Source organism: Camellia sinensis, chromosome 7, assembly GCF_055761805.1.
Source record: "Camellia sinensis isolate YWXY chromosome 7, ASM5576180v1, whole genome shotgun sequence".
NCBI lineage: Eukaryota > Viridiplantae > Streptophyta > Magnoliopsida > Ericales > Theaceae > Camellia > Camellia sinensis.
Window position 1 is genome coordinate 55,375,808 of NC_138967.1, and position 72,089 is coordinate 55,447,896.

General features: G+C 35.5%; 3 protein-coding genes across 3 annotated transcripts; 1 reads left to right on the plus strand and 2 right to left on the minus strand.

Annotated features, from left to right (window-relative positions):
• Nucleotides 1-19,059: 19,059 nt before the first annotated feature.
• On the minus strand, nt 19,060-21,925 carry LOC114274088 (PKS-NRPS hybrid synthetase cheA-like). Its single transcript, XM_082880741.1, has 5 exons — nt 21,890-21,925; nt 20,610-21,796; nt 19,777-20,513; nt 19,339-19,679; nt 19,060-19,236 (listed from the first exon to the last, which is right to left on the minus strand). The coding sequence occupies exons 1-5, from the start codon at nt 21,923-21,925 to the stop codon at nt 19,060-19,062; spliced, it is 2,478 nt and encodes an 825-aa protein (XP_082736867.1).
• An 852-nt stretch (nt 21,926-22,777) lies between these two features.
• LOC114274060 (serine hydroxymethyltransferase 4) lies at nt 22,778-27,217 on the minus strand. Its single transcript, XM_028215929.2, has 4 exons — nt 26,292-27,217; nt 24,588-24,978; nt 24,398-24,499; nt 22,778-23,326 (listed from the first exon to the last, which is right to left on the minus strand). The coding sequence occupies exons 1-4, from the start codon at nt 26,967-26,969 to the stop codon at nt 23,082-23,084; spliced, it is 1,416 nt and encodes a 471-aa protein (XP_028071730.2). The 5' UTR covers nt 26,970-27,217; the 3' UTR covers nt 22,778-23,081.
• Nucleotides 27,218-62,022: 34,805 nt separating this feature from the next.
• LOC114274061 (adenosylhomocysteinase) lies at nt 62,023-64,751 on the plus strand. Its single transcript, XM_028215931.2, has 2 exons — nt 62,023-63,052; nt 63,680-64,751. Exons 1-2 carry the CDS (start codon nt 62,342-62,344, stop codon nt 64,424-64,426), a joined length of 1,458 nt encoding a protein of 485 aa, XP_028071732.2. The 5' UTR covers nt 62,023-62,341; the 3' UTR covers nt 64,427-64,751.
• The last annotated feature ends 7,338 nt before the right edge of the window (nt 64,752-72,089 follow it).

Genomic DNA, 72,089 nt, shown 5'->3' on the forward strand with positions numbered 1-72,089 from the left:
TTTTGTTGCTTTGCAGACCTTACCACCAACGCCCACACCGATTATATATCGGGCAATGACACCGATGGACCTCAAAAGGGATGGCCAAACAAATGGGCTCGCTTCCACCCAAATCGTGCCTAGGGCTTGCTTACACCCTGCGCATACCATATCAAGTCATGCCTAGGGCTCGCTTACACCTTGCACATACCATACCAAAGGGCTCGCTTATACCCTAAAACCACCACATAGAGTCGGAATACATCCGTGCCATCCTAGGGATTAGCTTAGACCGCTTACGCAAGACTTAACATTACCAAACCCTTTTCATTTCCCATTTGTTAGATATTTTGATAAGTGAGTTAGTCACATTCGGTAATTTGGTAATATAAAAGAGCATGAGACAAATATAAGAGACGAAATATAACCCATGATAATCATACATAAGTATGGTAAGGCAAGCAAACAACATTAGGCATGCTTTGAACTACTTAGAGACAAATAACACAATAAAACACCATTTCCAGCACTGTTCAGTTCTGCAGAGTTAACAAAAATGCTTTGGTAAAAATACTTCCAGGTCATATTAGGGGCTGAAATTGCACAGAAATAATAATCAACCTTTTAGTTTTAGTTCCAATTCTCAGAATTTGCACAACACCTCCAGAAATTCATTTACAAGCTATATTCGAAAACCTGTCTAGATTTCTCACCCTTTGGGAAAACTACATTTCCTCTCAATCTACTCGACGATTTTCACCCAAATAAATTTTGACAAAAGAACCAACATGAGATGATTTTTCTGGAATTTTATAAAATTGTAAGAAATGGACTGTTTTACAGAGACTCGGGACTAGATTTTTAAACAAAATATCCAAGTGCTAAAAACAAACAATGAGGGGCTAATAAAACTATCACAAGCTCTAAACACACCAAATATCCTACACGAAATTCAGATTTGAGAAATAAATAAATTTGATATTTTTTTTAAATTAGAGAAGTTGCAATAGTGCATAATTTGACAAATTTGTAAGACAAAGTAACTAAATCATACCCACACCTTCATACACACATTTCAGCAGCCCAGTGAGAGGATGAGAGAAGGAGAGTATGATGGGGAAAAAAAAAGAAGGAAGAAAAGATGCCTTCTTGAGTCAAGGTAAGAACACATCTCTTTCTTGTCTTCTCCAATTCTTTCACCCATCTCATCCTATTGTCTAGATGCCCTCTTGTGTTGCATATTAATGGTAAATATGGCAAGTAAAGTTCCCTTTCTTTTGCCCCAAGTCTTCCTTTTCTTTTGTCCCAAGTATCCTTGCCTATAAATTGAGCTCACCTCTCAACTATTTCTATTATTCTTCTTTTTTTTTCATCTTTTTGTTTTTGCTTCATCTCTCTCTCTCTCTCTCTCTCTCTCTCTCTCTCTCTCTCTCTCTCTCTCCATTTGTTATATAGATTTAGAGTTTTGATTAAGAGTGTTTAAAGTAAGAGTAAGCATTTTCATATAGGAAGAGAGTTGTAGATTTTGTGAAATCTTACATACCTTATGGCTTAGACTTTGGAGATCCATGAAGAAATATCGAGATTCAAGTGTTGACGATGGAGCAGATTGATTTGAGGTCTTCAGGTGGTATATAATATGATTTTTTTAAAATCTCTTTCCAAAGTGTTTGTTTTAATTACTTCCAATTTGTATTCCTCTTAATTATTGTGATCATTTGATAAATCCTGTGAAATCATTATATGTTTACACGTTTGAGTACTTTGGTCATTTGATAAATTCTGTGAAGTTGTTCCGTGCAGTCAGTGTTGATTTGTCTAGCTAAATGACGTAAAAATGCTCCGTACATGAATCGAGTGGACCTTGCCAATAGCTTGGACCAATAGCCTGGATAAGTGGTTATGCTTGGGTGAGATGGGTGAGACCGGTCACTGGTTATGTACCGAGTAGGACCGGATATTTGGTCCTGGATAAATTATCATATGTTGAATTGACTTATTTGTGCAATTTGGTAAATTGCTTGATTATTGAATCTAATCGGTTGTGTAATTGTTAGATCCCATTTGATTTATTCTCTGTTCGAGCCTTGTTATTCCTGTTCTATTGTATACTTTCCAAATTAATTTATTTTCAGGTGTGGAGCAAATCTAGTGGCGATTGGAGTTGAAGCATCTACAAGATTATTTGAGTTGGAGATTTTTGGGCCCACAACTATATATTTTTTTTTGGAGATTTGTATAATTTATATTTTGGAGACATTTGTGTTAATTATTTATGGAGACGATTTGTATATTTGAGATTATGAGATATCTGCAATTATAAATTTGAGGTTGATTTGACTTATTAACAGCCCGGAAGTTGGGCCGTTACAGAATGGTATCAAAGCGTAGGGATTAGGTCTTACATGGGATATGTTGGGTGATTAATATTTGGATTCAATATTTGAGGTAAAAAAAGAAATTATTGATATTTGAGGTAGAAAAAAATTGTTTATATCAGAGTGTGCAACGAGGTGTGTTATTTGAGGAGTTTGTCGTTATTAAATTTTGGAGTATTAGAGATTCTGTATTTCAAGGACGAAAGTTGTTTAAGGGAGATAGATTGTGATACCCCGTATTTTTTAGGTATTAATATTTTATCTCCACCTCATTATTATTCATCTCATTTGTTTTCTAATTTTTTTTATTATTCTTGAGCTCCAAGTAAATTTTATTTTATTATTTTTTTAATCATTTCTTTGCTTACCAATTAATCTTTTATTTTCTTTTAATTTCTTTAATCTTTTTTCTCTCCAAGTAAATCCCTTTTTTCTTGCCTACCAAGTAAAGTTCCCTTTCTTTTGTCCCAAGTCTTCCTTTTCTTTTGTCCCAAGTATCCTTGCCTATAAATTGAGCACACCTCTCAACTATTTCTATCATTCTTCTTCTTCTTTCATCCTTTTGTTTTTGCTTCATCTCTCTCTCTCTCTCTCTCTCTCTCTCTCTCTCTCTCTCTCTCTATTTGTTATATAGATTTAGAGTTTAGATTAAGAGTGTTTAGAGTAAGAGTAAGCATTTTCATATAGGAGGAGAGTTGTAGATTTTGTGAAATCTTACATACCTTATGGCTTAGACTTTGGAGATACATGGAGAAATATTGAGATTTGAGGGTTGGCCACAGAAGAGATTGATTTGAGGTAATTCAGGTGGTATACAATATGATTCCTTTCAATCTCTTTGCAAAGAGTTTATTTTAATCACTTCCAAGTCATATTAGGGGCTGAAATTGCACAGAAACAACAATCAACCTGTCTAGTTTCAGTTCCAATTCTCATAATTTGCACAGCACCTCTAGAAATTCGTTTACAAGCTATATTCAAAAACCTGTCCAGATTTGTCACCCTTTTGGGAAAACTAGTTTTTCTCTCAATCTACCTGATGATTTTTACCCAAATAAAGTCCATTGGAAAGAAGACTCAGAATTCTAAATGATGACAAAGAATCAACACGAGATGATTTTTCTGGAATTTTATAAAATTGCAAGACGTGGACTGTTTTCAGAGACTCAGGACCAGATTTTTAAAACAAAATATCCAAGCTCTAAAAACACACAATGAGGGGTAAATAAAATTATCAAAATCATCAAGAGGAGTACAAATTGAAGGTGATAAAAATAACACTATTTGCAAAGAGATTAAAAAGAAGCATAGATATAGAACTAGATGATCTTCCAATCACCCTCATATCATTTAATTCAAAATTGATCGCTTTCCCAGTAATGTCCCTTAAAGCCGGATCATAAATGACCTCAGGCAACATACCAAAGTATCTAAACATCAACTCCTCAACTTATGACATAGTCAAAGGTCACAAAAGGCACAAAGTGAAGTTAGGAAGAAATGACTTTTAGGACTCACATGGTGAAGAAGCAGGGATTCATTCTCTCACCTCACTAACAGGTCGATAAGAACATGCAGTACGAATGCATGTTATAGTGGAGTAACTCTTCCAAAGAGTGATGTTAAACTCACACACCATACAGATCTTAGTCTAGTCGCTCTTAAGCGCACAAGTCGCTTCCTAGCGTCTAACTAGAATTCTCTATTTGCTCGCCTCTCAGGCATCAAATGAGATCTCGCATCTGGCTATCCATAACAGGCACATCATGGAAAAGTGGGTACTCTCATATCCATGGTCGGTCTCTAACAAGACCTCATCTTGGCTCCAACCAAGGCGACATAGCTAATGGATAATTTTAGCTTCTCTATTGGCTCCAAATACAACAAGCCACTAGTCTCATCCTTGCTCGCTACCTAGCGCTAAGGGCGATTGCTCGTGTGAGTGAGCCAATCTTGCCTGCTAACATCAATTTATTTATTCTGTGTATGCTAATTCACAAACCATTGCAAAAAGTAGTAAACATAAATGTGTAATACAAACAAATATGAATACTAATGGCATAAATATCCCAAAAAATATGAGTTCAACTGAATACATATATATATATATATATATATCACCACATGCATAGTCCTAAAGCCCTAACATGAGTAAGATAAACATCTCTAGCAATGGGCTTAGTCAAAGGGTCTGCAACCATGCGACTCGTAGGGATGTGCTCCAAGATCACTTTTTTCTGCACTACAATGTCTCTAATAAAGTTGAACCTCACATCAATGTGTTTGGTTCTCTCGTGGTATTTAGGATCCTTAGCGTAAGCGAGTGCAACCATGCTGTCTGAAGTGTGTGTGACAATATCCAAATGCTGAAAGAATCTCCTCAACCAAACGACTTCCTGAACGGCAGATGAACAAGCCACAAACTCAGCCTCCATAGTCAATAAGGTGATACAGGATTGCTTCTTACTGCTTCAAGAAATAGCACCATCACTAAGCATGAAATCATATCCTGAAGTAGACTTATGCTCATCTAAGTCTCCTCCCTAGTCAGCATCACAATAGCCCACTAGACGTAGATCTAAACTTTGGTAGCAAAGTGTGTAATCTGTAGTCGCTCTAAGATATCTTGATATCCTCTTAACAGCTTTCCAATGAACTGGTCCTGGGTTGGATTGGTAACGACTCTCCAATCCGACTGCATAACAAATGTCAGGCTGTGTACACATCATAGCATACATCAAGCTTCCAATAGCATTTGCGTAGGGAACGCAGGCCATCTTTTCATTCTCTTTTGGAGTCTTAGGACCCATCTCAAGGCTTAGGCTCTTGCCTTTCGCAACAAGAGTGTCAATGGGTTTGCAGCTCTACATCTGGAATCGCTTTAGGATAGTCTTAATGTAAGTCTCTTGAGACAAACCGAGAAGTCTCCTAGAGCGATCCCTAAGGATCTTAACACCGAGCACATAGCTCGCTTCATCCATGTCTTTCATCTCAAATGTAAAGAACAACACCTTTTAGTGGCGACAATCATCTCTTTGTCATTTCCAGCCAATAATATGTCATCTACATATAATGACAATATCAGAAAAATGTCCTTGGACCGCTTAATGTACACACAGTGATCTTCATCGATCATCGTAAACCCATTAGAAACAATGGCTCGATGAAATCTCAGATTCCACTGTTTGGATGATTGCTTTAAGCCATAAATAGATCGTTGAAGCTTGCAAACTTTGCACTCCTGACATACTACCACAAAGCCTTCTGGTTGATCCATATAGATCTCTTCTTTCGATTCTCCATTAAGAAATGCAGTCTTAACGTCCATCTGATATAGCTCTAAGTCCAACTGATCAACCAGATGGATTATCTCCCACTGTCCCTAGGAGCTTGAGGGATTATCTCCTCATTCTCTACTAGGCTACTAGGTGCGCCTTCAAGTAGATCCTCCATCTCATAGAGTTCTACATCTTTAGTTACCCCACCTCTACTAGAGAAATCCTCCTCCAAGAAATCCACTTCTCGTGACTCAATTTCAGTCACATTTCCATCCGGATGCTCCCCAATAAACACATAGCCCTTAGAACTATAGCGAATGAAGATACACTTCTTTCCTCTAGGGCCCAACTTTCCAAACTTATGAGAAGCGTTGTGTATGTAAGTTGCCGAACCCCAAGGCCGCAAATTGCCCAAATCAGGCTTTTGCCAGTCCACATATTATATGGGGTGAAAGGAACTGATTTGGAGGGCACACGGTTAAGGATGTAGGCAGCAGTCAACAAAGTATCTCCCCAATAAGAAATGGAAAGATTAGCTTGCGCCATCATAGATCTAACCATGTCAATCAATGTGCGATTCCTTCTCTCCGCTACACCATTTTGCTGCGGAGTCCCAGGAATTGTCAATTGCCTGATAACTCCTTTTTCCTCACAGAGCACTTTAAATTGCTAAGATGATACTCGCGTCCCCGGTTAGTCCTTAGAGCCTTAAAGCTCTTGTCTAATTGATTCTCAACCTCATTAACATACCGTCTAAAGCAATCCAATGCTTCTGACTTGTGAGAAATCAAATAAACATGGCCCAAACGCGTGCAATCATCTATAAATGTGATAAAATAAGGGGCTCTATGCCTTGCCCTCACATTCATTGGTCCACATATATCAGAATGAATAAGTTGTAATGGGATAGATGCCCTTTTGGCTTTCCCAAATGGTTTCCTTGTTGCCTTTCCAGCAAGACAATGCTTACAAGTAGGCAAAGTGACTCTAGCGAGTGGGCCAAAAAGACCTTTTCTAGCCAATCTAGTCATCCTGTCTTGCCCTATGTGGCCTAATCTAGCATACCATCTCATAGAATCATTATCACAAAAAGATGCAATATTAGAAACAAAGCCATTGGCATTTTTATTAAAACTAGAATCATCCACATCCAAAACTAAAAAACCATCTGAAAAATAACCAAAACCATAAAAAATTGTTCCCAAATAAATACTAACACCATTATTCTCAAAACGAAAGCTAAAATCAAGGCTCATCATACTAATAACTAAAACTAAGTTTCACTGAATATCCGGAGCATAAAGAACATCATGAAGATACAAGGTGCGCCCTCATCGCATTTCCAGCTTGTATGTGCCAATGCCAAGCACCTCCACACTGGACTCGTTCCCTCTATAAACTTTTCTGCTCTCAGCAGGTACTCGGCAATACTCAACGAATCCTGCTCTGTCCCTCGCGATGTGGTTTGTTGCTCCAGAGTCTACAATCCAAAAATGAGGAGAATGAGCAATTAATGCTTGACTAGGAACAAAGCATTGAATGCGAGAAATTAAGTAAGGGAGCACCTTCTTCTGCTCAGGGTAATCCCGAGTGAAGTGTCCTTCTTTGTTACAATTAAAGCATGTCAATTTAGCCTTTACCTTCTTGCCACCTCTCTTGCCCGTACGCTTGAAATTTCTAGCGCCATTGGGCTTTAGCGCAGCTGCTGCTTGCTTCTTAGAAGTACCTTTTGCTTTTCCACGCTTGAACTGAGAAGTCCTACGTGAGCTTGACTCAACCACCATAGTAGAACCATCAGACTTAGCCACCTCAAGGCGCTCAGCCTCTAACTCCAAATGACGCGAAATGTCTTCGAATGTTTTCACACTCTCATTATGCATCATGTTCTACTTCATCTGCTTCCAAGAATTTGGCAAAGAGCGAATCACAGCTTGTACTTGCTGCTCTTGAGTCAAATTGTGCCCAGCAGCCGCAAGCTCACGTATCATGGCTGACATGACCCTCAAATGCTACTTCATCGAGTGATGCGCCCTTTTCTAATAGGAGTAAAACTTCATAGTCAGCCTACGTAGCTTTGCCAAAGAGGTAATACCAAACTTTTGCTTGAGAGCTTCCCACATCTCAAATGCAATCGGGCAATGCTCAAACTCACTAATCAAGTCATTGTGCATGCTGCTCAACATGGTAAAGCGCGCACACTGATCTTTGTTATGCCAAGTCTGAAAGACTTCAAGATCACGACGATGTTGAGCTGTATTGCCCTGCTCAGACTCAACTATCACTTGTTTAAGTGTGGTCAACACTTCTTGCTCATTGAGGAGACATTGGATCTTACGGCGCCATATGTCATTATTGTCGCCATCCAATTTCTCTCCCTTAATTAAGTCTGCCACCACTGTCTCGGCAACCATTTCTACATACAAAGTAAACAAATGCGCAGGGGATATTAATGATAGCAACGCAAAAATTATTTTGTAGCAAAAGAATCTAAATTAAATAATGATAATATTACACATGTCACAAGATCGAAAATTTGTTATGCTCGTAATCATCTCTTACGCCTCTAGTGACAATTATCTAAATTTAATTTAAGTCAAAAAAAAAAAAAATTCAACCTCCCCCTACTTATGGCATGTACAAAGCATGATAAATTTCATACAATAGCATTTTAATGTAAATTTACAATTAACTCATGCTATATTCATTTAATAATGGAATTTAAATAAATAAATAAAACTAATCATGCTTCTCTAATCACAACATATTACAAACCCTTAAAAAAAATAATATGCCGTGTTTAATATTCAGATTATGCCATAATAGAATGTACATCATTCTGAAATTTTCTGAAAATTTTCTAGAATTTTAAATAACTAATAAACACACATAAAATCATAAATAAATATTCCAGAATCTGGTAAACTGAAACAATTATACCAGTAAATAGTAAACCTTTACAGTAATCTATAATAAAAATTTCAACCCCATAAACTTAGTCATACAACACCAGAAGCATTTTAAAATAGAAATAATTAATTATTATCTTAGGAAAAATATTTTTTATTTTCATAAAATTTTGAAAATTTTACAGAAGATAAAAAATTCAATTCTAAGTCCAACAGTAACAACCATGCTCAAAACAAAGCTATGACGAATTATTTATGACCATTTAACGCGCTTCAGAATTTAAAAAAAAAACAAACAAACAGCGCCTTAGCACCCAGTAGCTAAGCCGGCGCAGAAAACGGAGCGGCTCAGCTCGACGCACGGCGCAGCGCACGGTGCGGGCGTGTGTAGCACGGACAGCGCACGCGTGCGAAGCGCGCCTGGCACGTGCGGGCTGTAGCTGACGCATAGCTGCGCTAACGTCGTCAAATGGCATGTGTGGATCACGCGCCGCCTTCTAGGGTGTTTTCTGGTCCAATTTTGGTACTGTCGGACTCCATTTTCCAAAATAAAAACATTTGTGGTCTCAAAAATGACATTTAATGAACATAAATGATGAGGTGTATTACACCCTCTCTCTAATAAGAGTGGAAGTGCAGAAACCCTGCACTTCATCTTCCTCCTTAAACCATCAAAAGTTTAAAACGAACCCATATTAGGGCTTGATGTATCTCATCAATTATAAATCCAAATCTAACAAATAATATATGGTTTCGAAGGTCTCGAAACAGGGATTCTAAATATGTAAGATTTGCAGACTGAAATTAAAGCATGTAAAACCATCATGTATGTAAAGTTTCGAAAATATAAAATGAGTCTCCATTTTTCTTGAAATCTAACCGTTGAATTTTCATAAAACTTTGTAGATATGTTCTACATTAAATATATTACAACATATATAAATTTCAGGTCGATCGGAGATAGTTCAAAAAATTATTAATTTTCATGCATATATCGTGTATATATTCATATAAAATTATACACATATTTTAATGCATAAAAATAAGCACGAAAATACCCATTAATGCTCTGATACCAATGTAAATCAAGTATAACGCAGCGGGTAAAAATTTCAGATCATACCTTAGGTGATAGAACCTGAAGCAAAGAACCTTGTGGGTGAATCACTTGCTTCACAAACCACGAACATCGAACACCCAGCAGTGGAGGGATACCACAATATGAGTATCACTCACACAAGTCACAGTGCAAAAAGCTTGATCGTTATTTTAATGGGAGAGAGTCAATATGGGAAAAATCATTCGTTATTCGATACATCCCATATCCCATATAATGTATCAGATATATAGGCTGAGTATCACATCTATCCATATCAATTGATATGATAGATATAGATATCAAGAGTGAGTTATCCAAATAGTTTTTGAATTCAAATTCAAATTTACATGAATAAGTTTAAAAGGGTCATGGGTCATGTCATATGGGCGCCAAATTTCTAATAATTTTCATACCAAGCATTTGCTTTGCTAGTCCCAAATCTTTCATAGCAAAAGACTTGCTCAACTCCAAATTCAACCTGTTAATCATAGTATAATCTTGACCCACGATTAACATGTCATCAATATAAATCAAAAGAATAATAAATTTGCCATCCGGAAATTTTTTCACAAACACATAATGGTCCGAAGTGGTTTTAGAAAAATCATTATTCATCATGAAATAGTCAAATTTTTTGTACCATTGCCACGGGGCTTGCTTGAGGCCATACAAACTTTTCTTCAATTTGCAAACAAATTTCTCTTTCCCTTTCTCCACAAAACCCTTCGGTTGCTCCATGTAAATTTCTTCTTCAAGATCACCATGAAGAAATGCGGTCGTCACATCAAGTTCTTCAACTTCAAGGTTCATACTTGCAACCATGCCAAGTACAACCCAAATAGAAGACATCTTCACAACTGGCGAGAAAATCTCATCAAAGTCAATACATTTTTCCCAAAGCCTTTCACAACAAAACGTGCTTTGTACCTCAAATTCTTGTCATCATTCTTCAGTTTGAAACCCCACTTATTTTTCAGAATTTTCTTCCCCTTAGGTAACTTCACTAAATCATAAGTTTGATTTTCAATAAAGGAATTCATCTCCTTTTCCATAACCTTTTTCCAATCATCTTTCTTTGCATACTCAATTGCTTCTTGGTAGCTCTCGGGCTCCCCTTGATTGGAAATCAACACAAATTCATTAGAAGGATACTTTCTTGAAGGTTGTCAGTTCCTTGTAGATTTCCTCAACTCAAGTTGTGGTGGTGGCTCTTGAGTTGTATTTTCTTCCTCAATTTCTAACTCAAGTTCATTAGGATTAGTATCATCCTCCACATCTTCAATAGATGGCTGCACATCTTCGCCATTTTCATCATCTACCGAAGATGAAGGAGATGGATCCATTTCAATAAGATCACTACTTTTTGGCTCTAGTTGATCACCTTTGCCAAAGTCTTCAATTGTTTGGTCTTCAAGAAATACAACATCGCGGCTTCGAATGAGTTTCTTGTCAACTGGATCCCACAATCTATAACCAAATTCATTACGTCCATAGCCAAGAAAAATACATTATCTTGACTTGCTATCAAGCTTGGACCTTTCATCCTTTGGAATGTGAACAAAAGCTCGGCAACTAAACACTCTCAAGTGCTCATAAGACACATTTTTACCAGTTCAAACTCTTTCAGGAACATTATCATTCAAAAGATAGGAAGGAGACAAATTGATCACGTCAACCGCTGTCCTCATTGCCTCTCCAAAAGGATCTTGGAAATTTAGCATGTGAAAGTAGACACATTGTTCTTTCCACAATGGTGCAGTTCATCCTCTCGGCAACGCCATTTTGTTGAAGAGTCTTCTTAACTGTCTTTTGATACCGAATACTTTGGCTACGACAATACTCATCAAATGGCTCAATGTACTCACCACCATTGTCTATTCAGATGCACTTCAATTTATGCCCTGTTTGAAAGTAACAAAATAAAGTGCACCACTCTATGTGTTCTAACTTTTAAAGGACCACAAACATCCGAATAAATCAACTCCAAAACATTTTCTTTTCTAGAAGCAACATTTTTATGAAAAGAAACTCTATGTTGTTTACCTGCCAAACAAGGAACATAAGTTTTAAATGTGTACCTTTCAAACCGGGTAGAAGTTCTTTCTTGAACAAAACTTGTAGCCGTTTTTCACTCATATGGCCAAGCCGCTTATGCCACAATTCGGTAAAAATATCATCTTCAAGTGCATTGACAACACCTTTACAAACTTTTCATTGCATCAAATAAAGTGTATGAGTCTTCTTGCACTTACCCACCACCAAAGAACCCTTTTGTGAGTTTCCATATTCCATCACCAAATTTGTTGTTGTAGCCTTCATCATCTAACTTCCCGATAGAGATCAAATTGAGGTGAATGTCAGGAACATGTCTCACATCTTTAAGCAACAACTCGCAACCCAAATTTGTTTCCAAGCAAGCATCACCAACGCCAATAATCTTGGACAAACCTTCATTACCCATTCGAACACAACCATAATCTTCTTTGGTGTAGGTAGTGAAGAAATCAACTCGAGAAGTCACATGAAAAGAAGCACCGGAATCAATCACCCAATTGCTCTCTGGCCCACAAAATTGATACAATCATCTTCACAAACGACCATGAGATCATCAGTAGTAACCGCCGTTGTGTCTTCTTACTTCTTATCCACACTTTTGTCACGCCTTTTCTCCTTATTCTTGAGCTTTCGGTATTCCCGTTTCATGTGCCCTTTTTCATTGCAATAATGACATTCAATGTCTTTCTTTGAAAAAGAACTATCTTTTGATTTGTCACGGCTTTGATCACAACCATGAGGAGTCTTACTCATCCCCCTTGTTTTGCGTCGGCCTTTCACAACAAATGCTTCCGAATGAGAGGAACACGCTGATTTTCTTCTAGTTTCTTCATTCAACAAGCTATTAGTGACTTGGCTCATTGTGACAATATTATCGGGTGCCGAAATAATAACTGTCACAACCAAATTCTCCCAACTTTTGGGCAAAGAACTAAATAGCATAAAAGCCTGCAACTCATCATCAAAAATAATTTTCATAGAAGCAAGTTGGTTAACAATACTCTTTATTTCATTCAAATGTTTCGGAATAGGGCTGCCATCTTTATATTTTAAATTAACCAACTTTCGAAACAGAAAAGCTTTATTTATGGCTAATTTTTTGTCATAAAGACATTCTAATTTTTTTCATAAATCATGTGCTGAAGTTTCAGTAGCAACATGATGAAACACACTGTCATCAATCCATTGACGGATAACACCAATGGCTTTTTGATTAAGCCTATTTCATTCATCATCTTTCATACTATCGGGTTTGCCACTATCACTCTCAATAGGCCCATACAAATTTTCACAAAATAATAGGTCCTCCATTTTAGTTTTCCAAGTTACCCAATTGCTTCCATTGAAGCTAGACATACGACCCACATTCCCCTCCATTGATTTACACAGATTAAAAAACCCAAATAAATTGTAAGCTCTGATACCAGTTGTTAGGGAAAATATATAATTTCCCACAAGAAAATCAATCAATAGAAATAAAAACTAATGCGAAAAAATTAAATCAATAGCGACACAAGAATTTTTACGTGATTCCCTCAATGTGAGGCGTGTCCACGGGATCGAAATTCGATTTCACTATCAACCAATAGTTTCCAAACGATTACAAACGAGACACGAATGATCTCACAAAATCACCCTTAGGTGAATTCCAAATAATCACAAATAATCAAGAGGAAAGACCTCACCAAATAGAAGAATAAATTGTCTTCGAAACAGAGTTGAAGAATATCCAAAATAACGAATCCAAACTAACAACTTCTGAGCCGAAGTTGTCAACAAAGCTCTAAACAATGCTTCAAGAACAAAACCCACTAAGAAAGAGCATTATCTCACCTGATAATCATAACCTTGGCTGCGCACCTTTGGAAAAACCAATTAATAGGGCAGCCGCTACACCTCATACAAATTAAACAATATTTCTTGGGCTTTTTATCAAAACTCTAGCTGCTATCAAACTGATTATAAAATATCTATTGGGCATCCAAAAGTTGGGTATAATATATTAAAAATATGTTATAACCAACACTAAACCAAAATAAATATTTTAATAAACCAATTGCGTCTCATACTCTACTAAAGAGGTATACCCAACATAATATATACTACCATATAAAGTGACATGGGTAAGCCCGTAAAGGCTATAGCCCACTATGAACAACCCAAACCCACCACTTAGGGCCCAATACATAATTCAATTAATGAAGCCCAACATGGCTGGAACTCAACATGGCATCAACAACCAATGACTTCTAAACACGTGGCAAGAGAAGGACAAGCCACATAAGTAGACAAAGATCCTGCAAAGTTATTGCACTGCACGTCAGCCATTAATGAAGTCCCTTATAGCATTTATTGCGATAACCCCTCCCCGTCGAGACAGAACGGCCTCACCATGAACAAGGCAAGCTAGAGCATCGACTTTCGGCCAAGATGACAAGTCGGAAGGGACAACGAAATGATTACCAAAGGATATAAGCAAATGTCGAAGACAAGAAGAAGGTTAAGCTTTCTATCTCTAATCCATCTCCACATTCCACCTCTCTTTCTAACTTGCTCGTCGGAGGGTTCGCTGGGGGACTCCCCGTTTCCCATTGAACTCTTGTGTAGGTCTTTGGGTGGGCTTGGTACCTCGGGCATTGGTTCGGGAAGCGTGGACCAGTCCGACCCGTTCCATCTGGAACACACTGTATCATCATAAAGCAAATACTGTACTTGGCGTGAATGTCATACTTTTTACTTTCTTTGCAATTACAAAATCCAATCATATCTACATATTTATAACTATCAATTTTTTGCACACCGAATTTTTATTAATGTGAAGAGGTTCAACTCCACACTACACACCCCGAATCATCCCAATGCACCCATTTCATCCCTCTCAAAAGAGTGTTTGTGTCCTTTCAAATTTTAGAATATGATTTTCAATGGCGTAATTTACATTGCCATTTTATCTCAATGTAATGTACAAAATTTTCCTTTTTTACAATCTAATCCTTGTCTAAAATGACCAAAAAATACTTAGAACCTTAACCCTAATTTCTCAATTCGTCCATTCTTCACTACCATGTCCCTCGACCACTACCACTACCTCTATCGTCGGTGCCACTCCCATCCCTCTTTCTGTCCCACTCTTCATATTCCATGTCTTCTTCTTTTTCTTCTCTAAAACACTAATTCTCTCTCTCTCTCAATGCACGGTGGCAGTGTGGGTCATGATGGAGGCAAGTCGTTACAGTGGTCACAGTGGAAGCAATTTGTCACAGTGGAGATTGGGGAAAGGGCTTGTAACAGGGAGATGGGTTGGAATAGAAGACGAAGGCAAGGATGGGTTTGGTCGAAGATGATGAGGAGTGTGGCTAGTTTGTAGGGAAGAGTGGTCGCGGAGGTTGGTTCGTGGCAGTCGCAAGGAAGGTGCTGGAAGAAGAGGTCACAAGAAGGAGAAAGGGGTTGTTGGTAGGAGTAGGGTGGCAATTTGGTGGTATGAGGCGCTGACAATGGTTGCCGGAGTTGTTGGCACCAGCTATGGCTGCCGACAATGCGAGTGAGATAGAATTAGGATTTGAAATGGTAGGGGTAAAGATGAGTGTAAGTTTGATATTATGGGAAGTGTAAAGAGAGAAATGAGAAATTGAGTGTAATAAAATTTGTGAAAAAAATGAGTTAATTTATTTTTTAAATTTTTTTTTACCAAACTATATTTTAAAATTTTTCAAAAAACAAATTTTAAGAACTCACCTAAACAAAACCTTAGCTTCTACTTTGTTTCGTTCTCCAAGATCCAACATGTTCAATATAACCTTTGATGATATTTTTTACCTTACCCATTACATATTCTTGGGGAAATTCTATTTCCACCACCCTAATAAACTCAGGGCAAATCTTTTCTCAATACACATCTCTATTAATTTAATTATTAAGTAATTATCTCAACCCACATCCTTAAAATTACAAATAAATCATTCACTTATATGTACACACACTTTACCCTCAAAATTAAAGTGTGTATTTTGAACCCAGCGCGTCAAGATCAAAGTGACCCCAATTTACATTTCAACTTCAAACAGGAAGGAAGAAGAAGAAGTTCAAACAGGAAACCAAAAAAATAATCTGCACTTTCCTAACCTCCATTAAAGATTTCAAGAGCTCCATTGAATATCTACTAAACACTGTTGACCTTGTTTAAGGTAAGAAATCTTTCAATTTTATTATTACATTTATCATTTTGTTATTAGATTGACAATTTTCGGATCTCTCTTCACTCCATTGCCATGAAAGTAAGTGTTTTCCATAGTTGGAAGTTCTGTGTAGTCCTCGGCGCTGGCTTTCTGAATATATGTGTTTAATTCGGAACTTGATTTCAGAATATTATGTATAATTTCGTCCAACATATTCCGAAACAAATACATAAATCCGTAGTTTGACTGCCGAATATATTCTATATTTTCAGTGACCTAATGCCGAATAAATACAATAGTTTCGGCACTTGATTGTTGAAATATTTTTGCAAGTTCGGTCCTGAAGTGCCGAATGGGTTTTTGTTTTTTTTTTTTTTTTTGGATATAGAACCAAGTTACATAGGCCACCAACATTTGTTTTACTTTAGGTTCTTTTCCAACAATTTTGTTTTATGGGTATGTTTATGTATTTCTTTTTTTTCCCCCCAAATTGAATGCATAACAATAGAAACAAAAAACTGTGCAGTATTGGTATTTTCACATGATATTGTTAGCTTAATAGTTGGGTCTTCATAAATTTTGTTAGCTAAATAGCGGAACAAAACAATTGCATTATATAGAGTATTAAAAGCTTGAGTTAATTTCACATCATCCAAATTGTGAATTTAATGGTCTATAACTACGTATTAGATTTTATTAAGGTGGCATGGCTAGGCTACGTATTACCCACATTGATGTGATCCTTTTATGGGAGTGCTTATTATGTTTCATTATATTGGGTTGATAAGAACAACTTTTCTTATGCAGATGGATGTCGGTCGTAGTGAACGTCAGAGACGTGGACGTGGACGTGCTCGAGTGCATGATGATGACATGCACATTGCCATGGATGATGATCCTATACATGGTGCACCAGTTATGGATGATATTGCTATGGATGATGACCCTACTGGTGATGATGCTGACATTGTTGATGAAGATATCCTTACTCAGCCAGTTCCGGGAGGTCCAACTGATCCATCAATCCTTAAAAGTTTTAAAAGTCATGTTACCGCAGCTATTTGGAATGGTGCTGATGAAAGGGGGCCCTTAAAGTGTCATAATCACTCATCTAAGATTCGTTCGTGGCCGTGGTGGGAACAAGGAAACAACGCTACATTTGTAAACATTGTGGAGATGTCAGGACTTGCACAATTAGCTCGTTGCACGTACCACTTTGTCAATAAAATTGTAGTGTCTAGTTTGTTGAGAAATGGCAACCAGAGACAAACACCTTCCATTTGACTGTTGGAGAGATGACTATCACATTGGACGATGTCGCCACTATCCTAGGGCTTCCCATTGTAGGCAAATCTATTAGCGTGTGTAAGTTGTCAGAAAGGCGGGCTATTACATTAGTAGTTAATACCTTGGAAATTGATGAGCAAGAAGTCAGACATGAGATGTCTACTGTTGGAGGCAATTCAGTGAGGCTTGAGTGGTTGAGGGCACACTTTCATAATGTCACAGACAATGATTCAAGGGAAAGAATTGCATGTGCAGGTAGAGCATACTTGCTATTTTTGTTGGGTTGTACACTTTTCAGTGACAAGACTTGTACTAGGGTCCCCGTTGTTTATTTGAGTTTGTTGTCTGATTTGACGACTGTATCTTCATATGCTTGGGGTGCTGCTGCATTGGCATACTTATATAGACAGTTGGGGTACGCTAACAGGTCCGACGTGAAACAAATAGACGGTTACATGACACTCCTTGAGGGATGGATTTATGAGCACTTTCATGGATTCCGACCACACTTGAATATGAATTACACTCGAGACATGCCACATGTTTACCGTTGGACTTCTCGGAGAGAGTGTGGTGAAGAGACACAGTTGCAGGCTTTTCGAGAGGAGCTTGATAGGTTGGGTGTACATGATGTAAGTTGAAAAGTCCTTCAAAATTTGAAACTCTATATTATACAAAATTTACAGTTGTCATATCTTACAGTTTTTATTGTTTGTAGGTTATTTGGGACCCGTACCAGAGTTGCAGAGATGTCCATCCATGTCATCCAGTTACATTCTACCACAGTTGCCTAAAGTGTTTGGAAGTAGTTGAACCATATCACCCTGATAGAGTGTTGAGACAGTTTGGCAGAGTGCAGACAATCCCTAATCCACCACTTAGCCCTATGCGTGCTTCTCGAGGAGCCACAGCTCCACGCTACAATGTTATGTATGCATACTTGGACATCATTTGGGAGGCATGGGACAACCATGTGTTATCTAATCGGAGGAGGAGTACACCGGTACGACAACCTTGGGATTGTGTTCCTGGTTACATGGATTAGTACCAAACCATTACTCATATGTACGTACAAAACCCAGCGCGTCGTTCTCAAGTGGATCCGAATATCCATCATTATCAGTACCCTAGTCAAGACGCACAAGTATCCTGTCTTTCATTTAGATTGCAAATTATTTATGTAAACTGTTACAAGTTTGTACATAATGTTATATTTGTTCTCGTAATGCAGCGTATGTCACAGATACATCAAATTACTCATCCTTTCATTGAGGCTGGCTATGAGGACAGTGTTCAACATCCTGATAGGCTTTACTACGCGATTGATACAATCGAACAACTTCTTCAAGATCAGCACATTAGTGAAGCTGTGCCCAGCACATCCACTCAGGGTCGGTCTGCACCCAGCTCTTCCACTGCACATCGTTTTGGAGCACATTAGACTCGCCGGTCACGTAGTTAATAGTAGTTCATAATGTTAGCACAAGTAGTTTCTGATGATGTTGGTAGATGTATAAGGAGACAAATATTATTATTATCTTCGAATTATGTATCTTTTGGATTATGTACAAGCACACATGTCGTTCGTGATGGTGTGGATAGATTGAACTACTATTTAGTATATATATATTTTATTTACATACTTGTTTAATCCAATGGCATTTTAACAGCAATTGCACTTGGTTAATATTATTTTCATTACGTTTTGTGTTCAGACAATGTAAAAATAATATGACATCCATTCCATAAATTAGAGAACTATAACGCATATAATATTCTATTTTTTAAAACAAAACTGACCATTACAAAATCCAATGGCAAAATGCTATCTACCTCGTTACTCTATACTAGTAAATCATAAAAACTAATGTCTTAACCCTCTCATTACTACTCTGTAATACCTCAATCTATGTCAACTACATCAAATGTGTCTCGAGTAGCTACATTAGGTCCTATGTTGTCTTTGAATTTTTGAACGTGGCTAACATATGCATTCTCCCATTCTGACGCACAAGGGTGATGGTGAACTCGCCAAAGCACGACAATGGGAGGAACTGGATGACCGGCTTCCAAAAATACCTGCACGTACATCCAAAAAATTACATATCTTTACCAAATACATAAAATTTGTAATTACACAAATATTAGACAACAATGTTTGGTTATTTCCATAACTTATACCTGCACAAAATGATTTCCATTGACAAATCCAATGGCAATCTCGCGACGATCAGCTACGGTTACCGGCAGCGATCTCAAAGGTAAGAAAGTGAGACACTGTTGCAATGACAAGTGGTACAAGACTACATTATAAAATGATGTAATAAGATGCCCCATGTCAGGCATAGTCATCCAACGATCAAAGCCTAGACAATTTTCAAAATATGAAAGGATGTGTGTCAGCTCCTTAACCCTCTCATGCAACCCATATAGTACGACGTATTGATCTCTGTGATTATTCAATTCAAGTAGCAGATCACGCCTAACTTGCACCCAGTCATTCTCTCCAAGACCAAGTAAACCTGCAATAACCATCTACATCCTTCATCAACTTTATGAATGGTATTAACATAGGCGGGAAGTCAGCAGCATATGCACTCAGTAAACTTGTTCTTGTACGATATGTCTTTGTCTTCACATTTCGCTTCTTCTCATGCACTTTTGAAGCTCTCTTTTTCTTTGACTGACTGGAAGCTAATGTGCTCTGGCTATCATGCTCATCGTCAACCAACTCAAATGCACACGGGTCACGACGACAAGATATATCAATTTTCTTATGTCCTCGACGTGGATTATGTTTCACATCGGGCTCAATAAGAAAAGTGCTCGCTGGATTTACAATTTCCCTCAACTTCTTCAACATATCCAATTGCGTGGCAATATCAGACTCTTCGAACCGCTTTAAAATCAACTCAAGTTCTGGGATACAAGTCAATTCCAACTTTTGTTCCTTCAGATTATGCACACATATAATAAGGCGCGTCCAATGTACATGTATGCTACTTAGTGGAATAGGACGGCCTTGTCTCATGTAATCTACAATCTCGTGAGCACAAGGTAAACCATGTGTGCGCCTTAGAACACACCCACATGTTGCAACATCAATTCCAACTGAATTTGCTCTCTTACTCTCTGCTAACACGTACTCCAATGCACAAATAGACACATTATCCCGGAGCTCTCTGAATTGAGAAGGTTTGAATTGATATTGTACAGTTGTCAAACTCTTCTCGAATGATGCTTTAACTTGAATGTGCTGCAACTCAAGTAGACAATGTATTTTTTCAAATGAAACCTCAAATGTCGTTTGACTTGAACCTAATTGCCTCTTCAATCTAGCATGAGCACTCTCAACCCTGTTCATATGGATGTAAACCAAAATAGTCAAGCATAATAATTAAAAATAACAATATGATTTATAATAAATTAAAAAAAAAAAAAACAAATATTACTGATTGGTTGTAACATTGCCAAAATGCATACACATGTCTGTATGTACCGCAATAAATTTTTCTTGATACGGATTCAACCAACTCACAGTAACATATTTGATTGCCTCCGGATAGTTACTGAAATCCTTATGTAGTGTTGCAAGGTGATCATTGTATTCCTCTTCAGTCGATGACAATATCAAGTAGTTCCATGCAGTGTTAAACTTGTCCCATTTTTCTTTTGTTTCAAACATTTTCTTGTATTTTGTCAATACATTCTTATTAATATGCCAACGACATAACAAATGTCGAGCATTCGGAAAGGTGTTGTCAATGGCATTCATCAAAACAAGCTCTATGTCTGTGACAATGACTTCAGGTAAAACACTGTCGTCCATAAGATCACGCAATGTTTGTAACGCCCATGCATAATTATCAACCCGCTCAGTTTGCAAGTATGAGATAGCCACGGAGAATATCATATGAGTTAATGTTACTCCCACAATTTCAAGAAGAGAAAGTCGATATCTATTCGTCTTATATGTGCAATCCATAATCAACACACGAGGGAATGTACGAAGCAAATCCAAACTCACTGGATGTGCCCAAAACAAGTCCGTGACAGTCATAGAGCCTTCCTCACCTTGATGACGCTCAATGTACTTATGTTTCGCTAATTCACCCAGCAGTTGTTGCATCTGAGATCTACCAGCTTTCTGTAGAACCCTACATCGATGTCGTACATTGTAAACTGTCTGCATTGTGCTCATATTAAGGGCATCCCTCTGTTTGAGTGTAATGAGTATCTCTTTTGGTCTTACTAGGCTCTTTGACATATCAACTAACAACGACTTTTCATTAGCTAACAATCTCCCTGCATATGAATGTCCTTGGAGATGCTCCGCAGCTGGATGATTATGCAGCCCGCAAACTACATTCAATGTCCATTCATCATTTGTTTTCAACTTGAATGCCCTCAAATCAAATGGACATTCGCACTTCTTCGTACCAGTTTGTCTCAATAAATCTTTTGGGCCATCTTTCAACTTTTTACGCAATCTATACTTTCCACTCCGCTCACAAGCAAGATAAATTCTTGGTCTCTTACGACCGCCACCATAGTCCGACATCCTTATAATAATAACAAAGCCATTTATCCTTCCAATGTCTCGTACCCAAGTGAGCAATTCATCTTTGTTGTCGAAAACCTATATATGATGTCACATAACTTTCATAATAACAAACTAAACAAACTAACTAATACAAATTTATGAACTTATAAATTTTATATTAAAAATTACCTGTTTAGCTGTAAAATGACTAGTACAATCCACCATAATATCCGATCAAATCTCAGGTTCTTCAGTGCATACCATTTGCAGAGGAGGGGGAAAATTTTAATTCGGTTCTACAGAGCCGAAATAAATAAAAAAATTCGGCCATTGAAAATCGAAAATAATAACAAACTTCGGAATTCTACTACCGAAAATATTGATTTTATTTGGTACACTAATGCCAAAATAAATTTAAAAAATCGTAATCCTAGTAACGAACTATTCATATTATTTCGGTATTTTACTACCGAATTAATTTAACAAATTCGCACCTGCGTTGCCGACTAAAAACCGCAAAAAAACAAATAAATAAAAACATCAATACTGATTTTGCTGTCACCATTGCTTGAGTTTGAACTGTCATAGGTTTGCAACTCTTCCATATCAAAATCAAATAAAAAAATTATTGAACTAATAATTAAACGATGTTAATAATTGAGTATAAACTTAAAGATTAAAGCAATAGAAGAGATGTTTTGTTTGCAAATAACAGAGAGGAGTAGAGAGTGTGTAAGAAGCAAAGGGACTACAAAAGAAAAATTAGGATTTAATTTTTTTGTTTCAAAAAGTGTATATTGAGATATTTTTATTTCTAAAAGATGTGTATAGAGAATTTGTATATATAATATTAAAAGTGTTGATCAATGGCTATTATGATAATTTTTATTTAGGATATAATTGTCATTAATCTAATATTTCATTAAATGTGTTGACTGAGGTTATCAGGATGGTGAAAATAGAATTTCCCATATTCTTGAACAGTCGAACTTCCATGATCCAATATGTCAACTTTCACCACTACATTAAACCCACAACAAAAATCAAAAGACGAAAGAAAAGTAAAGTAGGAGAATCTTATTAAAAAATGTAATTTATTTTTTTATAAGTATTCAAAGAAATGAAAGCAGTAGTACATCAAGTTGTTTAGAGGATGGTTACTCTCAAATTCTCATAACCTGATACCAACTACAACTTTTGATTAAACAAAATAAAATTTACTACCCTACCATATTGTAAAAACCCAAGGATCAAGAAATCAAACATTATTTTTCTTCCAAGTAGACTTCGAATGAAGATTATACTTCAGAAGAAAATTTTATGATTCAAACACCAGAAAGAAATTGATGAGGAAAAAAAAAATCATATTAAGCTTTTGAACCTAATCCTTGTACTTCATCTCGGACATTAAGAAGCCGGGCATCTCAAATGAGGATGCGAATTTCTCGACATCAGCCTTGAGTTCCTCTATATCTTTGTTGTTCACCAGACCCTTGTTGAAGTCCTTCAAGAGCTTTCCATGCTCCTTTTGGATCTTCAAAGTGACTGTCACAGCACGATGGAGAAACTCTGCAATCTGCTCAAAGTCCTTCTCAACCAACCCTCTTGAAGTCATAGCCGGAGTACCTGTGAACACAAACTCACATCACTTGCAAAAACTACAATGTCCAACTACGTGTTTACCAAATCCATATTTCAGCAGAAAACAAATAATAATTTGGACAGTCTAAATAAATCGGAAAGGGATAAACTTTTTCACAAAAACAATCGAGACACTACATTACTTAACAAACATGTGCATCACAGTAAATCTGTATCTGTTTTAGTGAGATACATATAGGTTGCAAACAAACCTAGTCAGGCCGAGCTTTGCAGGGTTTGGGCACAGGTCATTTGTTTATCAAGCTCGATTAATCAGCTCGAACTCGGCTCGACTCATTAATATTAGTCACGCTCAGGCTCAGCTCGAAGCTCAATAATAATAATTTTTTTTACTATTATTTACATTATTTAAATATATAAATAATATATTTAAATAAAAATATTATTTATAATATTTAACATATAGATCATATATTTATGATATTATCTAGACATATCTTTATATTATTTAATATATAAATAATATTATTTATTTTATAATTTAAATAAAGATAAATGAGTCGAGCTAGACAAGCCAACTGTATTCAAGTTCGGCTCGTTTACTAAACAAGTTTAAAAATCAAGCTCGAGCTGATTTATTTACTTAACGAACTGAGCCGAACCGAGCTCGCAAATAGCTTGGTTCGTTCACAGTCCTAGATACAAGCAAGCAATTTTAAGCTTTCATTTCAATTATTACTTAAATTCAACTTTGACAACAAATTATCTAATGAAATATCCACAGACCACTTGCCTAGAGAAGTCGAATAAGAACCATTTTGCCTACATAATCTCAGTTAATGGGGTAAATGGGTTTGAGCACGTATTCAGAAGATTTACTTAATTTTATTATTTTTTTTAAAAAAAATGAACTTTCAAATCCATCTCTCTCCTCCCTGCTGCCGGTGACCCTGATTTTACTGGGAGACAATGCTCTGTAGTAATCAGTGGAAGTTACTCATTCTAGAAGTTGAGGTATTCCTATAAGGGATCTATCTGTTATAATGAAAATTTAAAGTCAAGAAAGTATTTATCATTCCAAATAACAGTTCTTACCAATTCGTACCCCTCCAGGGGACAAGGCACTACTGTCACCAAACACAGCATTCTTGTTCACAGTTATGTTGCATAGGTCACAAAGCTTCTCAACCTTATTGCCTGCAACAATAGCAACACATAATTAGATGCTTCAATTAGGGGGAAAAATATTATTTTGTAAAAAAAATGTTGTATTCAGTCATTTTACCGGTCAATCCTAAAGGGCGAAGATCCCATAGAACAAGGTGGTTCTCAGTCCCTCCCGTCACGAGATTGTAGTTTTTGCTCATCAAGTAGTTTCCAAGGGCAACTGCATTGGCCCTGACTTGCTTAGCATATACCTTGAACCCAGGAGACATGGCCTGTTTCAGAGCAACAGCCAAAGCACCAATCTGGTGATTGTGAGGACCACCCTGGAGGGCTGGGAAAACAGAAAAATTGATCTTGTCTTCAAAGTCATAAACTGCGCCTTCTGGCTGGCCTTTCTTGGCTGGTTTAGGACCCTTGCGGTAGAAGATCATACCAGCCCTAGGGCCCCTCAGGCTCTTGTGGGTTGTGGTTGTGACTATGTCACAGAACTCAAAGGGATCAGCAGCTTCCTACACACATGGAAAAGAGATGTTAATTTAACAGTTATAACAGACCACCTGGATCCAAAAGATCTCAACAGTGAAGAGGCTAAAACCCATAAAAAGTCAAAATTAATAAATGAGTAAAAAAGAAACAAGAAGAAATGCTACATACACAAGAAAATTGCTCAAAAAACACCAACTTTAAATCTACACTATACACCTCACTTTTGGGATAATTTTGGATGTACAAATTCTAGATATGTGCATGGTAATTTTTGAGAACTTTTTTTGAAAATGCAGATATTAGGATAGTCTTTAGAATTTGCATTGAAATGATTAATTAGCACTGATCCAGTAATGTCAGATATCATTAAGCACAAATTTAACTCTTCAATCCCAAAACTAGAAAGAAAAAGATGCGGCTTAATTGTAAAAAAAAAAAAAAAAAAAAGACAATAAATTTTGTAAAAAACAAAGTATGCGCATCTATGCTGTCTCCTAAATCTGAGGCCCCGTTTGTTTTCAGAGGTAGAGTGAAGAGGATTTATAATGAGGGGATTAATAGTGAGGAAATTGTTATTGAGGGGATTGATAGTGAGGGAATTAAGTAAAATTGTGTTTGTTTTGACGATAGTGGTTAGTGTAGGAATTATTAAATTATTTTTATATAAAATAATAAAACAAATAAAAATATATAAAAAATTAAACATTAATATTTAAAAAAAAATTCCCACTATATAAAAAATAAAAAAAATAAAAAAATTTCTAATCCCTTCACTATTTTTCTAATACCATCTCCACCTCCATCTCAATCCCCCTTCCAACCTCCATCTATATCACCTCCATCATCCTAATCTCCTCCCCAACTCTACAAACAAACACAACTCTAAATAACTCTCCATCCTAATCCCCTCTCATCTGTTTAACCCAAATACGAACGGGGCCTGATAGTTACCCATCCTAGATTTAGACACTCCTATAAAGCAACTTAAAGCAAACTCTATTTCCATAAATACGAGTAGGCTGAGATGGAGAAAAGAAATGCTAGAGACACACAATTTGGATCCTAAATTTACCCACAATGGATTGGCAAGAGAGGTAGGGCCTACACAATTGAATATATGATAAATCAAAAATTCATATTATCCTGCCACATCCTTGTAGATCAAATTGCGAGAGGTTTCGTGGGTCTTAAACATTTTCCATAGTGAAAGTCAGATCTACATAATGGAGCTAAATCAACCACACCCACATCACAACAGCAAGACAAATACACAAAACCCAGATCAAAACTCCACAATTCAGCCTCATCCAAACCAGAGAAGAAAAAAAAAATGTACCTGAGCAGCAACAAGGCCACTAATGTGAGCCATATCACAAAGCAACAACGCCCCAATCTTATCAGCAACCGATCTAAACCTCCCATAATCCCAATCTCTCGGGTACGCACTCCCACCACAAATGATCAATTTGGGTCTAAAATCCATTGCTTTCTCTTCCAACTTATCATAATCAATATACCCAGTACTTGAATCCACCTTGTAAGGCAAACTCTCGAAGTAAATCGAGGTGGCAGAGATCTTCTTCCCACCAGAGGTGTAATACCCATGAGTCAAATGACCACCAGAAGGCAAATCCAGGCCCATGATCCGATCATGGGGGTTGAGAACAGCCGTGTAGGCTGCGAAATTGGCGGGACTACCTGAGTATGGTTGAACATTGACACCCCATTTGGTGGGTTCGAGACGATAGGCTTTGAGGGCTCGGCTGGCGCAGAGATTCTCGATCTCGTCGATGAATTCGTTGCCACCGTAGTATCGATTGCCGGGCATGCCTTCGGAGTACTTGTTGGTAAGTGCGCTGCCGAGAGCTTCGATGACGGCGAAGGAAGTGAAGTTTTCTGAGGCAATGAGCTCAATTCCTCGGCTCTGACGACGCTTTTCCTTCTCGATGAGGTCGTGGATCTCCGGATCCATGGTTTCGAGAGGGGTGTTGCCCCAAACGTTCACGGGATCCATTGTCGCAGTGTTGCACAGAGAGAGAGAGAGAGAGAGAGAGTGTGTGCGCGCGCGTGTGGAAGTGCAAGGTGACGGAGGAGGAGAGGTGTTTAAAAGAGATCGATGAGTGATTTTGGATTCAATAATCACCACATTTTTTAAGCAGGATTCAATAATCACCACATTTCACTGTGATGGAAAAGTGTACACCCTACTATAAATGTATCCAAATCGAATTGGAGGATGCTGTTAAATTTCTGTCGTCTATTATGACTTTAGTATTAATAATTTAAATTATATTTGTTGAGTATTTTATTTTTATAAAAAAATTATATTAATTGGATATCGATAATTACTTAATTAGATTATATTTATATCAATAGTAAGTATAATTTTTAAAATAAATTATTTATACAAATGTGATCTGATCAGGTGGTTATTAATATCCGATCAACATGATTTTTTTATAAGGATGAAATACTTAACGAACTCTAAAACTGTAGTTACTGTTATTTGATCGATTTGATTTTTTGTATGGATAATATACTCGACGAATTCTAAAATGTAAACGGCTTAAATAATCGAAACAAGATCCAAAATAAGCCCACTATGCCAATTGTTGGGTTCAATCTTGATCTCTAACTGAAAGTAAACTGGATCCTAAGAAAATTATTGTGTAATTTAAATTTAATTTATATATTGTAAGGTTCATATATCAAATGAATTAGAGTTATACAATAATTTTTTTACAGTAAATTATATTTTGTTCTTTTTTATGCTTGGCCATTTTTTCATTTTCATCTTTTATTTTCTAAAATCAATTTTTTGTCAAAATTTCAAAAAAAAATGTCACATTAATTGCTACGTGACATAAAAAAATATATTATTATATTGATGTTTGAGTTTGTATTAAAGGTGTGAATTATATTGATAAAACATTTTTATGCTACATAGCTATTAATGTGTCATTTTCTGTCTAATTTGGAATATAAGTTAACTTTTGAAGTAAATCAAACAAATTTAAAAGATGAAGGACTAAAGTGCGAAAAAAAAATTAAGGGACAGTGTGAGAAAATAACATTTATTCATTTTTCATTTTTCAAATATATTTAGGCAAATTACATTTACCTCCTCTAAAATTTGGCATAATTACACAAACTCCCCTATAGTTTCAATAATAATACTAACCTCTCTTATTTTTGAAATTATTATAAGGTTATGGGTTTAGCTTCTCTCAAGTTGGTCATTTCAACTTGAAAGAGCGTTTAGATTTGGTAAACCCATTTTTTGGACCGATTTCGTTGATTTGGACCGTTCATTTGTTAGGACACGTTGAGTAAAATATTTTTATAAAAAATTAAGATGATCGAACATCGATAATTATATATTTTAATCAAATTTATTTTACAAAAAAATAAATAATCATTTTTGAAATTATATTTGTTGTCCATTTTTCTATAACAAATATAATTAAAATATATAACTACCAATATTCAATCATCTTGATTTTTTGCATAAATATTTTTCTTAACGAGTCTTAAAAAGTAAACAGTTGGGATCACTAAAATCTGTCCAAAAATGAATCTACTAAGCGCAAACGTGTTTGGGATCTTGGGTTTAGTAGTTTTTTTAGTTAAAATAATCAATCAAGATAAAATTGGCTAAAATAGACAATAAAATAAAATGTCACATTCAAACCATACTCATTTCACTTTTTCTATCACAACTATCAAATTAACTACCAAAAAAAAAAAGAAGCCAATTATTATTCAAAAACAACTTTATAACCAAGATAAAACAACTAAAAAAACTAACTAAAACAATAAAATTCTCAAACCACGCTCATCCGTTAGTCCTTTTAACCAATGTTTTAAATATCGGACCGGTGAGTGAACTGGAAAAATGATCGGGTGGACGGGTCACCGGTTCAACCGTCAGGTTGAACCAGAATCGAACCGTGACGTCATAAATATATTAAAATTATATTTAAATAAAAATATAAGTAATAAAATTATAAATTAAAAATTTTAATAATCTTAAATATTTCTCTTAATACTTTTTTTATTAAAAAATATAAAAATATATTTAAAAATATTATTAATTTTAATTTTGGAAGAAGAAATCAAATATTCAATATTCCCTTCATATGATTTTAATTCAAATAATTTGATTGAAAGAAGAGCAAAAATTTTGGAAGGATATCAAAATTTTAAGTTTCCCTTCAATAAATTTGATTGAATCCCACATAGATTTCTTGAGTTTTTTTTGAAAGAATTTTTTTCTTATAAATAGATAGAGGCTTTCACAATAATTTGAAGCTCTCAATGGGATTTCTCACAAGAGGAGACCCTTAAAAGAGAGTTTCCAATAAAAATTTTATTATATATATAATATAATATAAATATATATATAATAAGAAAGAAAGAATAAAAAAAATACAAAAAAATCGTTTCATCAACCCAGTGAACCGGAACCGGGTCAACCGGTTCGGCGGTTCAACCGCCGGTTTTTTCGGTTCACTCAAAATAGGCCTGTTTTCCACTATGACCGGTTTAGTGGATGCACTCGGACCGGAACTTCAATCGGTCGGCGGTTCAACCGGTTGAACCGGCCGATCCGGTCCAGTTTTTAAAACCATCCTTTTAACATAAATTGATAATGTCACACGCTTTTTGTAATAATCCTCACGCTATCCTAACCATACTTATATGCATTCATGTGATTCTGTCTTGTAAACTCGCATTTCGAGTCTGGTCCTTGTTCGTTTAAGTGTTACAGCATGTTTTGTACCCTGCTTGGTGTGAGTTTAGCCGAGGGCGTCTTTAGTCTAGAACTTCCTTGGAACCACTTTGTTTGACCTTTACCTTCGCTTTGACATACTGGCCGAGATGTCATTATCTAGGCCGAGGTGTTCATCACCAAGGCCGAGGTGTGAATTATCTAGGCCGAGATGTTACCTTTGCACCAAAGTGATCTTATCCCGGAGAGGTATGACCTAGACCGAGGTGTGGCACATCTAGGCCAAGGTGTGGCACAGCTTAGTCAAGTGTTGTCCTTCCTAGCCGAGGTCATTGTTCCCTACCTGCCGATGTCTTGTTCTTAGCCGAGATCATTACTCGCCAGAGTGCCCATGCCGTCTTGCTTGTTGAGCACACTTTGTCATGGTTTTGTCTTGTCACTCAGCCACCTTTCTGTGTAGCACCAACCAGCCGCTGCCACGTGCCTCTGTAGAGGGTTAAGTCAGCCAGCAGACTTAGAAATGCATCATTTGCTATATGTCTTTGTTTGTGAGGAAAGAGAAGCTCTAGAAGAAGAAGAAGAAGAAGAAGAAGTAGTTTAGAGTGAGAGAGTGAGTTTCGAGCTTGATTCCTAGAGATCAAACCATTAGATTCGCGTATTGAGGTTAGATTCTTGATCTACTCTTGTCATTCTTATTGATCATCTAGCTGCATTGCATGATCGAACCCGTTTTGCATGTCATGCATCGATTTAAAGTTGGTTTTAGAAAAAGAAAATGGTGATTCATGTGTTCTTGAAAGAAAGGTCTTGATTGATCTGAAAGTTTGCATTAAGTTTCGTGTTTTTATGTTTGTTCTCACTAGATCCTTGAATATGGGTACCCAGGTCCATGTTTTTGAACTCATAGCATGAAATCTCAGATTTTGTAATAGCAAATCACGATCTTTGCATTCATCTCCCTCATGTTCATGTTCTTCATGTTCATCTTGTTCTTCAAGGAAGGGAAACCCAGATTTTTCCCGACTTCATTCCTTTGAATGTGACCATCGAGGCCACACCTCGGCCAGGGGATGTAGAACCTCGGCCTAGACCTGGTGGTCGCCCAGCATGTTTTCCGAGATAAAGAATTGTGTTTGTTTTGATTTGACTTAGTCTTGGGGAATGCCGAGATCATCTGCATGCATGTGAAACTTGTTTGAAAGTGCATTCAATAGACTTTTCCATGTGTTTGTAGGGTTTGGACTTGCCTCGACCCCGACGTCTGAAGAACTAAGTGAATGGTATTTTTAATAAAGCTATATTATAATGCTTTGATAAAAGTCTTGTTTTGCTTTGTTTTGGAAAGTATTTGTAAGCATGGATGGTTATTCCTAATTGGAAAAAAAAAAATATATATATATATATATATATATATTCTTGTTTTGATGACATTCTTGGAAGTCCGTACGTGCTAAGGGACTATAAGCATTTGTAGCACAAAGTTTGGAAGTCCGTACGTGCTAAGGGACTATAAGCATTTGTAGCACAAAGTTTGGAAGTCCGTACGTGCTAGGGGACTCTAAGCATTAGTAGCACAAGTCCTTAGTGTCCGGGGACTATAATGCAACGACACCATTGGATTGAGATATCTCCCTTGTCTTGCCTTGTCTTGTCTTGTTTGCCACTGACGGTTTACCGCGTGGGTTTTGTTTGCCGAGATGTCATCACTTGTATTATAATGATATTAGTAAGCATCCTTGAAACTTGACAGATTTGGAAGATGGACTTGGTTCATCCCTTGACTTGTACCAACTATGTTATGTATTGTTTGATAAAGATCTTGAATACCAGTCATGCAAACCCCTTTATTTCTTATACCATTCACTAAGTATCCAAGCTCACCCTCTCTATATATATATGTAGGTGTTGAGCAGGAAGGCGGTGACGCCTAGGTGTGACTCGCAAGCTTGTTTTGGATTTTTGGTTATGTTGGCCTAACTTGTATTCATGTCAGCAGTCTTGAAAATTATGCTTCTCGGCTTATAATGCTTGTAATTTACACATGTCGGCTGGAGAAGCCTTTTGATCAAGATGTAAAATGTATTTTGTACTTTATTGTATTTGTATCCAAGTTGTAATATTATGTAAAGTTGTATGCCACTCCATGTAACTTACGCACTGCTCTTATGGACCACTTGTATTTTAAGATTATTGCTTCCGCACTTGTGAGCCCCATATATGATTATACTCTGTTTGTGTGTGAATCTTGAAAGATGGCCTTCGGTAATCTCGGATTACTGGCCATCACGGCACCAAACTACTAGGGGCGGTTTGGGGTCGTGACACTTTTACTCTTTGAATGTCGAAAATGCCCTTTAATTGTTTTGTACATTCGAAGACACAATAAAACATTTAGCCAAACAATCAAATATGAAGAATTTCATTTATCCCTAACATTAAGAGTAAACAAATATAAATATACTTGACACAATCACTAACAATAGGCCAAAAACCACAACCACCACAGGGTATGTGTCTCAATTTAGTTGGGATATCTCTCTTAGTAATGAAGGAATTATCTTGTCTTTTAAGAATTTCATCTAGGTTGTGTTGGTGAAGAATCGTCTTGAATTCTTCAATTGGTGGTTTTCGAGTTCTCAAAACTTGGCGATTATCTTGTCTATGTAACACAGAAAATTAGTGTTTCAAGTTGCGTTACTTAGCCATTTTCTAAAGACAATATTTGTACCCACCAATAGGTGTACATGGGGTTACAACAAATTTGCCTCTAGGATATAATGAAGTATGATCTAAGGATCAAGTCTACCGACGTCTATACTGATGACAGTAGATCGAAATACTCTTGATATAATCAAGAAAATCGAGACACTGATAATTATGTCTGTAGAATTTGATTACTACTAAGAAAAGCAAAAACTTTCTTAAGAAACTCTTGATCGAAAACTCTAAATCAATAAGGGAGGGAGAGAGAGAGAGAGAGAGAGAGAGAGAGAGAGAGAAAATTGTAGGAATGCTTTCAGGATTTGTTAGATGATAGCAATGGTTGATTTTGCAGCCTATTTATAGGCCTTGATACATCTGATCGAATTGGCATGTCCTTTGATCGCATCTGATCATATTTGACCATTAGATTAACGATTTATGGTGTAAATCAATATCACATGGAATAGCTGCCTTAACTGATGGCACCTGATCATGATCAGGTGCCATCTCAATCGTATGATCGTGCGCATCTCCAATCAATGGCTATGATCAAAGCGCTTCAAATCAAACATGCAACTATTCGATCGATTGGTTGACTCATCACCAATAGACGCTACATCACTACCACGTGCAACTGACTGTATTCCAAGTCACCTATGCCACGTCAGATCCACATCATCACTCCAACCTGTCCGATGCAAATATAAAAGCACCCTCTGCGTTTGTACTAGGTGAAAAGTGCGCCATCAAACGCCACACAGCCCACTGCCCACACCACATACGTACATGCACGCGTCCATGTTCGTGTGGTGCGAAGCATTATCTTTGCAGTGTGAGTGCATATGAACTAGCATCCATTCCACAATTTTATATTCAAAGGAATATTCCATGTGGGACAAAGTCCCCAAGCTTATTTCAAGCTTTCCAAAGAAAAACAAAAAGTTTTGAAAACAGCCAAAAAATAAACTATAAATTTTGAAAATCATTTTAAAAATTCCCAAACATTCTCCTACCATTTTCAAAATACCAAATGATGATTCTTGGTTCACTTGACAGCCTTATGCATAGGTGAAGATATCTTACGATTTGAATCATGCAATTAGTGAAGCCACCGCAAAGTTAATCAAGATGGCATAGTAGTATTGTCTTTGAACTAGCGATCTTATACGACTAACCGGACATGTCTCATGCACAATACAGGTTACCTCAAGTATTCAAATAAATCGACACGTGGATTGACCTTATGTCTATATCCTATTTCATGAGCACTCTAGAGTCAATCCCTTGAACTCATAGGAAGCAACACCACCTCCTACACTCACTTACGTAAGCTTACTGAGAGTATCCCTGTAATTTACAGTACCCTAATAACCCAATTATAAGCTTGTTAAGAATTTGCTAACTCATTCTCTTCTTTTCACATTACGGTTACCAAGCACTTCAACCTTGGGATGAAAATGAAATAAAGCTAAGTGGTTGCAATCACGACATATGGTGCACTTGGGCTCATTGAACTCAAGACTTGATGTTTCTTCAAGCATTAACTCGAGTTTCCACCATGAGTGATTATGTTAAGTGGGCTTAAGACTCATCTCCTTTGATGATTTCCACACTAAATCCCTTGCAAGTCCCTTTGTTAAGAGGTCAACCAAGTTTTCACTTGACTTTACATAACCAATGGTAATTATATCTTCTGTGATTAACTGCCTAACACAACTATGTCTCAGTCCTAAAACTAAATGCTTGTAATCACGACATATAGTGCACTTGGGCTCATTGAACTCAAGACTTGATGTTTCTTCAAGCATTAACTCGAGTTTCCACCATGAGTGATTATGTTAAGTGGGCTTAAGATTGTAGACACCCCATTTTTGACCGTCCTCAAGACTTGGACGTCACCGTTGGAACACTCGGTGATCATCCGTGCTTGTGTTCGTCTCGAGTTCCAGGAGGTCTCGGCCGCGCGCCTCGCCTCAAGATCTCTCGACTCGACTTCTCGGTGTCTGGTTTTGCACCAAACACTTGTGTTTTTGCCTTAAAGGCAGGGAATGGCTTGTTGGCCATTCCCACACCCCACCGGCTGTCCCCTCACATCACCGGCCGTTTATTGGTGCCATCGGTAGTGGTTTCTTAAAACCAATGGCCGGTCGGCACTATATTTTGCCGACCGGCACTTTGTTCTGGCCGGTAACCTTTTTTTGCTGGCCGGTGAGACCATTTTGCACCCTTCAGACTTGGTGCATGCCAGCTGTGCCAACTGGAATGCACCAACACTCCTCCCCGTGCGTGTAGTGGCTGTTTTGCCCCTTTTACCCCTTTTTGGTCAAAGCTTCTTGAGGAAGCTTGACCCTTTGTCAAAGCTTCCTCAAGAAGCTTGGCCAGCTGTCTTAGCTTCCTCAAGAAGCCTTGACTCCTTTGCTCCCTTTGCCCCTTTCATTTAGCTTCTTTGAGAAGCTTAAATCATTTCCCTTCGCCTATTTAAGCACCTCTCTTCTTCCATTGTTGTGGTTGGAGTTTTGAACATAAAAACCAGAGCTTATATACATATACATCTTATATACACACACTCTCTATATATTTCCCTCTCTCTCCTCCCTTGTGTGTGTTTTCTTGGCCTAAAAGTGCATTTTGACCTTACTTTTGCACTAATACACACACCATTATACCTTGCTCCGAGATTGAGAGGCATTGAGGGTTGTTTTTTGAGATTTTGGACTGATTTTGCTCAGTAGAGTGTGGCTGGACCAACTGTTCTTGAAGTGTTCTTCAAGGGTAAGACTTTCACTTTAGTTTCCCCAATCTTGCATTGGCTTTTGACCTATCTTGCATATTGATTTGAGCTTTGTGTATAACTAAAAAAAGTCTTATATTTTCATGCTTAAGAACTTTCATTAAGGGTGTTTTGGCATTGGGGGTCGAACTCACCCTCTTAGGCCTTGTTTGGCTCTTTTGGTGCTTCCATTGTTAGGCTTTATTTGCTTGAGTGTTTGGTTCTTTTCACCACTGAAATCCAGTGGATTTTCAGTGGTGAAGAAGATGGTTTGAAGTCTTGTATAGGGGAGGGACACCCCTCTCCCTTTGTGTCTCATTTGTGCATATTTTGGGCTCATAAGGGTAGCATATATGCTTGGTTGTTTTTGGCTCCATATCAGATGTTTTTGGTGCCATTTAGGTCACATGTTATCTCTATTTTTGGTCGGATTGGTGGCCCTTTGCATGCTTAACATACTTGCTTTGTATTCCCTTGTTTGTGCCTAGAAATGCATCATGACTTTTGACTACCATGCTCTCATATTTTGGCTTCACTTTGTGAAGTTCTTGACCATATTTTGCCATGTATGAGGTCTGTTGGCCACTGATTTGGTCTTGTTTAGCATGCTTGATATAGTTGCTTTGCATTTTGGATCATGAGCCTTAAGGGTATGGGTCATGAACATGCATTGGTTAGGCTATTTCGGTGATTTGGAATCACTTAGCATATCATTTCAGTCCCTAAACCATGCTTGCATACTTGCATTCATCGCTCCTCTCATGCTTTGAAGTTGTACCCTCTTATGCCTTGAAACGTGCATTGTGTATGCCTAGGTGTTTGTTTCATTTGGGATGCCATATGTGTGGGTTTTGGAGCTCTTTTTGCATGCTAAAATTCTATTTTTGGTTGTATAGTTCATGCCATGTTTGTTTGGGTTAGTGGTGGTAGAATGCCCTTTGTTATGCCTTAGCTTTGGCCCCCCTTTTTGGCTTGCATGTTTGTAGTGCATTTTGTCCATCACTCGAGGCACTTTTTGCCACTGTTTTTGGGGGTGTTTGAGGCCTCCCATTTTAGTCTAAGTTCCTTCTTGGACATGGTTGTATGTTTGATTTGTTGCCTCTAATTGCATGCGTGCATTGTACTATATTAGCATTGCATGATAAGTTGCATTGTAGCATTGCGTGTTAGGAACATTGCATGCTTGCCATGATATGTTGCATTACATTTGGCATGCTTTGCATTTTAGTGATATGTTGCATTTTCGAGCCATGTTTGCATAACATGCATTGCATTGCTTGGTTTAGGGTGTCAAACCAAGTGTGAGGGGGGAGAAGTGTTCATACTACAAGTGATGTAACGCGTCTCAACTCTCGGTCACCGAGACCCTTGACTTTGGCATGATAGGGTTTTGGTATTCATTTATATGTTGCATGTATTTTCATTGAATTGCAACCTTGGCTCCTTAGGCCATCACGCATCAAGATGCATGATTGATGGCCCGAGGGTCAAGGGTCATGCTCCCTCGAGTCCCTTGCATGATAGGGAGTGTGCTCGCGCATACATTTGTTTGAAATTCCATGCCATACACTGTCTGTCCTTGTTGCTGTCAAAAACCAGTTTCTGCAGGGAGTTTCTGCCGACCGGCACTGTAAAGTGCCGACCGGCCATGGATTGGAGGTCGATAATGTGAAACCCCAGCCGATGGATAAGTTCCATGGCCGGTGGGTATTCCCTTCAGCCGATGGTGTCCTACAGGGTTCAGGGAACCTGTCCCAGGATTTTGGCAGTTTTCAGAGAAGCAGGGTAGTGTAAACAGAGGCAGCAGTGGTATGGTACGGGCTTTCGGGGCAAGATAAATCCGAGCATGCATCATTCACGCATCCCGAGGCGGGGGCTGCAGCCATCCTCTCTTTGCATTTAATTTATTAATTAGATTAGAAATTTTGTAATATTTAATTTAGTATTATTTATTCGGACCCTCCGAGCGAGGGCAATTGTGTAATAAGTGTGTGTGAGTGTGTGTATGTCTTCCAACCCCACGTCCTTCTTCCCTTTTATTTACCCGCTTATGATGGTAGACTAGGACATATTTAAATTAGCATACCTTATGCTATGCATGCGTGCATTCATACATTTGTCTTGCATGCACCGGGCTCGGCGCATCATTCTAACTGCATTTGTATTTCAATTCCAAATTGAATACATGTTAGTTGTAGCATTTCACATGTCATTATAGATTAGCCGAGCCCATCTTAGTTGCATTTTGCATGTGTTGCATTAGTTATCTTAACATGAACTAGGATCATGCATATGATTACTAACTAGTTTTTATTTTGGCTCGGAGTACTCGGTAAGCATTTATGCTTTAGCATACCGCATGCGTGTGAGTGTTGCCATAACAGCATGATTACCATGAGGCTAGCTGCTTATGTGATATAACTGCTTGAATGCTTGTGGATGGAGGTTGAATTACCTAAATTGGAAAAATGCATTAAAACTGTGAGTTTTAAGCCCACTAGATAGTGGCAAAACCATCTTTTCTAAAAGCCCACTCGAGGGTGGCAAAACCTGCATTTTAGCCTACTTGCGAGTAGCAAACCATCTTCAAAATAAGCATGAAATGTTTTGCTCCTATTTAGGCGATTTGGCCTATACTTGTTTGCCGTGCGCATAACATAGTAATTCTAGGCTAATAACCGGAATAAGAACACAAAACGCTTTCAAAAACGGATATCACGGTTAGTAGAGGCCGATCTTCAGATCGGGCGAGAGGGAGTGCTCATAGCTGACCTTCCCCAATCGTATCCAAGCTCCTGAGCCGAGACAACTTTGGTGATGACGGACACGTGGCCTTTGGCACCGAGTCAGGGTTTCCTAAATTCCCCCATAAAAAATATTTAGGTGGCGACTCTGTATCTGGCAAAGCAGTCCATGTTTGGTACTTCTTTTCTAAAAATCTGTTTTCTCAAAACGATTTGCCAGATTTGGACTCTTTGGTTCAGATTAAGAACCGTGACACAAATCGAGTCCGAACTGTAGCACGAGGGCCTCACGCGGGCGCGTCTACAAAGACCCATCCCCTTTGATGATTTCCACACCAAATCCCTTGCAAGTCCCTTTGTTAAGGGGTCAACCAAGTTTTCACTTGACTTTACATAACCAATGGTAATTACATCTTCTGTGATTAACTGCCTAACACAACTATGTCTCAGTCCTATATGTCTGGACTTTCCATTATAGACATGGCTATAGGCCCATGATAGAGTTAATTCACTATCACAATGCAAATATATTGGTGGCATATGTTTTAGCCATAACTTAATCTCTAAAAGATATTCCTTAGTCACTCTGCCTCTTTGCTACAAAAAGCCAATGTTACAAACTCAGACGCCATGAAAATGGCTCCTCTTCCAAGAGTAAAAATTCGACCACTCGTAGACGAGTGATCCTCATATTCAGTTATCCAATTGGCATCTGTGAATCCTTCCAGCACTGTTGGATAGCCATTATAGACTATTTCACAGTCTATTGTTTTCCTCAAGTTTCCTCAAGTACCTAAGTACTCGGTTAACAACATGGCAATACACACTACTGGGATTACTAGCGTATCTACTAAGTTTTCCCACTGTAAATTAAGGATGGCAATTTAAACCCGACTCGATGGGGACCCAATCCCCCGACCCCGATTATAACGGGTTTTCCCTGAAAATTATCCCCATAAGGCCGGGGATGGTATTGAAAATTGACTCCCTGACTGTTTTCGGGCCAGGGACGGGGATAGGTACCCCAACCCCAACCCCGGCCCTGGCCCCATCTCGAATGATCCCCGCATAACTCCCCGAATATTCCCCATATATATATATATATATATATATATATATATATGACATGTTTGACTCTGCCTCTCACTCACATGCATTTCGTTTCTCTCTCTCATAGTCTCAGCCTCTCTCCCTCTCTCTCTATCTCTCTCTCTCTCTCTCTCTCTGTGTGCAGCTGCTCTCATGGCGTCGCTGTCGTCCCTCCATCGCCGATCTCCCTCTTCCCATTATCGCCGATCGTCGGCCTTCTCCCCATCGCCACTGTCTTATGTCCCTTATCCCCCCCTCCCCATCGTCGCTATCCTCCTCCCCCCTCCCCATCGCCGTCGTCCCTCCTCTCTATCACCACTATCTGTGATGCCGATCGTCCTCCTCCGTCGTCCATCGCTTCCGTCGTCGCAATCACAGTCATCCATCTTCCTCAAATCTAGTTCAAAACCCCTAGATCTAGTTCGATTTCGACTATTTGCGGAAGTCCATTCGCGCATATGAAGATCAACTACGAGAATGTGAAGAGCTTTGATTTGCTGTTTAAGATCAACTACAAAAATGGAGATCACTTGGTTTGCTTTGAATATGAACATTTGTTTGATTTTTTTTTTATTATTTTTTGTTGGTGATAATGATGATGTTGATGATGATGGAGTCACTAATGTTGGATGAATTTGTTTTAGCTTGTTTTACAGATTTCTTAATCTTTCCTTTGAATAAATAAAAAAAAAATCTGATATGCTGTTTAATTCGGGGATTTTTCGGGGTTGGGGATACCCGATCCCCGTTAGGGGGCGGGGGCAGGGAATTTAGCGCTTTCGAGGATTGAGGACGGGGAGTGTAGTCCCCGGCCCCGCCCCGCCCCGTTGCCACTCCTACTGCAAATGCAATATCAAGTCTATTGCAAGTCATGCCATACATCAGGTTACCTATTACTTTTGAGTATTCTAGCTGATCAACAACTCTTCCAATGTTAGGATACAATTTCAAATTTGAATCAAACGGTGTAGATATAGATATACAATTACATTGATTAAATTTCTTAAGAACTTTCTCAATATAATACAACTGGGTAAGAATTAAATTATTTTCCTCTCGTTTGACTTTAATACCTAGAATTACACCAGCCAAACCTGTATCTTTCATACTAATGCTAGATGACAAGAAACTTTTAGTATTTTCAATAACATCATTGTCAATGCCTATAACGCCCCAGATTACTCGAATATCATTATCCAATCCCTGATTATAGTCCATTTCCACAATAATAAAAGCGGAAGCAAGAATAAATAGCTAAACAATAAATGTTCTCTCTCATATGCACGGTGATGAACTATTCAATTACAATAATTTATAATATGTGCCCTTAGGCTTACATAAAAGAAAATAAAACAAAACAAATAAATAAAAAGGGATCAACCATTACTACAATAAGATGGCATTCCGCCTACAAGTAATAGACCCCATGGTCAACAAATAAGGAGACTCCATGGTCTTGAATAATATTCCAAACTTCTCACCTGAAAAATGGTTAACAACGTGGGATGAACACTAATGTCCAGTAGAGATCCCAATGATTCTAAACAATAGTATAATATAGATATATATGATCACGAATGCTCCAGCTCAATAAATATACATAGATAGTATTGTTTTGCATATCCAAAATATATATACATATGTATACTTTTCTCAAAAAGAAATCATTCTCTATCATTTCAAGAAAAATCCTTTTATTTTTTTTTTGACCTTCGTAACTCATTATTTTCAATTCGAAAGGTTTCCAAACTGAAGTCACATCTCGAATATCACACACAATAACCATTTCGGCAACTCTACGACTCATCTTTTATAATCCAAATGATTGCATCACGTTGTTCATTTTCAAAATCAAATCCACAATTAATCCTTTAGACCCCCATGCTACTTATTTACATCAAACAACATTAACAAACATAACAATGATATTCTCAATAGAATCAATCCACCTCATAACACAATTTCAACTATATTCTCAATACATATTTTCGTCAATAATAATCTCTACAAATATACACACATTAGCAATAAAATCTCGTAATAAAATAAACAACTTGTGGCCTCGCCAAGCCCCACATTACCATCATGGTTTCGCCAAGAACCATGTCTGCCTGCTTTACCGGTTGCTAGCCGAAAGGAATGCGTTACCTCTATATAGCACAGCCTGCTTTATCGGGTGCTAACCGGAAGGAACGCATTACCTCTATATAGCACATCAGCCTGCTTTACTAGTTGCTAGCCGGAAGGATCGCATTACCTCTATATAGCATAACCACATTCCATAACACGTGCACCTTAATTTCCTTCCATTCATTCACATATAATTACGTAATTATGCAGTTAATCAATAACACATAAGGTTTCATATCAACCTATTTCACATCAATTCCACAACAAGTAATACCATCCTCCACCGATGGCCAAGGACAAAACCTATAAGCATTTAATATTAATAGTATAAATTCTTATAAACAAGATAGTGTGATCCTCATAACATTTCCATACCTCAATTTTACCAATATTGTCTAGAGTTAGATTAACAATTATACAATCTCGTAATGTCCACTATTGATTCTACTATTTTTGACCACCAACATTTACAACATAGGCCAATTTCATAATAATCATTTACTTTATTCTCTCTCTACTTTCCATTTCTAGTTCACAATAATTATTACAATCATCTATTAATTACTTTTCAACTATCACATTTTTTTTTTTCAATTTACCAATGACAATACTTAGCTCAACCATTCATAAACATTAACCCTTTTTCATAGTACATAACCATCAAATAAAAATTAGGGTTTTTCATTTTAAACTTCACAACTAACTTTTAATAGCATCTATTCATCATATTAACCAAGACATCACAAGATCAACCATTTAAATTTCCTTCTCTTCCCATTTCACATTTCTTATTCACAAAACAAAAAAATAAAATAAAATAAAATCAACATGAATCAATATTTATATATATATATATATATATATAATCATCTTTTCTTTACATTCTCATAAACATTAAACTAAAAATTAGGGCTTTTTATTTCAACCATCATAAACATGTTCTATTGGCTTAAAATTTCCATTATCAACAACAAAAGATAAGATTAAACTATTTGATTCAAAACCATAAATCTCATCTACATGTATTTTAAAAAAATCATTTATAAACTCATGTTTTTCATGCAATAAAAAGTACCACATATCCATCTATAGTGATATATTGAAGAGCATCAAAGAAATCCCTACCTCAAATATGAAGAAAAGCAAATCCGAAAATGCAAGCTTGCCGGATCAAGAATCCGAGACTACCGGTGCGAAGAGCGCAATGAGCTCTCCAGCTTCCTTTTACAAAGATTGTGCAAAATCTCCCTCTAAGGACTCCCACTCTAAGCTCAAAGCTTGAGCAACAATGGTGGAAATTGGGGAGAGAGAGAGACAGACAGACAGACCAACTCTGGAAAAGAAAAGAAATGCAACAGAAAGAAATAAAGAAAAAAAGGTAAAAGGAACGGGTGGGGGCAACCCTTTTATTCTATATTTATTTATTTATTTATTTATTTATTTTATACAAACATCTATATATATATACATTAATTAAAATCATTTTAACAACACTCTAATATTTTCGAACATAAAATAATATAATTTGTTTCATCACAAAATATATTTTTCGATTGATAAAATACATCATAAATTCACATTTCAAACATTTATTATAATACAATATGAAAAATCTAGAAATTCGCTAGATATTGATTTGTGATTATGTATCAATTTAAAGCAATAAAACAATCCCAATCAAACAATCAAGACAAATCGACACAACGATTTAACGTGAAAAAACCACAATTAGAGCACCTCCAATTGTGATAAAAAAAACCACGGGCAACAGCCACAAAATAATCCACTAAAAAGATATAAAGGAATTATACAGGTATACTCTCAATTACCTAGCGAATCCACGCTCGAATTGAACCAACCCTTTTGTGCCTCTTCCAACCCCATCTTCACCTCGGAATTGTCTTGACGATGAGCCACTCTAGAATCCACCAAAGCTTCAGGCTCGAATTCTTCAGAATCCATCGAAGAACAACTCTATCTTTTATATAGAATTAAACAAACAATCCTTTGATGTAAACTTCTTAAAGCAAGAGTTGAATACTCAATCAAAACATCAAAGAAAACTAGCAAAATATCCCCAGATATAAACCCTAGAACCCAAGAAGAAGATCTGGAGATGTTGCCCTAGATTTGGACTGAAACACGTATTTATAGAAATCTGTCCCGCGATCTACGCTCGAGCGTCAGATTGGCCGCTCGAACAGACCTACGCTCGAGCGCGGAAAGTTCCGCTAGAGCGGGAAAAAACAACATCCAGTATTTTTGCAGGCGAATAAACTTCTGGAACTCAGCATTCTCCGCTCGAGCAGGGGAATGTTCGCTCGAGCGGACAGGCAACTTTGAATGCATTTTTGCATTTTGCTTCGGGGGCGCTGCCCCTCGACCCCGCCGTGGTGCTGCCCCGAACCCGTCATAATCAGCAAAGTGGCAATCTTGAAAGAATTAACATCACAAAATTTCTCTGCAAGGCACAATTCGGGTTGGATTCGCATCTAAAAACTTATAGCCTCACTGAAATAAAAAGTGCGAAAACAAATACAACTTGAAGTTGTTTTGTCAAACGGGGTTGCCAAGAATAAAAACCTAACACAATATAATAAATAATAACAACTCTCAAAGTGGTACCTTCCATTCACATAATTAAAGGGACCAAACAAATTAAACATGTGTTATATGAACCCAATTTAAATTGATTCTAAATTATGGCTCTTGAATCAAATTTCCACCCATAACTAAACATGCCCCAAATATATACAAAACTAAACCCAATAAGTTTTACCTCAAGTCATGATTTTAATATCAAATCTCAACACAAAAATTCTACTATAAATTGAATTGAACACTGTCCAATTCGTAAATTTTCAGAAAATAATTATTCATGCATAAAAACTTCATAAAATTTTCGTAAGTGTTTTTGAACCATACAACTATATATATATATATATATATATATTTTTAAAAAAAAATTTTTTTACAAAAGCAAGGTCTTCAACTTGAGAGACACAAATTTCACCCTGAACTTGTGTGACAAAAAAAAGAACTATTTTTTTTTTCAATTATCATAAACCCATTTACAAATGATCTTTTAATATAAAGAAAATATCACTAATCACATGGTGTAACAACAATTCAATTAAATTATATAATGATTTTTTTAAAAAAAATTCGAGTCATTACAATACAAAAAATAAGCATGTCATCTACATACAGGCATATGATTACACCTTTATTGCCAATAAACTTACCGTATACAATTCATGTATCCTAAAATCATTTGACACTATTACTTTGTCAAATTTCTCATGCCACTATTTTTTAACTTGTTTCAGTCCATATAGTAACTTAACGAGTTTACACACTTTGTGTTCTTGACCCTGTACAACAAACCCTTTCGATTGTTGCATGTAGATTTCCACATCTAACTCTCGGTCTTAACATCCATTTGATGTATTTCAAACGTGTAGATTGAGGCTAGGGAAGTCAATACTTGAATGGTGGCAATTCTGGTCACTGGAGCATATGTATCAAAATAATCGATTCCCTCATTTTGAGTAAAACTCTTACCAACTAATCTTGCTTTGAACTTGTCAATTGTGCCATTAACTTTCATTTTCCTTTTAAAAATCCATTTACAACCAATTGGTTTGGATCTAGGTGGGAAATCAGCAAGTGTCCAAGTATTATTACCCATTATAAAATCCATCTCATCATTTATTGTTTCTTTTCAAAAAGCAACATCTTGAGACTTCATAGCTTTCTCAAAAGTTAATGGATCTGAATCCACATTCAAAGAAATCATTGTTTGCTTGCAATGAGCATCCCTAGCTCCTTCTACTAGGTAAACAATGAAGTTAGGGCCAAAAGACTTCTCAGTCCTAGCTCTCTTACTCATTCTTAACTCAATAGGCTCATTAGGTTCATTAGGCTTAATAGGCTGAAAGAGTTCATTTCGTTCACTTTTCTATGTTGACATCAAAGGAGTTGATTCATTTCCTTGATTAATAGTTGTGAAATGATTCTCATAAAATACCGCATTATGTAATTCAATGATAGCATTTATTTCTATTAAACCATTGGGCTCTATTACCAGAAACCTATGTGTTTTGCTATGCATAACATATCCAAGGAATATGCATTCAATTCCTTTTTCATCTAATTTCTTCTTCTTAGGTTCAGGCAATCTAACGATTACTCTATAGCCCCAAGTTTTCAAGTAACCTAGATTAGGTTTCTTATTTTTCCAAAGCTTATAAGGAGTAACACATCTTCCCTTGAGATGAATTTTATTGAGTATGTGACAGGCAGTGAACAGGGTTTACCCCAAAAACCATAACTTAAACTGGAGTAACAAAGTATAGAATTAATCATTTATGTTAATGTCTTATTCTTTCTTTCAGCTACTCCATTTTGTTGTAGTGTGTATGGTGTAGATTTCTCATGAATAATACCAACATTTTCACAATATTCTGAAAAATGGTATTTACTGCCTCTATTAGACCTAAGTCTCTTTATTCTGACATTACACTGATTCTCAACTTCTTTCTTAAAAATCTTGAATTTATCAAGAACCTCATCTTTTGAATGCAAAAGATAGACATGGCAATACTTAAAAAAAATATCAACGAATGTTACAAAATATTTTTTACCACCTCTAGTGGGAGTACTATGCATGTCACATATATCACTGTGCATAAGTTCAAGTAAAGATGTGGTTCTATCTATTTTAGGAAATGGAATGCGAGTAATTTTATATTGCACACAAAATTTTCACTTTTCAAACATGTCAATGTCATTTTTAGGAATTAAATCTAAATTAATCATATCGTGCATTTTCCTAGTATTAACATGACCTAAACCAGCATGTCATAAAGAAAGAGAATCAACAATATAAGCAGAAACAAATGTATTATTATTAATAACATTGAGTTTGAACATTCCCTAATACATGTAGCCCTTCTCAACAAAGATCTCACCCCTTAGACAAGACAAATTTGTTTGACTCAAAGACTAATTTGAAACCATGCTTATTAAATAGGCTTTCGGATACAAGGTTTTTTCTAATATCAGGTACATGATAAACATCACTTAGACTTAAGACTTTTTTAGATGTGAACTTTAGATCCACCGTCCCTTTGCCTTTGATAGCAGCAGTTGAAGAGTTACCCATGTAGAGAATTGTTTCATCACTCACTTGTTCATAAATAGTGAAAAGGCTCTTGTTGTTGCAGACATGCTTCATTGCTCCTAAGTCAATCCACCAGTCACCAGCATCTTTAGGCATGTTCACCTCGGATACAATAACCACGATTTGTTCTTAGCATTTGATGCTTCTGGCTTCTTTTTGTATGACCCCCATTCATTTATGACGTGCCCTAACTTGCCAAAATGCCATCAAGTGCCTTTTGTCTTCTTAGCATCTTTCTCGGGTTGGGGTTTATGCTTATGTTTCCCTTTGTTGAATCTCTTACCATCGTCTACCATGTGGATCTTGGAAGTTTGAGCCAATTGGTTATCTTTACTTTCTAGAAGCCTTGACTCTTCCTCAACTAAAAGGTTTTGAGCCAATTCCTCTAAAGTAAGATCTTTCATTTTGTGTTTCAAGGTTTTCTTAAAATCCTTCCAAGAAGATGACAATTTCTCTATTATAGATGAAACTATAATAGATTCATCCATGTTTATATTCCTTTGTTGGAACTGACTCAGAATAAGTTGGATCTCATGGAATTGTTCCATAATGGGCTTTGTATCAATCATACGTATAAAATTAATAACAAGAATGTTCTTATTGGCGGCATCCTCGATGAGATACTTTGACTGTAATGTGTCCCAGAGTTGCTTTGCCGTTTTCAAATATTGATACACATCAAACAGAGAGTCTTAACAGAATGTGTCCTCGACAAATGTAGTCGTCATTCTCCCATTTGGTTCTGGTATGGGTTTGCTCCACCTTCTCATCTTCTTGCTTTACATGATAGGGGGTAATCAGCATATAGACCACTTTGAGAGTGGTGAAAAGGAATTGCATCTTCTTTTTCCAGCATCAAAATTTTCCTCTATCAAATAGGTCAAGTTTCATGAAATCTTGAGTCATTTTCTGAATAGACATCGCCATATCAAAATAGTCTTTAGATTATTGGTGAAAATTCATCTTGAATTTTTCAGTTGGTGGTCTTTTGGTCTTCAAAAATGGGCGATGATCTTGTTTATGTAGAATAGAAAATTAGTGCTTCAAGTCCTGTTACTTATTCATTTTCCTAAAGACAATATTTACATCCACCAATAAGTGTGCAGAAGGTTATAGCAAATTTGTTTCCAAGATACAATGAGGCCTAATCTAAGGATCAAGTCTACCGGTGTATGCACTGACTACAGTAGATCAAAATACTATCAAAAAAATCAAGATACTAATAATCAAATCTGTAGAATTTGATTACTAGTAAGAAAACAGAAGCTTGCTTAAGAAACTCTTGATCGAAAACTCCAAATCAATAGGGAGAAAGAGAGAAAGAGAATTCCAGGAATGCTTTCAGGATTATTTGGATGATAGCAATGGCTGATTTCGCATCCTATTTATAGGCCTTGATGCATCGGACCAAATAGTCATGTCCTTTGATCACATCCAATCAGATTTGACGATTTAATCAACGATCTATGGTGTAAATCAATCTCACACTGAATAGATATCTTGACTGATCACACCTAATCATGATCGGGTGCCATCTTAACCGTACGATCGTGTGCATCTCCAATCAACGATGATGATCAAACTATTTCAAATCGAACATGCAACCATTCAATCGGTTAGTTAACTCATTGCCAACAGACGCTACATCACTGCCATGCAGAGCTGACTATATCTTACGTCATCGCTCCAAGTAGAAAAATGCCCTCATAGCGCCTTACACTGATGCATTCGTGCTAAGTGCAAAGTGCACCATCAAATGCCACACAGTCCATTGTCCACACCACACGTGTACGTGTGGATATGGTGCGAAGCACCATCCTTGCGGTGTGAGTGCATGCACAATAGCATCCATTCCAATATTCCATATTTAAATGAATATTCCATCGTACTCCATGTTTTCCTCTATTTCCAATGTGGAACAAAGTCTCCAAACTTATTTCAAGATTTTCAAAGAAAAACAAGGAATGTTTTGAAAATACCTAGAAACTAAACTATAAATTTTGAAAATCCCTAATAGGTAATACATAGGAGAAAAAATAGGAAATAGTGGGTATGTAACCAATAGAATTGTAAAGGCATACCACGTAGGATTATGTGATAATTTTTCCATAGTGATGGGTGTTTTTTTCTTACATAAATGATAATTACAAATAGAAAATATACAAAAAGTATAATGTGTGGATGAGATCTATATTGAATGTTAAGTAGATTATTCTTTAAAAAAAAGTTTTAAAAAATATCTAAATCACACACTTTTTTGTGTTTTAATTATGTGCATGTAGTATTGTTGTTTTTCTTAAGAAATAGGGTTGCATGTTATAAAAGTATAATATAATACACAATCCAAAAACAGGGTGCATGATATGTCCAATTATGACGTTTTGTGATGTTTTAGTTATCATCCATTGTGGTGTTGGTTATAACTCATTGTTGAATTAGTTATGACTTAATTATAATCTATTATAATTGTTATTTTGGTTATAACTGAATAAGTCTATAATTTTGCATTGTGTTTGTTTATGATTCATTGTGGTCTTTATAGTTATAATTGAAAATGATATAGTTATGACACAAAATGGTATTAAAATCACAAAATATTATAATTTGCATGTTATCTATAGCTCGACTTTTTGTACTCCTTTCGGATACGACTAGTCCTACAGTTCGGACTCCTGCAGTTCTGAATCTTATCTCACAAGTGCAATGTGAAATAGATAAACACCAAAGAGTCCAAATCCGGCAAATCTTTTAAAAAATCGATTTTGAATAAAAATGCCAAAAATGGATCGTTTTGCCAAGTACAGAGTCACCACCTAAATATTTTTAAAAAATTTAGGAAACCCATGACTCGTGCCAAAGGCCACGTATCTGTCATCACCAAGATTATTTTGGCTCGGGAACTTAGGTACGAGAGGGGAAGGTCATGAATTGAGCATCCCCGCTCGCCCGATCAAAAGATCGGTCTCTACTAATCATGATGTGAATCTTATTAACATTATATGCTCTTGTTCCGATTATTAGGCAAACTTTATTATGTGATGTACACACACACAAGTATAGACACTACAACAAAAAGCACTTTTGGCGACCAAATTTGGCGACTAAAAAAATTTAGTCGCCAAAACTTGTGGAATTAGTGACTAAAAAGTTTTTTAGTCGGCAAAAGTACAATATTTAGCTACTAATTTTTTTTAGTCGGGAAATGTTGATTATTGGCAACTAAAAAAAGTTTTAGTCGCTAAAAATGCCCACAATTAGCGACTAAAAAATGTTTTAGTTGCTGTATAGATAGTTTTGGCTACTAAATTTTTTTAGTCGCCGAATGAAAAACCAAAAATTACTTTCAGACTTTTGGTGACCAAAAATTTGGTCGCCAAAAATTTATTTTTAGCGACTAAACAATATTTTAGTGGCCAAAGAATTAAAATATTTGGAGGGAAAATTTTGAATTTTTGAGGGATTTATAAAATAAATTGGCAACCAAAATATTTAGTAGCCAAAATACTACTTTTAGCGACTAAAACAATTTTAGTCGGCAATAGTATATAATTTAGGCTAAAATAATATTTAGTCAGATTTTTCGCACCCTGTTTAGCGACTAAAATAATACTTAGTCGCCAAAATACTACTTTTAGCGACTAAAATAATTTTAGTCGGCAATAGTATATAATTTACGCTTAAATAATATTTAGTCAGATTTTTCGCACCTTTTAGTGACTAAAATAATATTTAGGCCTCGTTTGGGAACAGGCTAATTTAGTAACTTTTTGGCTATTTGGCTAAAAAGGTAGATAAAAAAAACTTGTATGTTTGGGATGACTTTTTGGCTAATTACGAAAAGATGTGCAAAAAGTAGAGAGAAAAAAGAATCTTTGACTTTTTGGTATGAGTTGTTGACTTTTTGGCTAATTTAGTAACTTTTTGACTAATTGGCTAAAAAGGCAAATGGCATGAAATTATACCTTTCCTGAAAAATAAATCATTTAGTCGTGGAAGCTCAAAATTTTTTAGAGGGAGTAATTTCAGATTCCCGCCTTTGTCTCACACTTTTACCCTCTCTGTGTATACAACACAACCACCCAACTTCTGTCTCAGCCAACCTTACCACCGCAAATCAACAAACCTCACGGCGATCAAACCTCACGACCGCACATCCTCAGCACCGTCGGTCCTCGTACGCCGCAAATTAGCACCGCCACCGCCGCTAATAGGTTCGCTCTGTTGCTCTCTTACTCTCTGTCTCGCTCTGACTCTCTCTATCTCGCTCTCTCTTTACCCCTTCTTCTATTTCCCCAATTGTGAACTCTTGCTCTAGGGTCGTTCATTCTACCCATTCAGTTTAATTTTGTCTTTTGAAATGGGTTTGTTTGAAGGGGTTTCATTACTAGAATTTTATGGGTTTAATGTTGTAAATGGGTTTGGTTTTAGGGTTTGATACCTTTCCCCCTATTTTCATGTGTGTAGCGTTGAGATTGAAAGAATTGGGTAGGGTATGGGTACGTTGAATGGAATAAACTTCCAAATTGCAATTATGAGCTTTTTGTGTAGCGTCGTTCTTATGTGTGTGTAGTTTGCTTTGGTTATTGGGTCATCTGGGTTTGTATTCTGTTTTCGAATATATATATATATAGAGAGAGAGAGAGAGAAAAAAAATTTCTTTATACTTTGATTTATTGAAAGAATTGCAGGGCTTCAGGTATGATGGTGAGCAACAGAGTCATCCATCTGATAGACAATTTGAAACATTGTCTCATAATCTTCCTGTATTGGAGATGTATAGTAATGGAAAATTATGGGAAAAATATTTAGAAACCAATATGAACTTAGTTTACACCTTGTTTTAAACTTGCTAATTTTTTGAACGTACACACGTGTATTATTTTATATTTAAGCTTTCATGCAAGTATAAAACATGCTCATGGTGTTTCTGCGGCCATGTGCGTCATGAGAAATCAAGTATTCTTTCTTTGATGAACCATTTATAGGTGTCTCAACATATATTTCTACATATTTCCTTTTACGATTGAAATTTATTTTTGTTATTATTTTTATCACATGTTCTAATATCCTTTCTTAAATGGCACTGACATACATTAATAAGTTCCGATGGTTTTATATCTAATCTAATGATTCAAGTGCCTTTTGCAAACAAATAATGAGGAAGTTGGTAAAAAATATACTTTCTATTCACATTGGGCTTTGATATTGGTTTAGCCACAGAATTTGGATACATGTTGCATACAAATAGAAGATTGTTGCATTAGCTTTATGTTACTAATGAAAGATTTAGTAATGATTGTTCTGCATTTAACAATATTCCTTATAACAAAAGACTTTAGAAAAACTGTACAATGAATGACATCATGGAAGGTTGTTTCTCACTTATTTTTATTTGTCACTTGTTCCCAAATTCATTCATGAAGTTGGGCATTTTTGGGTCCAATTCTAATGTTCTTTTTGTTTTTTTTAAATGACTTTGTTGCGTGGACTTGCAGAGATATTTTGGTGTATGCAGAAGAAATTGTACTTTTGTATAGAAGTAATATAATACTTTTGTCGTCTCCGGCTTTTGTGCAGTTAACTATTACTGATACAGAAAACTTTTGGCAGCGAATAGCTAATTACTGGCATGGTAGATAGATCACCTTTTGACGCCGTACAGATATATGATTTTTTGTCGTGGTACATAGATGCATTTTTGGCTTGGTACATACATCACCTTTTGTCGTGGTACAAATTACGGTGCTAATTAGTACCATGCCAAATGGTCATTTAACATGGTATAGTAAATGAAATTTTTGTATATGGAGGGCTTTACTTTTTGTATGATTCTATATGTTGTATGGAATTATTATTTTAGTTTGGACAATAGTTGGTTTGTATGTACTTGGACAGTTAAAGTAATTTATTTTTTGTATACGGATGCAGATTGTGGAATGATTGATAGTTTATGTATCATTTTATTTATATACGTATTACAGGTTGCATGGAATACAGACAGGTTATGGATACATTATAATATTTGCAATAAAACACAATATCATGTTTTTGCCGACTAAACGTTTTGTAGCCAATAAAAAGGAAGAGAAAAAAAACAACAAACATTTGGCTACTAAAAGTTTTGTAGTCAAAAGAAAATCAAACATTTGGCTACTAAATTTTTTGTAGACAAAAGAAAAACAACCATTTGGCTACTAAATGTTTTGTAGCCAAAAGAAAATCAAACCTTTGGCTACTAAAAGTTTTGTAGCCAAAAGAAAATCAAACATTTGGCGATTAAAATATTTTGTAGCTAAAAACAAAAGTGGAAGAATAAAAATACTTTTGGCGACAAAAAATATAGTAGCCAAAAATGTGGGAGTTTAGACGACTAAATTTTTAGGAGCCAAAAATGTGGAAGTTCAGGCGACTAAATTTTTAGTAGCCAAAAGAAATAGTATTTGCCGACTAAAATTTTAGTAGCCAAAAAAGATTGACTTTAGGCGACTAAGATTTTAGTAGCCAAAACACTAATATTTGCTTTCGGCGACTAAAAAATTTAGTAGCTAAAAATTTTTCAGCTACTAAATAATTGACTTTTGGCGACAAAAAAATTGGTCGGCAAAAATGTAATATTTAATTAATTTTCCAACCTATTGGCGACTAAATATTTAGTCGGCAAATGAATTTTTAGTCGCCAATTAACTTTCTCGACTACTCTTCGGCTACTAATTTTCCGACCAAAAAATTTAGTCACTAAAAACTATAGGCAACTAAAAAATGACTTTTGGCGACTAAAAATTTAGTCGCCAAAAGTGAAAATTCTTGTAGTGAGACTAATTTGCAAGAATTGGAACACTTTGATTTCATGTTTATTTTCGAAAAGAGTTTGTGAATGTGCCACTTGAAAAAAGTGGGCTCAAATATACATTAATCAAACTATCCCAATTCAAGCAACTAGCCTTCATCCATAGGCATTCAAACAGTTTATCACTTAAGCACTTAGCCTCATGGTGAACATGTTTTGACATGGTAACACTCATGCGATATGCTAAAACAAATAAAAGCTCACCTAGTACTCTAAGCCAAAAAAGATAATAGAGTTAGAATAATGCATGATCATAACTATGCAATATGACTAAATGCAACGCATACAATATGCAATTACTAGGCTCGGTTACTAATATGGCATATGAATCAATTTGATAGCAAGCAGTTTAAGTACGTATTCAAAGAAGTATTAACTAACAATGCAAGTTAGAAGGATATGCCGAGCTCAATGCATGCAAGACAATGGATGCAAGGAATGAGAGATGATAAACAAAACATGATGCTCTAAACTAACCATCATAAGCAAGTAAATAAAAGGGAGAAAGACGTGGAGTTGGAAGACATACACATTATTACAATTGTGCCATCGCGCAGAAGGGTCCGAATAAACTAACTATGCTAGCTAGTTTATTACAAAACCAAATTAATTAATTAACTATTCTATGTAACTAACTAATTAATTACACTAATTAATTAATTAATTACAACATGAAAGAAGTAACTAAGCTAACTAATCAATCCCGGGAAGCGAGGAATGCTCATGCATGTGCGGATTTCCACCCAAAAAGCTCACTGTTCTGCTACCAGAATGTTTCTATTGCACAGTGAGAACATCTTTCACCTCAGCCTCTGCTCTGTTCTGTTCTAAAAAGTTGCTGCTCAATTTGACAAAAGTGGCCGATCGGCCACAAAAGGTAGCCTGCAGTCCAATAGAAGTGGCCTGCTAGTCAGAAAAAGTGGTCTGCCGGCCAGAAAAAGCTTGGTTCCTCCTGCTGCAATATAAAGCATACAGAGCACAGACAGGGTATTCTTACACTTTATCCCTCCTTATCATCAAACAACTCAAAGGAGTGGCGAGCTTAATTCGCAAGCCATCAATCAATTCAATTTCATTGCATGATGGCCTATGAATCATATAATTTCAATAAATGTAACATAAAAGACTCTCAAACCTCCTCCCTATCATGGTTTGATCAAGGGAAGTGGTTGACCTTGGAAACTTGAACCATTTCATCACTAGCAAGTATGAAATGCCTCAAGTTTCCACGTATTCAATTAACGTCCGATTGAACACCCAATTACTTATTATATTGCATCATTTTAGTCCCAATTTTGTTACTTCATTTTAATTACCAACCATTCCTTAATCAATTGAGTCCAAAAGTGAGCTTTAAGTTCTCTAATGGAAAGGAGCACCAAACCAAGTGTTGTTTTAAGCATGAGAGATATGTCATGTTGTTGGTAATGAACCCCCAAAGGGATTAAACCATTAAGCACAATCCCTCAATCTCATGCTTAAACAAACAAGTAGCTTGAAACAACTTTCAAAGCAAAAAAATAAAAAATAAAAAAATAAAAAAATAAAAAAAATAAAGAAAGGAAGGAGGTTACAGAGGTGATTAAAGGTGATCACAAGTACGGAAAGTAAGAAATAAACACTATCAACTCAAATAAGTTGGTGGCTAAGGCCTAAATCACCAAACCTATAAGGACAATTACACTACAAGCATGCTATGAAAATCTCAAATGTAATGAACAACTAAAAAATAGTGCTAAAACATGTTGGAATTAAGACAAAAATAGCTAAAATAATGACCTACAACATGAAGCTAGTTAAGCTAGTAAACAAACATAAGGAGGAGAGGCTACCCCCTTCATTTTTTGGACTTCAAAACATGATTTTTGCCACTGAAAAAACTCTAAAATTCAGTATTTAAAAGCTCAAAAATAGTTGATAAAAATATGGGAAACACAAGGGCAAAAGCCTAAGAAATGAGTTACAAAGAAGGGTGATCCACCCCTCCACCCCTAATGGTTTTAAACCACAAGTTTCAGCCCAAAAATACAGTGTATAAACAACCCAAAAACAGTCTAAAAATAGTAGGCAAAATAGCAAAAAAAACAAAGAAATAAGCTAAGACTTACACCTCTTGAAGATGAGAACCCTTTCTAAGTCACAATCAACACTTACACACCCTCAAGAGCTCAAAGTAAGCTTAAAAGTACCTCAACTCAAATACCATAAGGTTTGGTTTAGAGTGTATAGGCAAAAGCTTAAGAATTTGCAAGAGAGAGAGAGAGAGAGAGAGAATTGTAGAGAGAGAAATAATTTTGCTCCAAAATTTCAACCCTAAAAAATGGAAGGGGGGTCTTCTATTTATAGAAAAACATGAAACTTCCTCAGAAATATCCATACATACACGTGTAGGCAGATGCATGCATCTATGAAAACAGTTGGCACAGCTGGCCAAAATATCTGCAAAAATACACAAGTGGCTGGTAGGCTAGACAAATGGCCAGTAGCCTACATTGGTGGCCGGTAGGTCCCAGGATTTTTAGGCTTGAAAAACTATGATTTTGGTCTAAAACAAGGCAAAAAGGTGCGTAGGTTTTAAAGGCTCAAAGCTGTGGCATTCTACTGAGGACTTCGAGCACTTGATAAGCATATACAAATTCATCATTGGATGCGCAAGCAATGGTGCCCAAGTTATAAGGGCGGTAAAAAATGGGGTATCTACAGATACACTCTAAGGGTTGGACTTCTTTCATATTCACATCTTAACATGAAAGTATTTTAGGGGCTTGTGAGGCCCACCACGGACCCATTTTGATAATACAATCTGTTCATTTTGTACAAACCTCGATGTATATTGTCTATGAAAAAAAATTAATCTATTTAATAACCGTATATTTTTTAATTCTATCGTATTTGTCTTTAAAAGAAATAAATAGTAATTTTCAAATATATAATTATGGTTTATTTTTTCAGAGACAAATGTGATAAAATGAAAAGTTTACGGTCATTGAATCAAATTAATTTTTTTAATGAAGAATATATATTGATAGTTTTATAAAATAAATAGTTCGAATTATCGAAATAAAGACATGTGATGGGCCCCTAAAGTTCTCTTATGTTGAGATTTAAACATGAGAGAAATCCAACCTCTCTAAAAATATATATTGTAGAAACTCCGGTTATAAAATTGTATAAAGGAAGAATTAAATAGTATAGAGATTAACAGAGAGTGAAAGATAGTGTGGGATAGATCATGAGAGTATGTTAATCATTTTGTAGCCATTTTTAACAATGTTTGATGCCAAGTTAACAAAATGAGGAATTTTATAAATAGTTTTAAATGTAGGAAAGATAAGTATTATTGGCCCCGTTTAGTAGAGCTGTGGAAAAGTGATTATAGATTATAACTTAACAGATTATGACTTATAGCTGTGAACATAAGCTATTAGCCTGTTTGGTGCAGCTGTGAGGTTATGGATTTAAGCATCAGAGTAGTGTTTGGTTAATAAGCTGTAAAATAACTTTTTTCTATATAATTGTCCTTTCTATCCTTATATGATATAAAAATGATTATTTTTCTTTTTTTCCAGTTTTAATTTTCATTAATAAAAGTTAATATAATTAGTATTAATTAGTATTAATTAATATAAAAATTGATACATTTGCTAAAAATGAATGGAAGTATTATTGTCACAATTATTTTCCATTATAAATTAATTAGTATTAATTAATTGCTTAATTAGTATCAATTAATACTAAATTTATTAATTAGTATCAATTAATGGCTTAATTAGTCTCAATTAATACTAAAATTATTAATTAGTATAAATTAATATTAATATTTAATTTTTATTAGTATCAATTAATATTAATAATCAACAATTATTATTAATTAGTATCAATTAATAATTAATTCATTACAAAAGTATACAATATTAATTTATTAATAATTAATACCAATTAATATTGATTTTTTAATTAATATTGATTTTTTTCTTTTTCTTTAGAAATATACAATTTTTTATTTTTTAATTAATAAAAAAATATACAATATGAATTTATTAATAATTAATACCAATTAATTTTTCAATTAATATAGATTTTTTTGCTTTTTCTTTAGAAATATACAATTTTTTTATTTTTTAATTAATATTAATATTTGAGTATTGACGAGGGCATTTAAGTAATTTTAGCTCCACCACACCAGCTGCACGCTTAAGTAAAAAATTTAAGCATCCCCTGACCAACTTTTTTTGAGATAAATTGAGAAATAACTTGATTTAAGTTATAAGCTGGTTAACTTAAGTTGCACCAAATATAATATTTTAACTTAAATTAAATTAAAAGCTGAAATAAGCAGTTTATAAGCTGTACCAAACATGCCTATTATTAAAATTAGGAGAAAAATATCTACAACTATGTTAAATTTCAAGGGAAATTAGTGTAATTTACCTAATATATTTCTATGAATAAGTTGTGTACTAACATGGTTGGGCGGGAGATAGCTGGTTTGGAAAGGAGACAAAAGTAAAGGGGAGGGGTGGTGGTGGGGCGGTTGGTGGGGGCAATTTGGTATTTTGGAACACACCAACCACTGATAGTGACATTGACCGTGACATTTTCCTTCTCTCCATTTCTCTTCACTGTTTTATTGAGAGTCTATTTGATTTGGTGGGTGGCACATCTTCAACCACAACTAGTCCGGATGGTGACACCCAAATTCCAGTTGCTTTGACCCCCTTTTATAGTTGTATGAGATTCCTTTGTGTTGTTACTCACCTCTTTTTTTCTTTTTTCATGAGTTACTTGTTCTTTTCTTATTAGTTAAGAGTTGGTTTGGAAAGTGGATTGATTTTTTAATTTTTTGGTTATTTTAGTTTGAGACTAAAAAGTTTCATTTGTAATAAATTTTTTTAACTTTTTTTGTGAGAGAAATAATGTAATGATTATGAATTGAATGTGATATTTTGTCTTATTAGACTAAAAAGCCTATTTTATTTATTTGTAAATAAAATAGCCCCAAACTTAACCCAACCCAACCCAAGTTGCCAAACGAAGGCTAAATTACATTGACCTCTCAGAGATATGTAGAAAATATAATAAGTTATATAATTTTAATATAATTATGTTAATTTTTTTTTATAAAGTTAAAAATATCAAAAATAATGTAAATAATATAAAAACACAAGAATAAATAACAAAGAATATATGTAAAATTGATAACATTATTTTTTTATCCAAACAACTAACAAATTATTGATAAAAAGAAGACGATTAAGAAAACCCAATATAATTATGACAAAATTATAAAACTTATTGTATTTTTTTTCCAAACCTAAAGAGAAATCAATGTAATTTACGCCTATATATTTATCAAATTTTTATAAGGGGAAAAAGTTGCTAAAGACAACAAAGATATATATATATATATATAGAAGTTTAGACATATAAAAAAAAGTAAAGAAAAACATTTAACCAAAAATAATAATAATAAATAATCTAAAAACCATAAAAAAACAAATATTTTTTTAAAAAAATACTAAATACCAAAAAACAAGTCAGAAAAACAAGGGATAAATTATGAATAAGATTGGAGAAATTACACATCAGTGACTTTTTGGCAAAATATTTATAGATCAGTAAAAAAAAATTATAAATTTAATTATTAATATTTATAAAATTTATCATTAATTTAAAAAAAAAAATACACCAACATGTAATTCTCCCATTAAGATAGGAAGTGTAGACTTATTATTATACTATTGATAGATGAAAGGATTTTGGCCAACTCCCCTACCAAACACTCACTCACCAACTCCACAAAAATTAAATAAAGCCAAAAGGGTTGATGTATCAATTATCAACACTGAAGTGCTGGCTGCTAGGCAACGACAGTTGAAAATTTGTGCCTTTTTATTTAGGATAAATTACAAATACATCTAAAATTTACTTAAAATAGTAATTTAAAGAATCTTTTCATAAAATAAATGGATACAAATATATTATATTATTATTTATAATTTTTATGTACGAACATCATTTCTCTTTATGCTGTGTTTGGTTGGGAGATTTAGAGAGGGATTTGGAAAGGAAAATAGAAAAGGTAGGTGAAATGTGAATAAAACATGCTTATATTTCACATAGTTTTACACACCTTTTCTCTTTCCCTTCCCAAATCCCTTCCCAAATCCCCTAACCAAACACAACATTAGTCACACTAGTTTTTTTTTTTTTTGTTGCAAAATAAATATAAAAAAAAACAATTTGCATGATTAAATGCTTATTCCAACTAGAATATGGTATCAACATATGGGCACCACTCATTAATCTATTTAAATAAATGTGTTTAGTGTTAAACATTAATATCTTTGTTGTCCTTTTGACTTAGATCAGGCATTTTTCAATGTAATGCATAACATAATACAAAAAATTCTCATAGGTGTGGAGGAGAATCAATACTAACCAATTTTGTTAAAATATATTGCATGTTGTTGGCACCTCTTTCTACTGTTTAATTATAATCTGGCATCAAGTTACTATCAAAATTATATTCCTTTCAAGTTACAACCAAATATCACAAGATATAATTAAAAAAATTTTGAGTTGTAATTAAAATAATATCATAATTAATATCACAATGAGTCATACCTAACACCACAATAACGTGTATAACCGAATCATAACTAACACTCATATTTAAAAATTACAAACATCTTAATTAGTGCATATGGTACACGCCAAGAGGGGGTGTATAGTAGAATTTCTCAGTTGAGCTTATGATTAAATAACAAAAATGTTAGAGATCTTAAAAGTTTATCAATTTTTTTACCAAATATCTCACATGGATGTGGGACCCACATGAGACCTACATAGTATAGGTCTCATACTCATGTGAAGCATTTGATAAAAATTCTAATAAAATTTTTAAGATCTCTAACATTACTCATTAAATAATTCTAGCATTTCTTTTACGAAAGTCTAACAAAATTTTCTTACACTGATTTGACGCCCAATTATGTCTCTTTCAAAAAATATATATAAGACAATTATGTTCATGAATTATACGATTGTTTGGTTTAATTCACTTTTTAAAAAATTATAGTTTTTTATTTCTATATCTTTTGTTTTTAATGAATTATTTTAGAGGAAATTACAACAAAAAATAAATAAATAAATATAAAAAACTTGAAGTTTAACCATGATAACAAATTAAACCCCAGAATTTAATCCGTTTATCAGTTAAATATGATTGACGGAAAGAGGACTTTTTTGTCATTTCACTTCCTATGTTTTTTTTTAAATTAATTATTACAATTTTATATCCCTTACCACTGCCTCACTCAAATCTGCTACCCTTCTCCATTCCCTCCATTAGATCTGCTGCCCAACCCCATCAAGCCCGTCTCAAGAAGAGGTGGGGAGATCGGTGGTCGTAGATGGGGTTGACAGATGGGTGGCCAGGGATGGGGTTCAGAGATAGAGAGTGGGTTTGCACAACTGGGAGTGGCAATGATGTTCTCAACAAATGGGAGAGGAATGGGATGAGTGGAGGGATTCAATATGGACAGGTGCATTGAAATTTTTGTCACAAATGATTTTGATTTGATGAATTGAGAGAAGTAATCTAGTGTGGTAATGTGATTAATATTAATTTCAAAGAACAAGTAATAGTGTGCCAAGTGTCTTGTAAAATTATTATGCTATTAGGTAAATTAACAGAAATAGATGAATGACTGAGATTGATACCACTTTGAAAACTTAGGGTTTAAATTGAAGAAATTCAAACTCTGTAGAAATGTGATTAATATTAATTTCAATGAATGTTTGGGAAAAAAATTCAAATTAGTGATAAATTTTACAAATTTTGATTATTAAAATTATAAATCTTTCTTATGAATATGTAATTATGTTAGAAAAATACAACTAATTTATAAGTTTCCTCTATAAAAATATAGAATAGTAGTTTCAATTTTTATTCCATGCTTTTAACCCAACCTTCACCTAATGATGATTCTCTCATTAACTTCCTACTTGTTGGGTCATTGGGCCTACTTTTACGTCCAATTTTGATAATTCGAATTGTTCACATTTTAAGATTTGTTAAATATATCATATCTATACAAAATTAAGTTGATTGGATATCAAAAAACATGTGTTCGGAAAATTGTTTATTAAATTTTTTAAAACAATGGTTTTTAGTTCGATGATTTGAACATGTAGTTTCTGATATCCGATCAACATGATTTTTTTATAAGTATGATATACTCAACAAATCTTAAAATGTGACGGTTTGAATTATCAAAATTAAATCTAAAAGTGAACCCAATAACTTAATAAGTAAGAAGTCAAGGAGAAAAGTCAATGAGAGTTTATAATTTTCCTCCATAAAAATATAGAATGGTTAGTTTCAATTTTATTCCATGCTTTTAACCCAACCTTCACCAGCCTACCGATATTCATGGCACCAAACTGATTAGTACTGGTATACTATGTTCACGCAATTACAGTTCGTTTGATTGGACAAATTATAGCATAAAATTGGAATAATTAATTTACAAGATTTGCATTTTAGTGTTTAGTTACTATTTTTGTTATTTGAATTAGATTCTAATGGACATTTTATTGAATAAAATTGACAATTTTTTAATCCTATAATTAATAATGCAATATGTATATTTCATTTTTTTTTTGTATCATATTTTAGTAAAAAAACTAAAAAATGGTTAAAAAAATGTTCCTAAAGGAAGTCTAAATTCAGGTTATTCTAACATTGAAAAATTTGTAAGACTTACCTCTTTCCTTAAAAAAAAAAAAAAAAAAAAACATTCAAATTAATAAGAAAAAAAAAAAAAGCTTAATATAGTTGGGAAAATAATTTCTTGGCTCCTATAACAAATCAACTTCGAGAGAAGCGGGTCCAACACGACCCTCCGAACCCGACGTTGATGGGCCATTGCCAGATGTACCACCAACCAAGCAAGGCCTAGAAGTCAGATCTAAATCTACACTTTCAATTTAGATCTCATTTACACTTTCAATGCTTTTGACTCTACTCATTCCCACCACCCCCAATCAATCCTGACCCTCCATCTCACCCCCTCAAACCTATTTATATCTCTCCCCTCCCTCCACTCATCTCTGCCCACAACTCCCTCTCCAACCCACCAGAGAGAGATTGTATTTTGCCATTGAAAAAAAATTCCAACCATGGCTTTGCTAGTTGAGAAAACCACCAGTGGCCGTGAATATAAGGTCAAGGACATGTCCCAGGCAGATTTCGGCCGCCTCGAGATCGATCTTGCGGAGGTTGAAATGCCTGGACTCATGTCTTGCAGGACCGAATTTGGCCCTACACAACCTTTTAAGGGAGCCCGAATTACGGGCTCCCTCCACATGACTATCCAGACCGCAGTCCTCATTGAGTCCCTCACTGCCCTTGGGGCAGAGGTCCGGTGGTGCTCCTGCAACATCTTCTCCACCCAGGACCACGCGGCAGCTGTCATTGCTCGTGATTCTGCCGCCGTGTTTGCCTGGAAGGGAGAGACGTTGCAGGAGTATTGGTGGTGCACCGAGCGGGCCCTCGATTGGGGGCCTGGCGGTGGCCCTGATCTGATTGTTGATGATGGTGGTGATGCTACACTTCTCATTCATGAGGGTGTGAAGGCTGAGGAGGAGTATGCGAAGAGTGGGAAGTTTCCTGATCCTAGTTCCACTGACAATGCTGAGTTACAGATTGTTTTGGGTTTGATCATAGATGGGTTGAAGACTGATCCCAAGAAGTATCATAAGATGAAGGAGAGATTGATGGGTGTGTCTGAGGAGACTACTACTGGTGTGAAGAGGCTTTATCAGATGCAAGCTAATGGAACTTTGTTGTTCCCTGCTATCAATGTCAATGACTCTGTCACCAAGAGCAAGGTATATAAACGTGAATATATGATCTTGATATATACTTAAATAGATGTATGTGGGTATGATTCAAATCTGCCTATTACAGTCCCTGCTTTTATTTCAGTTGATCTACTTCTGGATTAGTTGGGTTAATTTTACTGGATCTAATTTGAATGTTTGATGGATATGAAAATGATAGATTCATTTTTTGTGTTCATATAATTGCTATGTGATCTGGATTTATAAGCTCTTGTTTTGTATTTGATTCGTAAAAGGTTCAAGTTTTTAGTTACAAATTTGGATTGTAATTGGAATCGAAGACTCGTATTTTATCATGCATTTTTTGTTACGATCTGATCCATCTTTTTAAAATTTTACTTCGGATCTGAGGATTCAAAAATATGATTCTATCATTTCATTGAATGCATCAGATTTTACTATTATTGTCTCTTGTGAATTGCAATATATATTTCTATAAACTGTTTCTTCGATTCATCCCATCTCAATTACCAAATAGAATGGCTTGTCATTTTCTGAGAATTATCCCAATCACTTGCATTTCATTGCTTTGATTGATTGTGTTTCATTGTTGTATATCTCTGTTTCATTCTTGGATTTGGGTGTGATTCAAGACCTATTCTTTATGTGAAACAGTTTGATAACTTGTATGGATGCCGCCACTCACTCCCCGATGGTCTAATGAGAGCCACCGATGTTATGATTGCTGGCAAGGTAGCAGTCATCTGTGGTTATGGTGATGTGGGCAAGGGCTGTGCTGCTGCCATGAAACAAGCAGGAGCACGCGTGATCGTGACAGAGATCGATCCAATTTGTGCTCTTCAAGCCCTCATGGAAGGCCTCCAAGTTTTAACCCTCGAAGACGTTGTCTCAGAAGCCGATATCTTTTGCACCACCACCGGTAACAAGGACATCATCATGGTAGACCACATGAGAAAGATGAAGAACAATGCCATTGTCTGCAACATTGGTCACTTTGACAATGAAATCGACATGCTAGGACTCGAGACATTCCCTGGCGTGAAGAAGATCACAATTAAGCCTCAAACCGATAGGTGGGTATTCCCTGATACCAAGACAGGGATCATTGTGTTGGCCGAGGGGCGACTTATGAACTTGGGATGTGCCACTGGGCATCCCAGCTTCGTGATGTCGTGCTCGTTCACTAACCAAGTTATTGCTCAGCTTGAGCTATGGAACGAAAGGAATACCGGTAAGTATGAGAAGAAAGTATATGTTTTGCCCAAACACCTTGATGAGAAAGTTGCTGCACTTCACCTTGGCAAGCTTGGAGCTAGGCTCACAAAACTCAGCAAGGACCAGTCTGATTACATTAGTATCCCCATTGAGGGTCCTTACAAGCCTGCTCATTACAGGTACTAAGAAGGGAGAGAAAGAAAAAAGGGAAGGGGAGAGAGTCAAGAAAATATATAATATGTTTTCATTGAAGTAGATTTGTAGGCTTCATTTTTTATTTTATTTTTATGATGGGTTTATGTATTATGGTGGGTGGGAATTTGGGAGGAAAGAAATGGTTTCTTCAAATGCTGGAAGAAAAACCAAATGGGTTTGAGAATAATAAGGTTTTTGAGTATTGGGCTGTGTTGGGTTATTTTGTAGCTGTTGCTACTGCTGTAGACTGTTATTGCTTTTGTTATGATTTTATTAAGAAAAGGAAAAAATGAAAATATTTTCTTTTCTTTCTTTATTTTTTTTTTTATTTAGTGCCCATTTTTTTTTTGGGTTGTGTTTGTGGCTTCCTGTGCATTGGGGGCCTTTGGCTTCGTTTAAAGTATGGTTTCAGATTTGGTTTACGTTGAAACTTTGGAAGTAGTGTTACTTGGTAGGCAGGGGTGCAATAAAAATGTGGGATAAGATAAAAATACTAATAAAATCGATGTTGATTGATTCTTATGACTTTATTGTTGTTCTACGTGCATAGAAAGAATGGGATACATAATATATAGCGATTTCGGATTTTTCTCTTTATATACAGTATTCTGGACTTAGGTTCTGCGGTTGAGTATTGTTGCATTTATTTCATTTCCGTCTTTTAATTCTTTATATTTCAATTTTAGGATGTGTTGGGCAAGTTTGTATCAGGTTGAGAGTGTTTTGAAACAAATGGTTGCTGCCTAGATTTTGGTGTCTTCGCTCGAGTAAGACTTTTGTCGCTCGAGCGAGCTCGAGTCAGGGCTCCTTCGCTCGAGCGAGAGTTGGGTGATGTGTTTGGTGGCTCGAGTGAGAAGTCTTGCGCTCGAGCTTGCATCTGCGTCTGATTCTGGACCTGAAGGTTGCAATTCTTCGCTCGAGCGAGCGAGGTCTATGTTTTGGGTTTATTTGCTCGAGCGAGCTTTTCTTCGCTCGAGCATGCTTTTGGGTTGCAGACCTGAAGTTTCGATTTGTTAGCTCGAGCGAGGCTTTCTACGCTCGAGCGAGGTTTCTTTGTGTCTGGTCGCTCAAGCGACAACTCCTTCGCTCGAGCGAGCCTCGAATATATCAGTTGGCAGCAGCTTCTTCTTTTTCACTTTTTCATCTCCTTTTTCTCTAAAACCCTAAAACGGCTGCCTCTCTCTCTAAACCACCACTTCTCTCTACAAATCCATCTAGTTCTAGTGTGTTTCTACCCTAGTCCCTTTGTTAAAAGTGTGAAGCTTGGTGTGGGTTATATTTTAATCCGAAATGTTGTGGATTTGGAGCACTTTGAATTTCACCTCTCTTCTCATTTGAGCTCCAAAAATTAAGGTAGGGATAACCTACTCTATTCTATGAGTTTTAACATAAATTTTGGTCATTTTGATTAGATGGTGTTGCTTAGTCATTTTGAGAAAGTTAGGGTTTGATTTGAGGTTATAAAAGGGGGATTTTCAAATGTTAAAACCTATGTGTGTATAAGACATTGAAAAATGAAATTGTTGTTGTTAAATCGATGAAATTGAGCCTTTGGGCTAATATTGAGAAAAAGGGAAAAATGTCCTAGTTATGTTGAATAATTAATTTGAATAATTAATTTGGAGAAATGTGAAATTGAAGTGAAATTCATGAAATTGGAAAATTGTGAGAGTAAATGGTATAGCTGGATAATTTAATCACTCACCTATGAAAATGTCGATATTTTATCTGTTGATAAATTTATTATCTATTTAAAGATAACTGCTTTGGACTATCGGTGGAGGATATTCTTGATTGTTGTAGACATTGTATGATAATTAGGAAAAACTGAAACTAATTACATTGAATATGTCATTGTATATAACGGTTGGAATAATACAGCAAATGTGTGTATTGATTGATCATTGTATATGATAAGTGTTTAAATATATTGTATATGTATGTTGTTTGGGAGGAGATAGGGGATGCACTCCATGGTTTGAGAGGAGATAGGGGATGGACTCTCAAACCTGTTTGGGAGAAGATAAGGGATGGACTCCATTGATACAGTAAATTTGTGTATCACTTGAAATATGAAAGTGTTTTAATATGAGTTATATTCTCATGTGAATTGTGAGTATGGAAGTGTTTTAATATGTGTTATAGTCTCATTGAATTGTTTGGCCAGGTTCTGAGCCATAATTATGAATCGAAACTGTATAAGTGAGGGAAACTGAAATGAAAAATGGATGTACTTGATATTGAATTGAAAAGTGTTGTAAGTTGGTTTATAAGTGTCAACCATATATCAAATGCTATTGTTTTAGTTATTTCTCATACTTGGTTTAGTATATCTCTACTGGGCATTGGCTCACCCTATATGGAACATCATTTTCAGGTTCAGATGATATGCCACCTCCAAGGACATAGTTTGGGAGGCTTAGAGGCTGAAGATCCCTTTTTGTTGTTTACCTTTTTGTGTATTACATGCAAATTCAAGCCGAGAGCTTAATGTGTATGAGTTAGTACTCTCTTTTGTTTTGTAACTAAGTTTTGGCTTGGAAAGTTGTAAGCCCGTAGGGCATTTACTTTTGTTGTCAACATGTAATACTTTTGTGATAAATACTCTGATAAATAGATGCACACTTTATTCTCTTGATATTGTCAATTTCTTGTATCATGAATGTATGAATTATGAGTTTATTTTGAGGGCGCTACATAATATATAAATGTGAGACAAAAATTATACGTATTTTTTTTTTTTTTGTTACAGGGAAATCCTCTCACCCTCCCGCAGGTCTAAGGCAGCGCCCCATGAGGAGATCACCAGGGTGTCCTGTTGTTCGTTCCGAGTAAGAGACTATAACCTGGAAGCTTGTCCCGACCTCCCAAGACAAGTTCCGATTAAGTCAGGACTCGCACAGTGGGGGAGCATTAAACCCACACCAAGTAGCTGATTAGGCATCCTTGAGGTCCAACCTCCTAACCAACAGTGCTTCGTCCAGGAGATTGGCCCAAGGGAGGGAATTGAACTTGTGACCTTGAGGCTTAAACCCCAAAGCCTTACCACAATGCCACAACTATTTATAATTGAGAATATATTTGTGTTTATAGTTGTGAATATTTTACTTTACATATGTACATTTTGTATTCGATTCTCTCTGTACACATCTAAATTTTCGATTATTTAAAACCGTTGAATTGTAGACATTGTTTTCACATTTAAAGTTAGAATATGTTAGGCAGATCATGAAGAAATTATTTAAGTCAAAATAGTGAGTTTTAATGTTTCAATTAATAAAAAATGAATTAAAACACCACATGATTACTATTTCAATCAATAGAAATAGTTAATTATTGTTTGTTACAATTAACATTAGGAAAACAACAATTCATTTGTCATAGTTATCACGTTTGTCATTTGAGTAGGTTTTTTCACTTTGTCTGGTTACAAATTTATATGAACATGGTCATATAGTCAAAAGTGCAGCATTATTCATAAGAGAATGCTAGATTTTACTAAAGAGGATTGTTAAAAATTAGACTTATTTTATAAATCTAATGATGTGGCATTCTATGAAAATATTTAAGTCAACTCTCTATTTTATTTATTCTCTAATTATCAACCAATCATCTTATTAACACATCACTAAATTTAAAAAGTGAGTTAATGAGTTTACAAAATAGACTTGCATATCATTTTCCTTTACTAAATTATTTACAAACTTAGAGGGGTCGTTTTGGGTTATCATTTTTAGGTTTTTTTTTTTTTAAGTAAAATCTAAAAAAATTAATACATTTAGTGATTTTCCCTTTTTATAATTGAAAAAGTTGAATAACTTCAACTTTTCGAATCTATTATGAACGGATTTTTTGACTTCTTAGTTTATTTAACCAAAAAAAAAAAAAAAAGAAGACTTTTTTAGAAAATTCTAAAGAACTTCGTAATTTGTGAGAAAAAGGAAAATATTAAATAAATGAGAAAATCGGGAAATTAAATATATATCTTTGAAAATTTTGCAATTAATTATAGTAGATACCGTTCTCAAGCGTATTGGACACTTTATCAATTTTGTAATTAATTTTTGAGTAACACTTCAATACACTTTAATGATTCTGTAATTAATTTTTTAATAAATTACACCTTTTACACTTTAATTTCAATCAAATTTTACTTTCATCCTCTCATCTTTTAATTGATTGAAACAATTAAATTCTCAAACTTGAATCATGTTTCATTGTAATCCTTTGTCAATCATTGTTAAAAGAAAAACAAAACAAAAGTATGGGTGGATGCTGGTTGGTTGTGATCATAGAACTTTCAATTTGCCATCTGTCCGTCAGATTGGCGAATTGGAGAAAATCAATCTGTATCCGCCCGCCAATCTGCCGGATGTAGATTGAGCGGATTAGCAGATGGATGCGAATCGGTTTGGCGTTTTAAAATTTTAGAAATTTTTAACATAATTTAACTTGTGCACTTTCTGAAAAAAAAAAAAAAAAAAAGTATTACAGTCAATGACTCAAAAAAGTATTACAATCACTGTATGCCTCATCCAAAGAAAGAAAGTTTGAAACTTTAGAATATTACAATCATTGCATGCTTCATCTACATAAAGTATTATATGAAGTATTATAATCTGTGATTCTTAAAATATAAAAACAATTCAAACTACCAAAACCATAAACAGAGCCGTAGTAGAGATTGTATGCCTTTGTGTTGTTACATTTATATCTGTTTTTAAAAATAAAAACCAGTCAGCATATATCATCTTTTTTATTTACTATTTTTAGAGTTAGATTTAAAAATAAAAAAATATAGATAAATAATATATTTATTTTTTTCAATTCAAAAAATATATTCAAGTTAAAAACTCTTTTTCAACAAAATATTTAAACTTTTTTTTAATTGAAAATATAAATAGAATATCTAAACAAATTGAAAACACAAAGCCTTACAAATTACTAGGGGTGCTGGTGGTTTGATCGTTCGGTTGTGGTCAAAAAAATCTCAAATCCGCTATTCGTCCAAAACTAGACAGATTGGAAAAAATCAATCCACAACCGTCTGTTCATCATCACGCATCCATCCAAAATGCGGCAGATCGGTTCGATTCGATCAGTTTGGTCGGATCAGTATATCCGCTGCTCATTCCTAGACAAAAGTATTCATGTAATAGCCACTTGAACAGGTTTTAAAGGTATTAAGGAAAAAAAATTAGAAAACAAAATTATGCCTTTTACTTTAACTCAAACTTCACTTTAGTTATTAAGGTTTTAATTTAGATGACATTGAGTCCCACAAGTTTAGAATAATGACATTAGATTTTTTTTAACATTTTAAGTTACATTACTTCCAGCTCGTCTGGTGTCACGACGCCCCTATAGGTTTAGCATCATGATCGACCAGTAATTCTGAGATTACCTATGGCCTCAATAAGCAAAATCAATCTTAATATAAATTACAAGATTTAGCGGAAGCAATATGAAACATAAAGATGAGCCATTGAGCTGTGCATACATGAAAAACCTCATATAAAAGCTATGCAACCATTCTTACTTATGTACATTCATAGATCACGGTAAATCTTTACAACTTAATACATAATTCAAACATCCAGAGTTTTAAATTCAAAATAACCCCCAAATAACAAAACAAAAATACTAAATAAAAAGTGTATCACAATAGAGGTTTTGACTTACTTGGCTCCAATCAAGCCCAAGCTTACTCCAACCAGGGAGCTTTTCAAAACAACTGACACAGGGGTAGACTCCGAGACTTCTTTATCCTTGATACTCAACTTGCTTACCTACATATACATATAAATAGTGAGTTAGGGCCCAGTGATTATAGTAACAGAATAAAAGAGTTAAATGAATAAAGCTCGATAATATTTCAATATAATTCTTGTTTCAATTCAATTCACAATGATCCAATAATATCACAATAGCAATAGTCTTTTCAAATGATACATCCAATAGAGTAATAATCATTCGATATCAATGGGACCACAAGGGTCGATCAATGGGCCCACGAGAGTCGATCAATGTTCCACATACAATGTAACCACAAAGGTCTAACATCAGAAATATCTGTGCTTTAATTATCCAATGAGCCTTGATATTGTTTCCCCCAAGCAAGGGCCTATTAAATCAATGGCCGACGGTATTGTGTCCCCCAGGCTAGGGCCCACTATTGGATACCACGAATACAATTCAAATGAGAACTTCATTCATTAAAGGAAAACAACAATTCAATAAACCAATCACATGACAATTTTGAAAGTAAATATAGTTTGAACATATCTTTATAAAATTACTACTCACAGTGGGTTAAATCGAGGCTAGGCCTCATATGTCCACCTATACAAAATACATAGCAAAAACACATTGGGGTTCCAAATTGATTAACGTTTGATCTCAATTCAATTCACTTCTTTTATGTTTCTACATCAATTCCTCATTATTGATGTCTTAATTAATGTCTAAGAATGCTCTAATAAGCATAACAATGCAACGATGCACTTACGAAAGCTTTTTGAAAGTTATTGAAAACAAAGTGTTCACTCGAACGCACACTTTGTCACTCGAGCGGAGCGGTCCATCAATATGCAAAGCGTTCGCTCGAGCGCACACTTGGTCGCTCGAGCCATTTGTAAAAACAGCAAAAGTACTAGATGCTCGATTTTCACGCTCGATGGTTGTTCGATAATCACTCGAGCTAAGTACTAAGTAAAAAGTGGGTTCGCTTGAGCGTACACTTGGTTGCTCAAGCCATTGTGCAATTGGCTGCAAAATTACTGGGAACTTGAAATGTACGCTTGAGTGACACTTCCATCGCTCAAGTGAACTGCTCAAATTCTGGAATTTCCAAGATTATGTTTGAAGTTCAAACTTGCACCTTAATGGTTCAAACTTTGCATGGTTGGTACAAAAACATGGTAAATCATTTTAGAACATGAAAACATAGTCAGTTTGAAACCAATTGTTCAAAATCATGCTCCAAATGCCAAATTCAAGTTTAAATTATAAAGTTAAAACCATACATGACATGAATTGCACTCTTTTCTTTTCAAACCTCCGATGTATGAGATGAGAAGTGTTAGAATTATGAAATATCTTCAAAAATGTCAAATATAGCTTCATGCATGTGGAAAATTTTATGGAATTCAAACTCAAATTGGTGATTCATGCATGTATCTATACAATCATGCTCAATTCTTCCATAGTTAAGATGATCCTAGCACATTTTTTCTAAATTTATGCAAATGGTCTTATAACTTAGTGAATTCATTTCATATATGGATTATGTAGAAGAATTGAGTGTGATTTCCATACCTAGAGTTGAATTCAAAGTGCAATCCTAACTCAATTTTTCAAGTCTTCTACAAATCTCCACAATTCTCACCTTTCTCTCTCTAAACTTGTTGAATTCTCAAGTCTCTCTATTTTCAACTCACATATATAAATGATGAACTCATAAGCTACAACCATATGTACATAGGTCTAATTAGCTTAAGTTAATTAAGCTTTCTTAGGACTAATTAATCCCATTTAACTATAATTAATTCTAATCAATTATTTTAATTAAGTTCTCATAAAATTCTAAATATTCTAATTAGCCTATTGGACTAGTCAATTTCGATTTCTGAAGCCGTTAAGGCTCTCAATGTCT

Excerpts from the sequence above, each read along its gene's own strand:
- LOC114274088 (XM_082880741.1), bottom strand. The coding sequence starts at position 21,925 with ATGGTGGATTGTACTAGTCATTTTACAGCTAAACAG. Across the intron at positions 20,514-20,609 it reads GGCAATGTTACAACCAATCA|GGTTGAGAGTGCTCATGCTA; the intron begins GTAATATTTGTT and ends CCATATGAACAG. Across the intron at positions 19,680-19,776 it reads TGTGAAGACAAAGACATATC|GTTTACTTGGTCTTGGAGAG; the intron begins GTACAAGAACAA and ends TGGTTATTGCAG.
- LOC114274060 (XM_028215929.2), bottom strand. The coding sequence starts at position 26,969 with ATGGATCCCGTGAACGTTTGGGGCAACACCCCTCTCGAAACCATGGAT. Across the intron at positions 24,979-26,291 it reads GTGGCCTTGTTGCTGCTCAG|GAAGCTGCTGATCCCTTTGA; the intron begins GTACATTTTTTT and ends CCATGTGTGTAG. Across the intron at positions 24,500-24,587 it reads TCGCCCTTTAGGATTGACCG|GCAATAAGGTTGAGAAGCTT; the intron begins GTAAAATGACTG and ends CTATTGTTGCAG.
- LOC114274061 (XM_028215931.2), top strand. The coding sequence starts at position 62,342 with ATGGCTTTGCTAGTTGAGAAAACCACCAGTGGCCGTGAATATAAGGTC. Across the intron at positions 63,053-63,679 it reads ACTCTGTCACCAAGAGCAAG|TTTGATAACTTGTATGGATG; the intron begins GTATATAAACGT and ends TATGTGAAACAG.